General features: G+C 39.4%; 3 protein-coding genes across 4 annotated transcripts in view; all 3 read right to left on the bottom strand.

Annotated features, from left to right (window-relative positions):
* Positions 1-4,809: 4,809 nt before the first annotated feature.
* CYBB (cytochrome b-245 beta chain) lies at positions 4,810-27,422 on the bottom strand. 2 transcript variants are annotated; one of them, XR_014492557.1, is made up of 14 exons: positions 27,377-27,422; positions 25,644-25,739; positions 22,305-22,415; positions 19,348-19,432; positions 17,988-18,133; positions 17,588-17,778; positions 16,517-16,646; positions 15,171-15,263; positions 14,602-14,855; positions 13,503-13,665; positions 12,150-12,296; positions 9,041-9,165; positions 6,627-8,285; positions 4,810-6,503 (listed from the first exon to the last, which is right to left on the bottom strand). XR_014492557.1 is itself a non-coding variant. In XM_083362906.1 (13 exons), exons 1-13 carry the CDS (start codon positions 27,419-27,421, stop codon positions 8,159-8,161), a joined length of 1,713 nt encoding a protein of 570 aa, XP_083219032.1. In that variant the 5' UTR covers position 27,422; the 3' UTR covers positions 6,560-8,158. The 2 variants fall into 2 exon arrangements, 1 of the variants encoding a protein (XP_083219032.1); XM_083362906.1 differs by lacking the exon at positions 4,810-6,503 and having other exon boundaries at positions 6,560-8,285.
* A 12,586-nt stretch (positions 27,423-40,008) lies between these two features.
* Positions 40,009-45,144, bottom strand: XK (X-linked Kx blood group antigen, Kell and VPS13A binding protein; the record flags this gene model as incomplete). Its single annotated transcript, XM_083362908.1, has 3 exons — positions 40,009-40,838; positions 42,743-43,005; positions 44,900-45,144. The coding sequence occupies 3 exons, from the start codon at positions 45,142-45,144 to the stop codon at positions 40,009-40,011; spliced, it is 1,338 nt and encodes a 445-aa protein (XP_083219034.1).
* A 10,078-nt stretch (positions 45,145-55,222) lies between these two features.
* LANCL3 (LanC like family member 3) overlaps positions 55,223-72,089 on the bottom strand; it is a gene marked incomplete at both ends in the record, with an annotated part of 21,003 nt that continues 4,136 nt past the window's right edge. Inside the window, 4 exons of the mRNA XM_083362374.1 lie at positions 55,223-55,382; positions 56,869-57,076; positions 58,286-58,483; positions 60,691-60,814. Of these exons, the coding sequence (XP_083218500.1) occupies positions 55,223-55,382; positions 56,869-57,076; positions 58,286-58,483; positions 60,691-60,814 (690 nt within the window). The remainder of the gene's footprint in view (positions 55,383-56,868; positions 57,077-58,285; positions 58,484-60,690; positions 60,815-72,089) is intronic.

Consider the following 72,089-nt stretch of genomic DNA (forward strand, 5'->3'; position numbering starts at 1 on the left):
AACGCACTTTATTTCTGTTGTATTAAATTAGACCAGTGACTTTCTGCTTCTAAGAAAGTGGGAAGGAAAAGAGACAATCCTAATCTCAGCCTGCCAGCAAAACAAAACAAAGACCCAGCACGCTGAGGAAGTGCTGAGAAAACCATGAAGGGCGGAAGGGGGGGAAACAAACCAACTCAGCACTGCGCAAGCGCCCATCAGTCTTAGAAAAGGTGCAAATGAGAGAGCGATTCCCTTGGAGACGCAGTGCTTAAGGAGAAATGTAACTTCTCCCCTCCCCCCTCCCCAATCGTAAGTTGGGTAGGACTGTGCTTGGTTGCAAACTTGCAGAGCTGCAGGAAGAAAGGAGGAACACACACACACAACACACACAGAAATACACCAAATTATACCTCGAAAAGCAGGCAGGATGTTGCCAAAATACGAGGCATCTGGACCATCAAAATAAAAGCAAAAAACTCTAGTTGAAGTGCAACGGAGCCCAGCAGTCTTAGAAAAGGTGCAGATGAGAGAGAATCCTTTGGAGATGCAGTGCTTAGGGTGAAAGGTAGCTTTTCCCTGCCCCTATTTGCACCCTGAGAAAGACACCCTCACATACACATACCTTGGGGTGGTCCCCCTTCAACGAGGCTTTGGGGTGTGGGAAGTCAGCACCCCCCCAGAGAAGGAAATATTAAAAGGGCAGAAAAATATATTTCCTCAAAGGATCTTAAAGAGGTAGAAAAGCATGCCCAGTTTTTCTTAATAGCCCCAATCTCCCTCCCCCAAGCAGAAACCAGCTCTATAAAAATGCAGATGTAAACAATCCAGAAAGGTTAGAAGCCCCCAGCTGGAAGATTAAGAAGACAAAGACACCTAGAATCAACAACCCCTCACACCAAAAATCTAAGAGTCATCAAGGTCAAAGTACATGCCACAGGAACAACTCCAAACAAAAGGCTCCAGAGGTTATAAAAACCCACTCCCTACATGTACTCACTCTCTTTTCTGCCAGAGCCATCTTCCTGTCTGGCTCTCCTTTTCAATAAACTACAACCTTCTTCCTAAAGCAGTCGCCATGTTTATTCCCAGCTTGGACTGAACCACAATTAAGACTTTTCTTTCAACCGGGGGAATCCCTGGTTGCAAGCTGGGCTGGCGTGTGTTTGTCTTCCAAACTTGGAGAGTTGCACAAAGGGAGCATGAGCCTACCTGGGGATGGGAGAGGAGGAAAGTGAGGAAGAAGAGGAGAAAGAGGAAGCAGGAGGAAGAAGAGAAGTAGGAGGCAGAAGGAGAGACAGCAGGAAGAGGGAGAGGAGGAAGGATGTGGAGCTCAGATGTTGCATCTGTCGGAGGACCTTGCACAAAGCAAGATAGCTTCTGCCCTGCCATTCTCCCACCCCTGCCCAGACTCCTGCAGACTTGCCACATTCCTGGAGGCGCTTTCAGCGCACCCCCAGCTGTGCAGCCCGGTTCTTAAGTGCCTGCGGCCCAGTACCGGTCTGCAGACCAGGGGTTGGGGACCCCTACCCTAGGCAGCATGTCTTCACCTAGACTCTCAAGATCATTCTTTCATACTATTACAGACTGGTTTTTCAATTGTAATATTCTTCCAACAAATCTTTATTTTCAAGAACCATGCTACCAATAATATTGAATGATGCACTTTTCAAATTTCACCATACAAATGTGGCCCTAGGGCTCAGTTGGGCTTGCTGCTTGTGTACCTTTCGCCTAGTCGCATAGCAGCAGCCCTGCCTGAGCTTCTCGATATCCTCTCGGGGTTGGTGATTGAGTTCCCCAGATTTATAATTTTGGGTGACTTCAATCTGCCATCCCTGGGGGGATCATCTGAGTTAGCTCGGGAGTTCATGGCTTCCCTGACGGCCATGGACCTGGCGCAAGTAATTCAGGGCCCGACTCATGGGGGGGGTCACAAGCTCGATTTGATTTTTCTATCTGGCCGGTGGTTGGATGATCTGGGTGGGGGCTCTCCAATTGTTACGCCCCTGTCATGGACCGATCATCATCTCCTGTGGCTGGTCTTCCATTTTGCCAACCCCCGTCGTGGGGCTGTTGAACCAACTAGATGGTTCCACCCCAGGCGCCTAATGGACCCTGAGTGGTTCCAGGCGGCCCTTGGGTCCCCACCTGCCGCCTTAGTTCACAGCTCGGCCGAGGCCCTAGTGGAAGCCTGGGAAACGGCAGCCACTGAGGCACTCGACCAAGTTGTACCCATGTGGCCCCTGACCCAGTGCAGATCCCAGTGGGCTCCGTGGTTCTCCGCAGAGCTCCGGGAGATGAAGCGTCAGAGACGGGGCCTAGAGAGCTGTTGGAGGTCTAGCCAGTCTGAATCCGACCGATTGCGACTAAGGTCCTTTACAAGGTCTTACCTCACGGCGATGAGGACAGCGAGGTCAAACTACTTTGCTGCCCTCATCGCGTCCGCAGATAATCGCCCAGCCGCCCAGTTTAGGGTGACTCGCTCCCTCCTGAATCAGGAGGTGAGGGAGGAGCCCTTGCAGGGTCGTGCCGAGGAGTTTAGCCAGCATCTGTCGGACAAAATCGCTCGGATCCGGACCGGTCTGGCCTCTGACTGGGCAGAGTCTGACGGTGAGAACATGGGTGATCTTGTCGATGTCATCTGGGAGGAGTTCGACCCTGTGACTCCGGAAGAGGTGGACAGGATTATGAGGAGGCAGAGCTCCACCACCTGTTTATTGGACCCATGCCCCTCCTGGCTGGTTTATTCGGCTTGGGAGGGGACACGAGGCTGGCTCCAGGCAGTGATAACTGCTTCTCTGAATGAGGGTAGTTTTCCCGCCGCCTTGAAGGAGGCGGTGGTGAGACCCCTCCTCAAGAAGCCTGCCCTGGACCCAGCTGTTTTAAACAACTTTCGACCAGTCTCCAACCTTCGCTTTCTTGCGAAGGTTGTTGAGAGTGTGGTGGCACAGCAGCTCTGTTCCTGGAGGAATCTAGACCCGTACCAATCGGGCTTCAGGCCCGGGTACAGCACGGAGACGGCATTGGTCGCGCTGGTGAATGATCTCTGGCGGGCTCGGGACAGGGGTTGTTCCTCTGTCCTAGTCCTATTAGACCTCTCAGCGGCTTTTGATACCATCAACCATGGTATCTTACTGCGGCGTCTTCGGGGGTTGGGAGTGGGAGGCACTGTTTTACGGTGGTTCTCCTCCTACCTCCTGGGACGTTCGCAGTCGGTGTTGGCAGGAGGGCAGAGGTCGGTCCTCTTGCCTCTCCTGTTCAACATCTATATGAAGCCGCTGGGTGAGATCATTCGTGGTTTTGGGGTTGGGTATCATCAATATGCTGATGATACCCAGCTTTTTATCTCCACCCCAAACCACCCCAGTGATGCCCTCTTCGTGATGTCCCATTGCCTGGAGGCGGTCCAGGTATGGATGGGGAGGAACAGGCTTCGACTCAACCCTGACAAGACTGAGTGGCTGTGTGTGCCGGAGTCTCGGGAAATTAAGAATATTCCATCGTTAATTATGGGGGGTGAGATATTACCCCTCGTAGATAGGGCTCGTAACTTGGGTGTCCTCCTAGATTCACAGCTCTCCTTGGATGATCATATAGGAGCTGTGACTAGGGGGGCCTTCGCTCAGGTTCGCCTGGTGCGTCAGTTGCGGCCCTATCTAGAAAGGGATGCCTTGCGCACAGTCACCCATGCACTCATGACCTCCCGTTTGGACTACTGCAATGCTCTCTACATGGGGCTGCCCTTGAGGACTACTAGGAGGCTCCAGCTGGTGCAAAATGCAGCCGCGCGAGTGGTGGTGGGGGCTTCCCGATACTCCCATGTAACACCTCTACTCTGTGAGCTGCATTGGCTTCCGGTTGTCCTCCGGGTAAGATTCAAGGTGCTGGTTACGACCTATAAAGCCCTAAATGGCATGGGTCCGGGTTACTTACGGGAGCATCTGCTGCCGGCATCAACTTCCCTTTGTCCAGTGCGCTCCCACAGAGAGGGCCTCCTTAGGGTGCCGTCGGTCAAAGAGTGTCGACTGGCGGCCCCCAGGGGGAGGGCGTTCTCTGTGGGCACGCCAGACCTTTGGAACCGTTTACCGGTGGAGCTCCGGACGGCTCCCGACCTTCGCTCCTTCTGACATGACCTAAAAACATATTTATTTGAACAAGCCGGCCTGGTCTGATGGGTTTAGGGGTATTTTAACATTTTGTATTAATCTATTTAAATGGGCTATTGTATTTAATATTTCTTTTAATTTTTATATATTGTATTTTATTGTATTGCCCTGTACACTGCCCTGAGTCCTTCGGGAGAGGGGCGGTATAAAAATTAAATAATAATAATAATAATAATAATAATAATAATAATAATAATAATAATAATAATAATAATAAAATAATAATAATAATAATAATATAATTGTTATTGTTGTTATTGTTATTGTTATTACATGTCATGTGATCTACAGACCACAATGATTTGAAGGTGCTGGATTGAAACTGATTGATTGAATCAGGAAATAATATAAAAATAGGCTATGAAGTCTATTGATGGATGAGGGAAAGAAGGGAGCAGACAATTTACAAAGTCACAACACATGAAAGTTTGAATAAATACTGTTGTGAAAACAGTAAAAATAAATAAAAAAGACACTCAAATTATATTTGATTTTAAGACATATTCCATTCACTGGACATCTGGTAACCCTAGGTAGCAAGCAACACACTTATGAAAGTTAGGGGAAAACCAAATTTTGGGCGTGTTTAAAATCTCTATAATAAGCATTATACAATAATCTTTAATTTTTGCAAAATTACTCTCATGTACACAGTTGAATTAAAATTATTTTTATTTAACATTAAACATAATAAATCAGAAATCTGGGAAGCAGAAGGAAGTTAGTTGCGTGTGACTGTTTTAATAAATTGAAAATAACAAATTTTACTGAAGCAGAACTCTCAATTTAAGGAGAAAGTTTAAACAGGAAAACTTCATCTGCCATCTTTATCACATTCTCAAAGAATCCAAGATAATATTCCCATAATGCAGTACTCCCATGTTAACATATTTGGAAAAAATAGCATTTATTTTAAGAAAATACACTAAAAAGTACTAATAAACTTTTAATAATGTGAAAAGAAGAGTTTTATTTGTATTATATGCTTTATGCTGCACTTATTTACATACTTTGTAGAACTCTATATCAATAACCTTTGAATCCAGAATATTCATTTATTTATTTATTTAATTGGATTTGTATACCGCCCTTTCCCAAAGGACTCAGGGCGGTTAACAGGGTAATTAAAACAAGAAATACAAAAATTAAAAACAATTAAAAAGATTATAACAGTCCAAGGCCAAACTTGCCTGTTATTCTATACTGCTACTGAACTCTAAATAGATATGCATAAATGGCATTGGAAGGAACACACTATACCAGCATTTTATTATATTGTATGATGTTCCAAAATTGTTAACATTATAAAAATTTAAAATACTGAATACATTTCAGTCAAGTTTCGATTTAAGTTGCACTATTATTTTCCCGAGGAAACTGTTCTATTAAAATCATCAAAATTTAATTATTTCCTATTGTGCAAATCAGACCTTATTCTTGTTTTATTTATCACAATTAGGAGTAAAAGAAAATATTGCCATTCAATGAAGTATTTTCTCATCAGTTTGAACTGTTTCCTATCATATCACCCTTTTCGTTCCTTGACTCCCAACTAGGAAAAAGTACATTCATAATTCATTGACTAGTATTTTATTCATCTTTACATCAAAAATTATAAAATATGAAAAAGGATTAAGAAGAACAGAAAGAGTACATAAAATACAAGTAAATGAGTGCATAAAATACAAATAAGCAGTGCTAAAGCAGAATATGAATTCAGTTAATGGATACTAAGGAAAATAACATTTAAGAGGTTAATAAGTACTGTATTAATAGTTTTAGTAGTGAAATACTGCTAAGAAATATATTTACTAAATGCTAAACTAGTGGCTTATTAGTATATTAAAAGTACATTTCAGCAAACCAATAGATCCCAGTAGATTTTATAACAAACTGCTAGGACAGTGATGGCAAACCTTTTAGAGACCGAATGCCCAAACTGCAACCCAAAACCCACTTATGTATCATCGGGTGCCTGGTGTGTGTGGCCCTTTGGGTGTGTGTGGCTGCAGTGGTAAAGGCAGTCTGGGTGGGACTAAAAAGTTCAATCAATCTATTCCAACTTTGCGAGAACTTTTTTTTCCCTGCGAGAAGTTGAAATTGATTGATTGATTGAACCTTTTTTTTTGTACACAGCCGCAAAAAGGTTTTATAAAACCCAGCTGAAGGCCTAGGACTGGGGCGATGGCATGTGTGCCCACAGAGAGGGCTCTGCGTGCCACCTGTGGCACCCGTACCATAGGCTCGCCACCACAGTGCTAGGATTTCATAAAATTAATAACAACTGGAAATAAATTTGTTCAAACAGTGATCAGGGTAAGTATGCAATTAAGCACTAACCCAGGGGTAGGCAACCTCGGCTCTTTTATGACTCATGGACTTCAACTCCCAGAATTCCTGAGTCAGCTGACTCAGGAATTCTGGGAGTTGAAGTCCATGAGTCATAAAAGAGCCGAGGTTGCCTACCCCTGCACTAACCAATCAATGATAATGGTTAAAAAAACCCTCAGATCCTTCAATTGTTTTTTCTGTATCCAGGCGTGTTAGTTATTTGTCTGCCAATCTTATTGCTGCTATGCAAAATTTGGCAACGTTAGCAATATTACATAATTTAACAAGAAGAAGGCAATAAGAACATTTTCATTTTGCCCAGTTAATTATATCAGGAACAATCATCATTTACCAATTGCCCTGGTAATCAGACCAGTGTAGTAGCAAACATTAGATGGTCTTAATAAAATATTTCCTGCAAGGACAAGTTCTTTTAAACATATGAGGACTAAGAAGTGTGCAGAGTAAGATAATAAAGTGAGCTCTAAAATGCTCTTTAACAGGCAGCAGAAACTAGTACAACTAGATATCTTCTTGATTTCCATCTGGGATATATTATACAAACTCTAATGTGGATTGGAATATGGCTAATCTCATTCTGATATTCAGCATTTTAAACCCTTTCTCTAATAATTCTCCTAATTTGAGAATATTCCGAGAAGAACAGTTTGCATGTAAGCCATAGTGAGTCGGTTTCTGCACCATTAGTTTTAGCAAGAAAATTGAAATCGGTCTACCAGAACTAATAGAATTAGTCCTGCTGGGAAGAAATGACATTTAAGCCAAAGGTGAACATTAGTAATCCTGTCTCCATTGAGGTGTGCTATTTCTATTCTAGGAGTCACACCAGATGCATCTTTAAGTGCTTGAAGCAGTGATTGCAAAATTTTGTTTATATAGCCTCAAGAGATTTATAATGAGTGAGACATTGTAACTGAGCACCTTAGAGCAGAGGTCCCCAACATTTTGGGCACCAGGGACCAGTTCCATGGAGAGAGGTTTTTCCGAGGACTGGAAGGTGTGTGGTTTTGTGTGCTGCCTGCATCCCCCAGATGGGGCTTTGCTTGTTTGTGCAGACCAGTTGCTGGCATGCCGCGGCCTGGTACTGGTCCAAGGACCGGGGGTTGGGGACCCCTGACTTAGAGTATTTGGGCTATAGTTTTAGTGCTGCTTGCATACACTCTCTGTCCTTTGTTTACCAGTAGCAACCTATTGAGATAGGTGATACTGAGAGACAGTGATTGGTTCAAAATCACTCAATGAATTCTGTGGTTGAATAAGGAATTAACTCTTGATCAGATTTTGGCAGGCTGGGGGAGTCAAAAGAGTCCATAGTCTGCACATTGCCTAAATTGCAGTACATTGCTTGCCATAAACCTTAATCGGTAATCCTCAGTATATTTGGATTACAACACAAACCTAAAACAAAGCAAATCCCCTTATGGTTTAACACAATATATGAACTCAATCTCTATTTGACAATCCTAATATATCCTAAACCTTTCAAGAAGTCTTGCCATGGGATTAAAAAAGGATCAGTTTAAAACTGCATATTCTTCCTCTAGAGTACATAATATCAAATACACCTGAAACTTTTAACAAAATTCCAAAGAAATATTAATTTCTCATCAATTGCAATTAATTCAGCCGTGGCTGAATTAAATTTTGTAAATACGTCTTCAGAAATTTTCTTTGTTGAATATAAAGTGTATGCCTCTTGGGTCAGCTTCTGAATTATTGATGCACATTTTATTTAGAGTTTCGGCCAAATTTTCAGGTCCGCACAGGAAAACACCAACCCTGGAACTGAAGGTATAAAGAGAAAAACAGGAATTTAGGTTCCAAATGTGGTACATAATATAAGTAGGAATATTGAACAGGAAACTTAACTGTGTTACAAGCATTATAATATGCACAGCCTTATGTTTATCAAAATTCTCATAAGGTAAATTCACCCTTTAACACTCGTAGCAACATTCTCAGGTTGTGTCAGCTGCAAGGAACCAGAATGACACTGAAGCTGATCAGAACAGTAACTTCATTGCTACTTGCCTATTAACAAGAATCTTGCTAGATTCACTACTGAATAAGTGGATGAGCACTCCAAGGTTTTTTTGGGGGGGGGAGAATCTGCTTTATATCACTTCTTCCCCTTCAGTGATTTCAGGCTAGCCAGTCTCTTAAATCCCCCCCCCTTCTATAGGAGAAGCACTGGCAGAGGAGTAAAAGGAGGGATCAGCCTAAAATCATTATGTAACCACAAACTAAGTCCAATCCCCCCTCGATTACCATTATCTTTATCTAACTATAGCCAGGTGCTGACCTTAGTTGAAAAGATTCCTGTGCATAAGCTTTTAGCAATCAATCAATCAATTAAATTGAACCTTAATGCATGGGTTTGATCTTTCACACCTGACAACTTCAACTGTAGATCCCACTATAGGTTTTGCACAAAGTCTAAAATGGCAAAAATTAACAGGAACCACCACTTACTACACCAATAAAACAAAAGTAATGATATATCGATATAATAAAATTTAATAATTGCACAAAAAACCTACTTTGGATGTTGGCCTGCAATTGTTTTGAACTCATTTTCCCAGTTTGGTCTTCCATACTGAGTTTTCTGCTTCAAGCCTGTAATCACATCTTTTTCTTCATCATGATGCATTGTAAAATGAGTCGCCTAGAAAATTAAAAGCAAGAAATGGCCTTATTAGAAGATTGTTAGGTAACTTTTTGTAACAAACTAGAAGATTGTTATGTAATATTTTGTCTTCCAGTTGCAATTCCTAGCCAGCGCAACCCACAGAAGTTGAAAACCAGTACAACTTCCATTTGAAGAAAATAAATTGGGAAATATAAGCAGAGCTACTGTGTTCAATTTAAAAGAGAGAAAGGGAGAGATGGGTTCCGGATGATAACCTCCAAATAACCCAATAGTATCCAACAAAGCAAAGAAAAACTAACACCAAACTAACAAATATGTACTTTATACATTGGAGGAAAAACTAAGGAAGAAGCCTCTCAATATTCCCTAAGATGGCTTGCCCTAATGTGAGTATAGTATACTGCTTCTTGAGGCTAAGAATGCACGATGTCATTTTTGATCTAATTATTGCAAACAACCCAATGTTCCTTGCTTTGCATCAAAAAATAGTATTGTCTTACTTCAGGTTGCACAAGCAGCATTTATGGGTCTTTTGGAGTATTTCATTTAATTGTTGGCAAATGACTCCCCACCACTTGGCTACTATGCATTATTCTGACCATTTTGTCCTGGTCAATTCTGAAGGTACTGTCCCCTGATGGGTTTTGAACCTCTGTTTTTTTCTTTTTTCTTTGATGCAGTAATGAGGTTTTTTTTAAAAAAATAGTGAACAACAAACCCAAGACATTTTTTGTTTCTTCTGACAGGTTTACAAGTAGAGAGTTCAAATGGTGGACTTTCTGCTTTTTAACTACCGGTAAGTGAAATTGATAAAAGTTCCAGTAGAGCTCAAATGACAAGATTGGTAAAACTCTGATCGACCAGTGGATGTAGGAAAGTGTTGAAAATGAAGGAATGTCAATCAAGGAAGGCTCTCCCAAAAGATCTACATACATGAAATGAAACTAACCGGTGCTTATTTTCCGAGATGGATGAGAGGGATAAAAGATCAGGGCAGTCTACTAATCAAAGAAAATATTGCTAGACAGAATACCTGGCTGCCTTTGTTGCCAAAACTGAAGAGCAATTTCTTAAGCTGGTTTTATTTCTATCCAGCACAGAAGACAAGCGCCTTAAAACTCTTGCACATTTACTGAACTGCAGTCATCTTCATGCGAATAATTTTCATTCTACCTTATTCTACCCCACAGTCATTTTAAAAATAACCCAAACATATACATTTATTTTATTTTATTTATTTTTCATATTTCTAAACCACCCATCTCCCTCAAAGTGGGGTTCTAGACTGTATAAATCACAACCACAGCTTACACTGATTTCCTTTAAAAGAAAAACTATTCATCTTTCTTCTTCAAATGACAAGTCTTTCTCCTAATAATCTTGTAGCTAGCATGCATATAGTAAGCCAAATTTGAAGGGTTTCTTTTAAATTAGAGGGAAGAAATAGAAATTTTCCTATACTTTCAGAAAGAACTGAGTCATACTATATGTCTTTCAAAAGGCTGCTAGCCTCAGAAACAAGGAGTTGAAACAAAAATCTGTCATGCAAAGATAACATTGCACTAATCCCACTTAAAATATATCATTTTCATGGAGAAAATCTTATCTCTGTAGTCACTTAGAGTTGACAGGGACTTCATGGCATATAATCAACATACAGTATATAATTTACTTATTTCTAATTCAGATAATAGATGAAGGAACGAGTAGAAAGCCTCTCTCCTTGAATAAAAATCATATGATATCTTCTACTGAAACACCTACAAGAAAACAAGCCAGCTCAGAGAGTACCTCATTGCAAACCTGAGCTACAAATATTCTCCTTCACTGGTAACACATATACCCACACAACCAAAACACTTGTTTTTACAGATAGATATGAGAGCTATGCAAATATTTTGAGAGAAGTGCTTCAGAATGCATAATGCTTCCAAGCTGCTCTTTCTGTTGTATAGTTACAGATACGCACAGCTCTTTCCTCTCCCCCCCCCGCCCCAGGAAACTGTTCCTAGTTTTCCCTGCACAAGCACGACTCAACAGAATGACTGTTACTGTTATATGCATGAGAAGACAACTGGAGCAGCTTTTGAAGCAGTTTTTGAAGCAGCCATGCTTGCCTGGAAAAAGATGCTGCTAACTGCTGCATCAACCTCTCAAAAAGCAGCTTCATACACACTCCCATGCACTCCGAAGAGCCTTTTTTGAAAGATTTGCATTGCTGTAATAAATATGCTTGCTTGAATGCTTTGCAGGAATGTTTGTTGATACCCACTTGCCTTTGATTCTCAGCAATAACACTTCAGTCTTAGAAAAGTGTGATCGCAATTATCCATGAGAAAATGCCGATCTGTTGGTATATCTAGATCTGCCACCATCTGTCGTTGTTTACTTTTCAAATATTTGTGGTGGTGCCTCAGTGGTGGAATTCCTAATGTGACAACTAGTGAAAATGGTCAATAAGACCCTGTTGGATTCATGGGCAGTAGCAACTCTGGCAATAGCAACTCTGGATCTGGTCCCACCATCCAGATCCCACTGCATAGGGCAGTGGTGGCGAACCTTTGGCACGTGTGCCAGAGGGGGGCACTCAGACCCCTCTCTGTGGGCACGCATGCTGTCACCACAGTCCCACCTCTCCCCACAGCCCCCTCCTCACCGGCAGTCTCCCTCCTGGAGGAGAATTGCCACCGGGTGCAGCCTGCGCAGAGCAGTGCAGCCAAGGACATGGCAGCTGGGCAGCGGGGACAAGATTCAGTGCTCACGCCCCATCACGTGCAGATGATGCCATGGCGCTGCTGGGCTGCCTGGGTGATATGCTGTGGCAGGCTGTGGAGGCGGTAAGTGGCCCTGCGGGAGGGCGGGGGCAGAGTGGGTGGGGTGGGAGGACGGGGCAGTTTTTGGGCACTCGGTCTCTAAAAGGTTCGCCATCACTGGCACAGGGAATATGCAGTGATTGACTGCCTTTCCTAAAAATTCAATTGCTCTGATTCAATAGTTACCTGAGATTCATCCCAGCCAGTAAGATGGATGTTGTAGCTGAGAAAATCTGTCTGATTCTTTTCTTGCATTTGAGTCTCCACTGATTGCAAGAGATCAGCAAACCATTCAAAGGCATGGGTATCTCGGCAGAGCCAATAAAAATAGATCTGGAAGGAATAAAATTGAACATGTTCACATTATTAGATCCTCTTTAGTTAGGTGAATTTGTTCACTTTTTCCCCCCTTAAACCCACATATGACAACCCTTTGGCTATAATAATGTAGATATCAACCTAGCATAAAAGTAAAAGGAACAGAAATATTTAAAATATGAGTTGATTTTTTTTTTTCATTCAGGTAACAGAAACATCAACATACAACTGGAAAAACCCAGCTGTCTTTCCCAGTTTCAACTGTCCTGATTATCATTCTTTCAAGAGATCAAAAAGCCAGTCTAATGCATTTTCCAAAGAACATTAAACTCTTACTTAAAGTGAGCTTGAATACCTGATAAGTGTCAGACATCACTCAGGCAGATGTTGCAGGCTCACTAAGCCAGAATAAGTAGTCCCTGTCATCTGGGTCTTGCTGATTTTGACACCTCTGTAAGCATCGCTGCGTTTCTGTGGCTTTTACCAATAAGGATTTTGTGAGTCCATATTTTTTCACTGTTCTTATTATTACTATTTCTGACTCACTAGAAAGGTCTGTGACTGGCCAATAAGACTTACATGCAGTTCCAATTTGCATGTTATCATTTAACTTAGTTCCCTTGAGGAAGTGCCATTTTCTCCGCTCCATTCCAACTTTGGAAGTTTTTTGTTATTATGCCTGAAGCAATAGGAGAAGGCAAATGCCAATTGCTAACTGCATCAGCAACCAAATAGTCAGTGAAGAATGGCTAATTTTTTCATAGAAAATTATGTTAGAAAAAGAAAGAAACACTGTTTTAAAATCATGAAGAAAATGATTACGTTAAGCTGCTTTTGATATTAGCTGGGGTAAAATAAAAGAAATATGAGAACATAGCAGGAAAAAAACAATTATTGGGACAAGTTTATGCTATAGTGAGAGACAAGTGAGGACAATTCCTAACTTACGCAGTCTCTCTCCCTATATATATATTTAAGCATCACATCATAATATAAATCTGTCTTCTTCAACTCAGCCCTATTAATTGGAAATTGTAAAGTTCAGGACATCTGATAAAGATGAAGAAGGGTGGAGAACATTTGGATGTGAAGTACTAGTTTTGCACATAGACATACTCATGAATGAATTACAGCTGACTGTATATAGATCACCGTTTTTATATATGCTATCGAATGCTAGAAAACAAATGTTGAATGCTCAGGAACAGATCAGGGACATACCTTTTTGAGTCTTAGGTCCATGTCATTATTGCAGTACTTGTACCACACAGATTTGAGGATTGATGCAAAAGGGGTAACCCCGATGCCAGCTCCAACAAGCATCACAGTTTCATAACTGAACACATCTTCACTAGCAGTACCAAAGGGACCATCTACAGCTATCCTAGAATGTGAAGATAAAATTTCAGATTTTATTGTTTTATTGAACGATTATTGCTGAGTCATACTATGATAATTTACCACCAGGCTGAAGCCAACCTTATTCTATTTAGGGACTATTCCATATTTTGAAGAATTGTGTTGCTTTATTTTAGGTGTGATCAGAGTCCATAATAATAAAGCAAAGATAGTATCAATAATAGGCACCTTGGGTGCAATCCCAAAACTTCTGGACACCACTTGAACACATTGGCACTGACAAAACCAGTTGTAAAAGGCAGCTTTATTTGGAACAGCTTATATCCTGCAATAAAACCTTTAAGACCATCAAGCAATGACATCTGCCTATCCCAGGCAGCTTTAATGCAACAGCTTACATCCACAATACCTTTAATTCATTGAACAAACATCTGCCTATCCCAGGTACTTTGGAAGGACTTGATAGGTGGATAAAAGTCCACCTAAACATCTGGCTGACTGTGTGACAAGCCATAATAATAATGGTAATGCACTCTTGATTGAGTTCCCAGTGCTGATAAACTCATCTCTTTGTGTCAAGGAATATCTAATCTTTCATAGTACAATTACCGTAAGCCATTTAAGATTTTCCCCCTATTTTGATAGTGAATAGCAGGACTCACTGGAGAAGAGCCTAATGCTGGGAAATATTGAGGGCAATAGAAGAAGGGGAAGACAGAGAATGAGGTGGCTGGATGGAGTCACTGAAGCAGTAGGCGTGAGTTTAAATGGACTCCAGAAGAAGGTAGAGGACAGGAAGGCCTGGAGGAACGTTGTCCATGGGGTCGTGATGGATCAGACATGACTTCGCAACTAACAACAACAAACACTGAAAGGGTCCAAACTTAATTTTATGATTGACACTTTATAACATGATATTTCATAGATAGAAAATATGATTATTATGATTATGAGTACATACTTAGGAAGTTTCCAAGCTTCTTGGAGTTGTTCTTTGTCACAGCCACATGCTTTAAACAAACCGTCTGTCCAGTCCCCTACAACACGTATGTGAATGCTGAAATAATCTTCTTCAGGGGCCGAAGTCAATGTGAAAGGATGCCATTCCAGTACAGACACATCAGGACATTTGACAAAAATGTACTGTCCAACTTCCATCTTAAAGCCTTTCTTTTTCATCTGGAGCTCATAGGTTTGGAAAGGATGTGTGACAACCTGACACAAGAAATAAAATTCTCAGAAGGCCAGAGCAACTGAAAGTTTGTCCTAAGTTAACACGTTTGATAAAGGAAAGTAACAAAAGGTATTCCAATCTTTATTTAGAATAATGTTTTGAATGAAAAAGTTACTTCCATAATGATTAACTGTTAAATATATTAATGCTAGGAGGAGACTTCCAAATAAATATATTAAATACTTTGATGATTAATTTGGAAGTTTCTTCCCAGCATTGGGTCTCATTATGTGTAGGTATCACTGATGATAAGGTGGCAACAAAATGACTAACATTTTGAGTGGCATGACTCTTACCTTTGTAATAACCACTTTTTGCTGTGAGCGCCAAAACCTCACCAGTCTCTCACAAACATACAGAATCATAGGGCCAACGACCCATTTCCATGTCTGTCAACAGAATGAGTAAAAGGAGAATGAAGAATTGTTCAACTTTTCTTAATGTTCACACATGACACTATTCTGTGAATTCCTCTAACATGGTTCAACTGAAACCATGGTTTTCAAAGCACAGTAGCTAAGTACATAAAGGTAAAGGTAAAGTTTCCCCCGCACATGCGTGCTAGTCATTTCCAACTCTAGGGGCCGGTGCTCATCTCCGTTTCAAAGCCGAAGTGCCAGCGCTTGTCCGAGGACATCTCCGTGGTCATGTGGCCGGCATGACTAGACACCAAAGGCGCACGGAACGCTGTTACCTTCCCACCGTAGTGGTCCCTCATTTTGAAGAATGAAACAAGCTTTTGCAAATTCCCTTGGCTTGAAGTGTAAGAGGGAATGGACACATATGTAGCACCACCCCTGTAAAAGGTAAAGGTAAAGGTTCCCCCGCACATGCATGCTAGTCGTTTCCGACTCTAGGAGCCGGTGCTCATCTCCATTTCAAAGCCAAAGAGCCAGCACTTGTCCAAGGACGTCTCCGTGGTCATGTGGCCGGCATGACAAGACGCCAAAGGCGCATGGAACGCTGTTACCTTCCCACCATAGTGGTCCCTATTTTTCTACTTGCATTTTTACATGCTTTCAAACTGCTAGGTTGGCAGAAGCTGGGACAAGTAACAGGCGCTCACTCTGTTACATGGCACTCGGGATTCGACCTGCCAAACTGCCAACCATCTGATCGACAAGCTCAGCGTCCTAACCCACTGAGCCACCGTGTCCCTTAGCTAAGTACATACCACATGCTAAACTAAAACTCAATCACTTTATGATTTAGCACAAAATGTGAATCCACTCGTTCTCTTAAATAGAAAGATGGCTGCTTTGTATGTACCAGAATTTTGTGTCAGTTGTGCAATTGGACTTGGCTGATTGTATAGCCCTCTTGTATAGATAAGTTTGTTGTCTGCAAAAGTTTACAGTATTTGGTTAGTAGGAAACTGCAACTTTCTCAAATCTCTATTTCAGAAGTCTATTTCTGCTAAGAGAGATGTTGTCCTTCGTCTGAAACTACTCTTGAACATATGAATGAAAAGATGTTTACATCAAATATTTATAATGGTGTTCATATAAGTTATGACTGAACCCGCAACTGTTTTCTCCAACTTTCCTTTCTTTCAGCAAACTCTATCATTAACATTAAAAATTCAGCAGTCTTTCCAGCTGTGTAATATTATTTTTTTTAACAAGGAAGCAAGAGATCATACCATGGGAGGATTTCCAGCAAACTGTGGTTTAGGACATGAAGATATTTCCCCCCAGACTGTGTAATTTGTGGCACAATTTTCTGGTTTATGCACGTCTAAGCTCTCAGCGGTCTGCCTACGAACGATTCTTCTGCAAATAACACCAAGCATTTGTAGAAACAATATTGATGCATTGTAAAAACATCCACAGCAATTAAAGCATGACCGGAATATTTTCCACTAATTCTGAAAACAACATATTAATGAAATATATATGTATTGATATATATATTTTCCATGATAGGCACTCATCATATTTCAGACATTCATACCAAGCCATGGTGTAATCATGGTATGTTAAACACACTACACGTTGTGGTTTATACATCACACTGAATGAACAAACATTGTGTCATAGTACAATGTGTGAAGTAACAGTATGTTTTATTGCTTATTAAGTAATTTTAATTTATATACCTATATTTTAGCTACACATATGGGCAATGTAATTTAAACAGTTGCATGTTTCAAACAACAACCACCGATCCATTTACATATATCTTCAAGTTCAGTGTTAAAAAGCAAAACGTTATGAAAGAAGCCCATTCATATTAGTTGTTTCAGGAGCTCACATTTGGTTATTTTGAATTATGACTCCATCAGCCCCAGACTGCATGACCAGTTGGGAGTTATTTCAGAAGTCTATTTCTGCTAAGAGAGATGTTGTCCTTCGTCTGAAACTACTCTTGAACATATGAATGAAAAGAGTAGTTTTCAACCTTTGGGCACCAGGGACCAGTTCCGTGGAGAAAGTTTTTTCTGCAGACTGGAGGGCACATGGTTTCATGTGCTACCTGCATTCTGCAGATCGGACTTTGCTTGTTTGCAAAGCCCGATTTCTGGCATGCAGTGGATTGGTGCTGGTCCACAGACTGGGGTTTGGGACTGCTGGTCTAAAGCTATCAGGTTAAAAATAATTCTATTACAGACTATAGTCATTTATTATTCTGATAGATCATCCTAAGATAGCCCCTTTGATACCGTCTCTAGGCAGTTCTTGAATGTAATACCTGAATAAGTGCAGAAACTTACCCGAATCCATGGATGACAAGACCAGCAAAAAAAATAACAAAGAGATGGTGAGTAAACCAGAATACTTCGAAGTATGATCTGCGAATGGTTTTGGTGGATGATGTGATAATTAGTATTAGACACAGTGTAATGATAACGCCACTGAGGCCAGCCAAAGTTGTAAATGCCACATAGAGGCCACCGATAGGGTTCTGGAAAGGAAAAAGCAGGTTGATATAAACACATCAAGCACATCTATTCTGACAGAGTTGCATAACTTCTCTTGCTCCAAAGCTGAGAAACAATATCCTCAAGAAAAAGCTTTCTGTTAGGGGTAGTGATGATTATAGGGAAAAATAAAATCTATCTGTATGCATGCCTGAGAAACAATAATCCTCTGGTTTTTCTCCCATCTCCTTACCGAAATTTTTTCTCTGGCAAAATTCAGATAACTTTCGCCTGACTGATCACCCAGATCAGACAGTGCAGCCTTAATGCTTCCATTTCCTTCAGTGCGTGCATCCACCAATCTTTCAACATTAAATAAATGTGCAATTGTATGGATTGCTGGCAAAAAATAGAAAATAAATAAAAAATGGGATAGAAAAATATATTAACACATTAAAGAGATAAATCACTTTTCAAATTCTTTTTTTTTCATATGAGAAGGTGCCTTTTTTGCTAACTATTTTGAAAACTGAAACATCCTATAAAACAAAAACTAATCTATAAGACACATACTTTACAGATACAGCTCATTTTGTTTCTACTCTTACAATAAGTTGCATACGTAGTTATTTTAATTGCATTATTTTTCTCCTGTTGTAATGAGGTGATTTTTTAAAAAAATTAAACTGTGAATGGTTTTGTGCAAAATTTGAAAAAGCAGACATTAAATGTTTGGAAATAAATATAAAATAATAGCCCAAGAACTTTGACAGCAAGGCAGAATAAGTGCATTTAATGATGAAGGAATTTGACAGGTCATGAAAAAGATATCTTTCTAGAACATGTTCACAATAACAAAAAACTTCTAAAGCCCCAATAAATTTGTATCAAGATTAATTATGTTCCTCTTCTTTCTACTTTCTTTTAAACCAAAAAGTTCACAAAGTTATTTATTTTTAATATTTTGTATAAGAATTGATGACCTGAGGCATCTAAAATTAAATATAATATACAGAATAAACTTCTCTTTCATTCATCCTCTACAGGTTTGGTAGTTGCTCAGCATTATAATCTGGGTTTATATACTGTACTAAATCATGGCTTACTTAATCATAATTTGTTGACTATGATTGGATTTGTACAGCAGAGAAAGTTAAAAACAGTGGTGGGATTCAGCCAGTTTGCACCACTTTGGCAGAACCGGTAGCTAATTTTTTGTTGCCCAGGCCCAGAACGGACTTCCAGAAGCAGCATCCACACAGAGAACCGGTTGTTCACATATTTGAATCCCACCACTGGTTAAAAACCATGGTTTATAAAACACAGTAGCTAAGTTCATTCTATGTCCAACTGTATTATGGTTTAGCAAATGGCCTAGCACTGATGATGTTACCTACTGTGGTGATGAAACATCTGCAAGAAAACAACTAAGCTCAGAGAGCACTAAGGACCCCACAACCCAATCCTGAGTTACAAATATTCTCTTCTTTCAGTTTAATAAATGTTTTGTCTTCTTTACTTCTCATGCCTTTCCAGAAACGTGTTCTTTTAGTATGAGTTTTGTTCATTAAATTGATGAGACTTTGAATAAAATAGAACTTTGGAACACCCACCAGTATGTAGTGCAATCATCCAGGCCACCAGTTTGTGAAATGTGAGATTTCTGTCCAACTGTCTTCTGACACGCACTGAGCAACACTAGATTCAGAAGAAAAAGTGAAATACGACAATACAATCTGTCTCTCCTGGTTCTCTCTTTTGAGCTTGAAGTGCTATCTACCCATTCTTGGCTGCTACTGAAAACGATGTCTCATAATGTTTGCTGATTCCCCTGCCAGTCACTACCCTGCCTCCCCTGAATCTGTTTCAGGCCTGATCAAATGAGGAGGCCTTGGCTGCGAAAGTGCCTTCGGTTATAAGCAACTTGACCGTTTTCCTCTTCTAGCTTTAAGTTATCATCATTTCCATATCTCCTTTTGTATTCATCTGGATGGACAATGGAAGTGCTAAAACAATACATGTTACAATTATGGAGTAGTTAAGGAGCAATAAATTGAAGTTCAATCTGGACAAAATGTATGTGCTGTTAGTGGATGTTTTAGACATCTGGGTATATTGTTTTCAATTCATTCTGGAAAAGTTGTATTCCCTCTGAATCCATTATTTTTATTAGGGACACAAGGGATCCTATGGCAAAAAGTGATTTCTTGCAGTTTACATTAGTGAATAAATGTTAAACGGGTATCATGTGATGTATTATGACATTTTTCTGCCTTTGCGGAGCCAGGGTGGGCGTGGCTTGCGTGTGACGCATCTGGCCTGTGGGGCCTCCAGTTTGACATCCCTGCACTACTGTGTCAGCTATGACCTTTACTGTAGCTCTGATATAGCAGTTCATATCCCAGTAACTTCATATTTAGACATATTTACAATGTGTTTTATATGAAGCAGCCTTGAAATTCAGTAAGCACAGAATACTGCATCAAGACTACTGGCATTATAAAGATATTCTACCAATTTTATTCAATGTTCTTACTTCATTTCTAATCATAGGTAAGATGCTAGTAATAACTGACCAGGATTTTCATCATTTGGGACCACAGTATCCAAGAATACCTCTTTCTTTTTTAAAAAAATAACTGACTGAAAGGTAAAGACTAATAAGAACTAATAATAAGAAAAAGAGAAGAAAAAAAGAGTAAAGAAACAGAAAGAGAGAGAACAAAAGTGTAACAAAATAATCAGAAATATAAAAAATAGAGAATGACTTCTGACTTCTTTTACAACAGATATAAATGAAACTTACATTAATCTCAGCCACTACCATCAACTTTACTAATCATTCTTCCATTGTAGGTATTATTGAGTCTTTCCACCATTGGGTATATAAAAGACTCACCACCATTATCATACATAACAATAGAGTAAAACACTCTTTTCAATTGTTTGTCCATCAATCCAACAGAAATGTCTTTAGTCTTGATTTTAAATACCCTGTAAACCGCCCTGAGTCCTTTGGGAAAGGGCGGTATATAAATCTAATTAAATTAAATTAAATTAAATTGATTGTATGTTGATCTTCATTAATCTCCTCTCCAGTCTCATCTTCTTGCCAATCTAAAAAATCTGCCAAAACTTGAACAGCCTTCCCCTTCCTTTCCCTCCGAGCCGCCAACCTAGAAAGGTTGGGGACCTCTGCTCTAAGATGTCCATTCTGTCATTAGTTTATTTCTCCAGAGATTTGTTTTGTAACCTCAGCATTTGTTTTACAAAATTATCTATCTTATCCAGTTTTTTTCAATATTTTTTTCAAAAGCTTAAATATGGCATCCAATTTGAAATTCACTGAGACAGTGTAAATCCTAATTTGTGAAACATTAATTTAATTACATTAGAAGATTGGCATATCTTGTTTCACTTTACTTTCCTTCTCCAATGGCTACCCCATAGAAGCTATTCCGATATTCAATTGAGCTCTTTGTATGTTTTTGGTTTAGGATAATTTTAAATTAGGACCAGTTTGTACTTTCTGCTTATCCCTAGTTTGGTTTTTGTGGCTCCTTGCAGCATTCCCTGACATGGGCATTCTTCAGATGTATTGACTTCAGTTTCCAGAATTCACCAGACAGCGTTATCCTTCTGAGAATTTTGGAAATTGAGGTCCACACTCCTATAGATGCCCAGTTTGGAGAATACTGATTTTCCCTTGCAATCAATGAGATATGAGGAAATAATACTTTTAAAAGTTGGAAACACAAATCAGAAATAGCTTTTTAAGTCTGATCATATTGCTCGTATTTAGGACTGGAAGTAGTCATGAATTGTTCAGAAAATCATGATTAAAAGAAACCATAGCTTTAGTGAAGTAAAGGTAAAGGTTCCCCCGCACATGCGTGCTACTCGTTTCCAACTCTAAGGGCTGGTGCTCATCTCCGTTTCAAAGCTGAAGAGCCAGCGCTTGTCCGAGGACGTCTCTGTGGTCATGTGGCCAGCATGACTAGATGCCAAAGGCGCACGGAACGCTGTTACCTTCCCATCATAGTGGTCCCTATTTTTCTACTTGCATTTTTACGTGCTTTCAAACTGCTAGGTTGGCAGAAGCTGGGACGAGTAACAGGCGCTCACTCTGTTATGCAACACTCGGGATTCAACCCGCCAAATTGCCGACCTTCTGATTGACAAGCTCAGCGTCCTAACCCACTGAGCCACCATGTCCCTAACCATAGCTTAGTATGCATGAATAAACCCATTTATTGTTTAGCTTTATATCTAACCAGGTCACAATAGTTGATTTACCACATTGATTAAGAAAACCCTGGTTTAATATGTTGTCTGACCCGATCAGTAACTGGGTGGGCACAAGAGTCTTTTTCAATCAATGACTCTGCTCTGAATAGTCTCATGTTTTAGCTGTGCAAAGAAGTCAGAACATCATCTTCAGAGAAACGTCATTCACTACTACAACATTTGCATTAATAGTAGGTAATATACAAAATTAAAAGAATAGAAGACAACCTTCATTTGCTTTGGATGAATATCTTTTCCCCCATTAATAATAGCAAATACTTACTGCGCTTGAGCCTCTGAGAAAGGAAAGCAGATTTCTACAGACAGGAAGCAGAATTAATAGGCAGTTGAAATTCAGACATGCTGCAGGTGCCCGGGCCAATGCCAAATAAGGCTAAAATCAGACAATGGGATCACAATTAGTCAAGCAATATCATTTAAGGATGCATTGAAATAGAACTAAAAGCCCTAATGGACTGGGTTCCCTGCACAAAAGAATGAACATTAAAACTGTATAGGGACTGTGGGTGTTATTGGAGCTATTCTCAGCAGACCTGGCCAATACGATTAATAGAAAGGGATACTGGGAATTGTATTTTAGCAACATCTGAAAAGTCACGGGCTTCTGGGGTGCCATTTACAAAAACCTATTGCAATATATATGAATGTGAGGAAAAATAGGATTACGTCTGAATCAAACACCAATTGCAAATTAATGTACACCAAGAAACCTTGCATTGTTGGCCTAACATAGACTAACTCAGTGCTTTTTTTGTAAAAGAAAAAGGTGCCGGAAGTCACACGTCATACAACCCACATTGCCTATCCTACAAGGTTCCATCCAAAAAAGGTGCCGGAACTCCGTTCTGAGCGTTCTATGACAAAAAAAAGTCCTGGACTAACTGATGCTAACTGAAGGTCACAATATGGTTCTGAGAGACAGAGTGACATTTAAATTCAAAGCTTCTATGGAGGCAAGAGCTTATTCTGTGATCCTATGGATGACCATCTCACCCAGAAGAAAGGTTATCAGAAGATGAAGCATAGGGGAAAAGGTCACCGTAGCATCGCTTAAATACAATTAGGGAAGAAAAGTATTTTAAGAGGAACATGGGGAGTGTCTCCTGAGACTCTAACTACTATTGCATACTGCCCCTGTGACTGTTCATTGCTTTTGTTGTTTTCTGTGGCACTCTCTTGACAGTTACATCTGTTTTGTGGCTCCCACCCTTCTTATCCGGTAACTTTCTCTTCCCTCCACTCTTAAAAATATTTCTGCTCAATTCAAAAATTATTGATTTGTGGTAATTTTGGGAATTGGTTTCCCTTCAGAACATTGAGACCCTTTTGTTTGCTGTTAGACTGGGGGGGGGGGGAGTGAGAAATAACTAAATGTTTTTTTCTGCAGCAGGGATGTCCAACCTGGCTGGGGATTTCTGGTAGTTGAAGTCTACAAGTCTTAAAGTTGCCGCAGTTGGATACCCAGCTATACAGCCTGCATTGCTCTATATCAGACATGTCAAACGCAAGGCCCGGGGGCCGGATCCGGCCCGCAAAGTGGTTTCATGTGGCCTGCGAAGCCATCCTGGAAACAGTGAGGGAACGGCCCCCACTCCTGCCCAGGCCCTCACAGGCACCCTTGATGCAAACGATGTAGGGCTGGCCACGCCCACCCAGTAGGCCATACGCACTCTAGCCACGCCCACCCAGGCCATACCCACCCGGCCCCATGAGGGCAACCGCAATGCTGATGTGGCCCTCAATGAAATTGAGTTTGACACCCCTGCTCTATATCTACACAGGCAGACAATATTAAACCAGATGAATTTGTAATGTACTGTTGTTACTATTTCCCTTTGTGTCTTGCTCAAACTCTGCTTCCTATTTCTGCATAAAGCAAGAAGTATCAGGTTCTTGATGGGGCAATACTGTTAAGCAACACCTAAGAATATTTCCCGGAAGACCACCCTCCCCTTATGGTAGTGGCCGGTGCCAGATTCATCCCACCAGAGCTGGGTGTCTGTGTGGAGGAACGAAGGAGAAACAATGAGTCCTGATGCATCATGCATTGTTTCTTCTGCTTTGTAATAGATGTAACAGAGAATAATGAAGCTTCCAGTAACTTCATTTTGGGGTGGTAGTGGTGGTTTAGGTTTATTATCCTACAATGATTATTTTTAAACAAGGAGGAGTCCTATATTTGGTTTGCTTGACAATTGATTCAGATATGAAGTGGAATGACAAAATAAAAAGGGGAAATGGGTGGAACAGAGACTTCTAAGATTGCTTAACAGACAGCTGCATTTTATAACAGTCAAGCTGAAACAAAGTTGCAAAATTTCAGAGAAAAAGAGATTGTCTTTTTATCACAGAGGTAGATGGCTGGGCGATAATACTCTATATATTGTATTTAGATTTTCTCTCTCAGCATAACATCATGCTGTATTATTTCTTCCTGGTTTATTTTCAGCAAAGAACCCTCAGATTTTGGTCTATTAAAATTAACAACAGAGGAAGCGATCATCAAAATCTCTGGCAAAAAGTTAAATCTAACTTTCAGTGCTTCTGATCAGGATCACTGGGGTGGGCTGGGTTTAACTTTGCTCTCTCAAGTAGTTTGTCTCCTGCTAAAAGAAGCAATGAAAACGTATTTTGTCTATGCCAGAATTAATGGGAAGAGAGTTTTAACCTCAGGTCTTTTCCCAAAGCAAAGAGAAACATTGAGGGTTCAACTGGACCTTTGCAAGCTGCACAGAAAATGGCTGCAATCACAGGTGGGATCTCAATCAATCCAATTGTCATATGGAGAACAGAAAGAAAGGCGACTTACTGTCAAATTTGGGGGGAAAATGAGACATTACTGGTAACCTACAAATTATGAGAGAGGAGACCAGTGTTTCTCAACCATAGTAACTTTAAGATATGTGAATTTGAAGTCCCAGAATTCCCCAGCCTTTTAGCAACTTTAAGATTTGTGCTTGAAGCTGCCTGAGGAAGTCTGGGATTTCCAGATGACACATCCTGAAGTGGTAACCACTGAAGTTGATTGACTATGAACAGAGAGCACACATTGTTAGGAGTGAATACAGCCAAAGGAACTTTAGATCTCATCAATACAGAATAAACTGAGACACCCATTTATCACAGAGGAGAGAACCAGAAGACTAAGCCTGAAGCACTATTACATATAGATTCAGGGAGAACTCAGATAAACTTCCTGGAGCTATCTTTATCTGCATCTTAAAATTAATAGAGTTAATTGGGAACATAGAATTTAGTGGAATTAACGCATGGCTACTTTGGTTAACTATCTGGGAGTTCCCTGAGAAGCTGCTGGCATTGACAACCTAGTGCCATACAGACTTTAGACATAAAACCACTAAAGAAAAACTGAGGAGGGAGACTTGCATTCAACGTGGTTGTTTGCCTGCCTTCCTCTTGTGGATTTGCAGAAGCTATCATTACTGTTTTCCAGAGCTGTTTGCCTTGAAAAGTTAGAACTGGCCATTTAAGTCAGAGATGCACATTTTGAGCTGCAATCAGCAGTAACATCCAATAAACATTAGAGCAGTGATGAAGTTCACTGAAACATGGGAAAAACAGCATGTGGTATAGGACTTACCCCAAGAAGTTCTCTTGTATAGTAGTAAGGCTCCCCTTGAGCATATACTAAGTAGTAATACCAAAAGAGGAAAACATTTAAACCCAGCCATACCAGCTGAAAGAAGAAAAACATGACCTAAAATTATTTTCAGAACTTCCATTATAACTGCAAGATCTAGTGATCAGAATAGGTTCTGGAAACTCCAGTCCAGATTTTGGTAAAAGTAATAAAGTCAAAAGATTATGCACCCCAATTTGAACTAATTCTACTTTTAACAGCTCCATTTAACAGTGAGTCCAAATAGGTACAGACCATTATATTGCATTATATTCCATGCAGGCTGGGCTTCTTTCCCCAAGTCCAAAGTGTGCACTTTTCAATAGTATCTTAATATTATGATGGTCTTTAGGTAAATGATGACACTTAGAACTGCGTTGCTGTTTTTAAATTTCAAATCACATCCTCAACCTAACTGAGAGCAATAAAAGAGCACGGTCTACTGTTAGTACCACAGTGTTGCTGCTTAACATTCTGGCCCACAGGTCTGCAACCCGTGGCTCCGGAGCTGCATGCGGCTCTTTCAGCCGTCTCCTGCGGCTCCCAGTCCTCTGCCATGTGCAGTCCAAAAAAAAAAAAGTGGGACTAAAAAAGTTCAAACAATCAATTCAAATATGCAGGGTAGGTGCATATATCGCCTTGGCTCCATTCTTCAGTCAAACCCTGTTCTGCACATGTGCGCATGTACACACATGTGCACACATTTTTTGTGGCTCCCAGTTTTTCCTTTTGCGAGGGAACTGGTTCTGAGTGGCTCTTTCACTGTTTCAGGTTGCTGACTGGCCCTTTTTCCATGTCACTAGCAGAGACAAGATGGTGACTATTCCCTGATTTTCCCAAAGACTGATCCCAGCAATGTTAAATGCGGATGAGGTTTCTCAAAATTAAGTGGAACATCTTAAAATCTTATCCTTGGTGGTAGAGGTTTTTTTTTAACAATGATTGTCAATGTCATTAACTCTGTTTGCTTACTGATCAAGCACGTTAATTATATTTTAGTATGCTTCAAAAGTTGCACAGAAAGCTAATCTACATTTTGGAATCTCCCTGGAAATCTGAGCTTCTTTTTTTATATATACGACTACTTTAGTAACATAAGTAATGACTTAGTTCTGAAGGAAATATCTTCAAAAATATACATAATTAGAAATTCTAGGAATTGGGTAAAAATTCAGTAAGCCATGTTCTCATGGTCCAGCCTAGTTTTACACTAATCCTAAAGAACTTTGGTTGTATCATACTGGTATCCAAAAAAGAAAAGCATTCAAAGCTAGCTAGTGGAGAAAAAAAGACACAATTAAAGGCATAAATAAATTGATATAAAACAAAAAATAAAGCAATACGAAATATTATAATCCAAGAAATAAATATTTTAAATAGACAGACCATCTACTCAAATAACGATTTATAATAATTTATAAAAGGTACTAATTTCTTTTGCAAGCCCTGAAATTGCTACCACCCTTTAACTAAACTTGTGGTTTTTTTAAAAAAACAGTTCATATTTCATTAAGAGTTCTCTATAATTAATTGTTTTTTAAAGCTATAACACACTTCTTGCTTAAAATACTGCATATATACAATGCATTCAAAACAGGAAGACATTTCTGTTTAGATTTTAGACGCTTTTATGAAATTAAATGGATTTTAGCTCTGAGAAAACTAGTCTTAAAGTGCACAATGAATGTACTTACAATGACAAATATGGAGAGTCCCTCATTCTCTACCCAGTTGCCCATGATGATGATGAGAACTGTTGTGAGTCTGAGCTGCGTTTGATTATCATATGGTATGTGCTTTTTTCTTCTTCAGAAAAGGAAGTGCAGACTAAGGCTTGCAACAATCTGTTTCCTTATTTCATCTTGCATGCATTAGATAAACGTCCATGTGTTCAGAATAACGTCCACCTTTTTCTCCTTAAAAATGCATACTTAAAACTCAAATCTCATAGAGAATGCAATTATTGCAGATGCTGTCTCCTACAAAGCATAGAGCAAAGCTCTAGCAATGTTGTAACACCCGTGGCAGGGTTGTGATATCGGACTATCTATAAGATTGTTTTCATTTATATGTAGTTGTTCAAAACAATGTATTATTCTTTCTGGCATTAGATAATATCTATTTCATTCACCTAGGTTTTTCAAGAATGCACTCCTATTGGTGATCTGGCATTCTTGTTTGAAATCTGAGTGCGACGTTAGTTCTTTTTAATCAGTTTTGGTCACTTTATTTTGTCCTTTGATTGAATGGGAGTTGGCATGATTGTGATCAAGAAACAGATCTCAGCAGTGTGTTAGCCTGATTACAGTATCAATACAGTGAGTGGTTGCTGTAAAGAGAAGGCAATTTCCATCTAACAAATCATTGGAAAGGGAACTGAAAATTAAAATGTGGATACATTAATCCCCTTTTATAAACATCTGGAATTACCAGATTTGAGTGCTGTCTACAGCTCTGGTTACTGCACATCAAAATAAAATGAAAAATATTATAGAATTGGGAGGGGGACTACCTACAGTTGGGTGGTCTTCAACTCCCAGAATTCACCAGCATGCTAAAGTTAAAGTTGCTAAGGCTTAGAAACTTTGGTTTAGAGGAAAGTAAGATGAAATATGAGAGATGAAATCATACATGGAGTAAAAATGTAAACAGAGAGTTCTATTCATTAGATACCTATTGACTAAATATAATCTTTACATAGATTTTTTTCCCCTCTATTCAGTCATGTCCGATTCTTGGAGACTGCCTGTATAAGTTCCTGCAGTTTTTTTGGCAGTGTTTTGCAGCAATGGTTCACTATTACTCCTTCCTAGGAGTAGGAGAAAGAGATTAGCCCAAAGTCACCCAGCTGGCTTTGTGCCTAAGGCAGGACTAGAACTCACAATCTCCCATTTTCTAGCCTGATGCTTTAATGCATGGGTGCCAAACTCGCCACATCACATGGTGTGTCATGAGGTATCGTGACTCTTTTTGCATTGCCAGCAATGGGATGGGCGCAACTTCAGTATGATGAAACCAGCCCATGGGCCAGCAGTTTGACGCCCCTGCTTTAACTACTACACCTAGCTGGCTCTCTGTATAGGGGTATTAGTGTTTATTAAATCTCATTCAGTCTATTTTGTCTTCTCTTGGTTTGTGCAGGTTGCTGGAATCAGTGTGAGTTTTGTGGTATGTTCTGCAAAAAAAAGAGATATTTCACAGAAATGGAAACAAGTGCTTTACCTGCCTTCAAATGTCTCAACATGTCAAGTTGAGCAGTGTGCAGTTGAAACCCCCTATTGTTCTCAAGTTGACTTTCATATCCCCAAGGGGAACAGATGCAGACATTAGAGAATTTGGAAATGAAACCCAAGCAGCAAAAAATAAATGGCTTTCTAAAAATATATGTTAAACTAATCAGATCCCATATACTACTATATTGATTATAGTTACTTGTTTTTATTAAACTATCAAACTTTGGTAGACCAAAATAGAAGCATCATATGCCCTACCAAAATCAGTATTAGGTACTTCTATTGTTTCCAATTTTTGTTGAAACTAAAGAGGTGTCCGTTATGTACTGGGCTCATTAGTAATACCATGTGGGTTGCTGGAGCAGCTGACGGCTCTCCAGCAAACCAGACTACAAGTCTCCAGCGCTACAATTGGCTATCCCTAGCCGGCAATGGTTGCTTCAAACCTATTGGCTGCTGCCTAGGGGCTAGACTATATATTGCAGCTAGTTGCAGCCATCTGCTCAGTTCAGATTCGGCATGAAATAAACTATACTAAACTATACTAAACTATACTAAATACTTATACTTATACTTAGTTACCTCGTCTTCATTCCTGCACCAAAGAACCCGCTACTTAACACTGGTGACGAGGATGGGATCCTGATTCACTGAAAAAAAGAATTGAAGTCTACGAGGGGAAGGCAGTGCACGCCGGAGGTAAAAGGCATTCTCCCCCCCTCTCAAGGTCGGCTAGCAAGCTACGCTAGCAACCTTGCGCTCAGTGGACTCATTCCATGAGCCTGGAAGCAGGATTCGGAAGGAAACCCAGGAACCAGCAAAGAAAGAATGCCGAAGGTTGGCAAACTTCAAGAATTTGACGTAAAGCACCCGGAGGAATGGCCATCCTATTTGTCCCAGGTAGAAAACTACCTCAGGGCAAATCAGATCGCGGAAGAAGGATTGAAGGCCGCAACACTACTCTGCGTGTGCAGCCCAGCAACTTTTGATTTGGCCGAGAACCTTTTTGCGCCGACACCGATTGAAGCGGTCTCCTACGCAGACCTCAAAAAGAAGCTAACCGGACATTTCCAGACCAAGATGTCTGAAATGGCTTGGTGGTTTAAGTTCAACCAGAGAGTGTAGCAACCCAGTGAATCAGCTTCAGAATTCATAGCAGGCCTGAGGCAGGCCGCACACCTTTACAAATTTTCAAATTTAGAAGAGCGACTATGAGACTGGCTCATCTGCGGCTTACGGGACCGAACACTTTAGCAGAGACTCTTTGCCAGACCAAACTTAACGTTTTCAGAAGCACAAGACAAAGTGATGGCCGACGAAGCCACTGGGGGCGCAGTTCAAACAGTACAGCCTGCCAAAACAACAAAGTTTGAACAAACGGTCCACCTTGAGGACGCCAAACGCACTGATGAATCTTCCGAGGAAGAAGACCCCGAAATCAACAGACTCCAAAAGCAACCCAACGTGCAACACTGAAACAGCCAGCAGTGAGAGAGAACACTCACAAGGCAGTTTTCTTACCTAGATGTAAGGGGTGTGGCGGCAACCATTTTTGTGCCGATTGCAGATTCCGATCAGCCACATGCAGAGCTTGCGGAAGGACAGGCCACATCACAGTGGTTTGCAGAGCCCACCAGAGAGACTGGCCACCCAAACACCAGTCGGAAGAACCGACTAGGAGAGGTACTGGGGCCCAGGGTCCAGTTAGTGTGGGGTTTTTCAGAAGCTGTAAAAGCGTGTGCCACACTGGAGCTCGACACCCCCTCAAACCTAAACTCAGGCTCTTGGTAGAGTTACAAGGAGTTCCATGTAAGATGGAATTGGACTCTGGCTCTGCAGTCTCAATTATTTCTCAAGACACTTTTAAATTTGTGTGTAGGTGCAGTAACAATTGGGCCAAACTAAGGCCCTCAGATATAATCCTAACTGACTTTCAAAATGCTCAAGTTAAAGTTAAGGGAGAAGCCACTTTGACGGTAAAATTTAAGGGGTTTTTTGGGCACCTGGATGTCATTGTAGTAGGGGGCCAGAGAACGAGTCTCATTGGACTTGATCAGTTTGATGCCTTAGGTATTCAGATTACTGGTATAAACCGGACACAAACTGCAAACCTTGCATCAGTATGTGAGGACTATGCAGATGTTTTTGATTCAGCCCTAGGAACATACACAGGCCCGCCTATCTCATTTAAGCTAGATCCCAACATAGTTCCAATCAGGGTTAAGCCTCGCAGGGTCCCCTTTGCCTTAAAACATAAAATTGATTCAGAAATCGATAAGCTTGTAGAACAGGGTGTGTTACAGCCTGTTGATGGTGGGGAGCAGGAAACTCCTATAGTCACTCCACTTAAAGCCAATGGGGAAATTTGCATTTGCGCTGACTATAAATGCACTCTAAATAAAGCCCTCAAGCAACACGCTTACCTGGTCCCAGTGGTCAACCACATTTTAGCCTCTTTGCAAGGGGGTACTATTTTTGCTAAACTTGATTTAGCACAGGCCTATCAGCAATTACCGGTTGATGAGGCCACAGCTGCGGTTCAGACGATTGTGACTCACAGGGGGGCTTTCAAAGTAAAACGCTTATAGTTTGGAGTCAGTGTTGCACCGGGCATTTTCCAGGGGATCATGGAGCATACACTTAAGGGTATTCAGGGCGTCTGCCCTTATTTTGATGATGTTCTTATTGCTGGGGAATCTACAGAAGTGTTGGCCAGTAGGCTCAGGGCTGTTTTGCAGAGGCTTCGCAAAGCAGGCCTCAAATTAAAAAAGAGCAAGTGTAGTATTGGGGTTCCTTCAACAGAAATCCTGGGTTTCCGAATTGATGCTAACAGAATTCACCCTGCTGATTCTAAAGTGAAGGCCATTAAAATGGCTCCTAGGCCCAAATCCAAAGGAGAGCTACAAGCATTCTTGGGCCTCCTAAATTTCTATCACACATTTCTACCTCATAAGGCCACACTAGCAGAGCCCCTCCACAGGCTTCTAGATAAGAAAGCTCCATGGAAATGGACTAACTTACATGAAAAAAGTTTCCAGTACTTAAAAGCACTATTGTCAGAAAAGTCCACTGTAACTCACTACAAAGAGTCTAAACCAGTATGTCTTGCATGTGATGCATCTCCCTATGGGGTGGGGGCAGTTTTAAGTCACATAGAAAAAAATGGAACACAGGTTCCTATAGCATTTTACTCAAGGACGTTGTCCTCTGCTGAGCGCAACTATGCTCAGATTGACAAAGAGGCCCTAGCCATCGTTGCTGGAATAAAAAAATTCCATGACTATTTATATGGCAGGGACTTCACGGTCTATACAGACCACAAACCTCTGTTGGGACTTTTCACAACAGACAAACAAACCCCCCACATACTTTCTCCAAGAATGCTGAGATGGTCTATTTTTCTATCTGCATACACTTTTAAATTGATTCACAAACTGGGAAAAGAAATGGGCCATGCTGATGGCCTCAGCAGACTACCACTGCCACTAATGGAACCAGATCCGGCTCCAGCTGCTAGAATACTGTCCATACAGGACATACCTGAATTTCCCCTCCATGCGGGGGACATTGCTGCTGAAACTGCCACAGATAAAACACTTAGTAGAGTATTGTCATGGGTATACACGGGCTGGTTGGATAAAAGCCCAGGTTCTGAATTTTAGAACTATTTTGTCAGGAGGCATGAGTTATCTGCCCACAAGAGGTGCATTTTATGGGGAAACAGAGTCATAATTTCCACTTCCCTAAGAGACAGGGTTTTACAGTCATTACATGAAGGCCATCCAGGCATTGTCAGAATGAAAGCTTTAGCTAGAAGCTACCTTTGGTGGCCTGGCCTTGATAAGGACATTGAGGCACAGGTACATGGTTGTTATACATGCCAGCAATCTAGGCCTGAAATGCCACAGGCTCCAGTTCACACGTGGGAGGAAATGCACACTCCCTGGTCTAGGATTCACATAGACTATGCTGGACCCTTTCAGGGACAGCTCTTCCTTATAGTAGTGTATAGCCACTCCAAATGGCTGGAAGTAATTCCAGTTCCTAACATGACTACTGCTAGGACCATCCAGGTGCTGAGAAAACTCTTTGCAACACATGGGCTGCCAGATGTCTTAGTTTCAGACAATGGGGCTGCTGCTGAACCTCAGGCCTTCCTTAGAGCTAATCTCATCAGACATGCAACATCTGCGCCTTTTCATCTGTCTTCTAATGGTCAAGCTGAACGCATGGTGAGGACAATGAAGGAATCACTCAAGCGCATTGTAACAGGTGACTGGCATCACAGATTGGCAGATTTTCTACTCTGCCAGCATTCTATGCCCTGCACTACTACAGGTAAAAGTCCTGCAGAACTACATTGGGGGAGGCATTTGATCACTAAACTGGACAGGTTGCATCCAGATAGAGTGGCAGCAGAAGCCTCTCGACCAAAACCCCCAAGGGGGCTGCACATGGGCGATTGGGTTTGGGCCAGGAACTATGGTCATGGGAATCTGTGGGTTTCTGGTCAAATTACCAAAGCATCCAGACGCCTGTCTTATGAAGTGGGGTTGGAGGGAGGGCAAGTTGTCAGATGACATATTGATCAGCTCAGAAAACGGTTTCCAGAATGGCCACTGAGTGAGGACTGCATCATAAGTCTCTCCCAAGGTCCTCAAATTTGCAGCCAAGCCAGTCATCACATGGACTCTCAGGACTTTTCCTTCATAACTGAGGTGGAACCAGAGGGAGAAGTGGGGAGTCCTGGAATGCAACATGGATCCCCTGAAGGAGCAAGCCATCTGAACTTCAGCAACCGCTGCGCCTACTCTGCTGATCAGTCTGACTCTGGGGTGGGCCAACCTGGAGAGGCCAGCCAGAGAGCATCTAATCCCCTTGACTCAGGAGCACAAAGGGACACAAGTCTACCCAGCCCACTGGGTAAGCTGGTAGACCACAAAGTGATTGGAACTCCGAGACGTTCCACTAGGGCACACAAGCCTCCTTCATATCTTGCTGATTACGCTGTAAAATAAAGAGCTATAATATTGTTGTATTGCTGTTTGCCACTATACTACAGAAACTAGTGTTATGTTGTAACGGTCTAAGTGTGCTATCCATGAAGCCTCTTCATTCAGACGTTGTTTAATAACATTGTAACCTAGATGGGTTTTTTCTATTACTTTTATTTTAGTGTGTTTTGATAATGAATCTTGATAATTGCATTGAGACTAACTTGTGTTAATATTGTCTGATCTAAGAGGGGAGGGGAGTTATGTACTGGGCTCATTAGTAATACCACGTGGGTTGCTGGAGCAGCTAACGGCTCTCCAGCAACCCAGACTACAAGTCTCCAGCACTACAATTGGCCATCCCTAGGCGGCAATGGTTGCTTCAAACCTATTGGCTGCCACCTAGGGGCTAGACTATATATTGCGGCTAGTTGCAGCCATTTGCTCAGTTCAGATTCGACACGAAATAAACTATACTAAATAGTTTATTTAGTTAGCTACCTGTACTTAGTTACCTCGTCTTCATTCCTGCGCCAAAGAACCCGCTACTTAACAGTGTCACAAATGTTATCAATATGGAAATCTGCTAATTTACATTGGAAAAATGGTACTAAAAAGATCTCTACTTAAAGACTTGTGTGCTACAACTCCAAATTTCATTCCAATTAAAACGAGGTTTTGATTTCAAGAATTGTGCTCAAGCTAACATGCAAATTATCTCCCAAAGAAAGCTGCTATTGCTATGTGAAATCTTGGGATTTTTTTTCCTCCTCCAGTATCTTGCAGTGTTTTTCTCTGGTTTTCTTTAGCAAGGTGTTGAGAGATGCATTATGAATCACTGTTTATTAATTACTATAAAGTGGCAAACATATTTCATAAAACGGTTCTCTGGAGGTAATAATACATTTTCCATTAGTTTGAAATACATGTGGGCTGCAACACTTCAGATGACTACTAAACGACAGCAAAGAATTAGAACAGTGTTTTCTCAAAACTTGGCAAGTTTAAACTTTGTGAGCTTCAAGTCTCAGAGTTCCCCAGCTGTCCACTCCTCTTAAAATTATAAGTTTGTGAAATATTCAGACTCTTTGCTTCCCACTAGTCAGAAAGTCAGTTATTTTGCAACCTTCTGATCACAAGAAAGAGATGGAAATAGATATTTCCAAGTTCTTGTTTGTTCAAAATTCTCCTTCCCTTTTTCGGTACTTTCCTACATCGAAGCTGGAGGTTTCAGATTTAATTCTTTTACTCCCTCTTAGATGTGCATTTAGTTACTATGAGCACCCTTGTGCTCAACCTAGGAAAAGGTGTATTTCAAAAGTGAAATGAGTGTTAAAGGTTTAATAATTTAATTTAATTTAATAATTTAATTTGTATACCGCCCTTCTCCCGAAGGACTCAGGGCGGTGAACAGGGCAATACATAGTAAAAAACAGAATACAAAAATTAAAAAGCAATTAAACCATTATGCACATAATAATTAATACATATTAAAATTAGAACTATTTATAAAAACCCAACCCCATCCCGTCAGACCAGGCCAGCTTGTTCAAAAAAGAAGGTTTTGAGATCGCGCTGGAAAGAGCGAAGGTCGGGGGCCATCCGGAGCTCAACTGGTAAGCGGTTCCAAAGGTCTGGTGCGCCAACAGAGAACGCTCTCCCCCTGGGGGCCACCAATCGGCATTCTTTGATTGGCGGCACCCTGAGGAGGCCCTCTCTGTGGGAGCGCACTGGACGGAGGGAAGTTGACGCCGGCCGCAGGTGTTTGCTGTTACTTTAAAAAAAGAACCCCTGGAAAGAGCGTGGACAATCCAATCAAATTACAAGATGGGGAGAAAATGTGAAAACAATAAAACCACTTAAATGCATTATCAGAAAGAGAAACACATTTAATATCCAAGGTAGTTTTGCCAAAAAGGTTCTAGGTTTGATTTTCTGGATGGCCTTACATCCAGAAGGTACTTCTTACATTCTTTCAGCTGTGAAAGTGAATAACAAAAGGTTACATGCTGTGTATATTTTGTTGTTAATATAAGCAAGATATTTAAAGGTATATCCATAACAACGAGTTATGGCAGAACCACAAATATCAGAAGCATGTAATTTGATGCCTTACCAGTTCCTTTGCTGTCATTTAAGCCTATCGTGCATTCATTGCATTATTCATTCTCTTTCCGTTTACTTTTAAAATATCAAGTCTATCCTGCCAGCTTGGCACTTATATCAAATCCCAGATGGAATCTCAGTTCTACTAGTCATGATTTGTACCTGCCTAGGAAAAAAAAAGTTGATAAACAGTAAACAAACTCGAGAAAAAAGAAACGGCACCATTAACTTTTAACACGCTCTAGTTCAACCCTATGTTTGAAAGAGGGATGCCCCCTTGTGGACATTCCTATTATTAAAGACACCAAAATAAAGTAGGAAGCTTTCAAATGCATCAAAATTTGGTAAGGAAGCTTAGCAATCAGCCTTTATAGATTTTACACATCTCATTGTTATTCAGATCACTATTTTTGAATCTTTGGATATATGGAGACAATCGTATATGTCATCATAAAATATCCTAAAAAGGAAAGATAAGAGCAGAGGCATGCTTACGAGAACATGTTTGAAAGAAAGCAAAACTGAATTGAAAAAGATAATCTATTCTAGAGAGATATCTTGATAGTAGCTGCCTGATTATTGAGGGTATAATGTGTGGGCAAAAGTCCTTGGTAGGCTGATTAAATACGTTGAAGAAACACAGTGTACCTTTTTTTTAGCAAATATGCTCCTTAATCTACAACTGTTTTGGACTACCAACAACCTGTAATAGGGAAATCTAATTTGCTAAATTTTATTTTATTTTATTTAGCATATTGCTTATCCCACTAAAGATCACATGAAATGATACGTTATTTAGAAACATTATTTTACCTGCTCAATAAAAATATATTAACTATAAAGAACTGTTTTTTTCTCACACTGTACAATATCTATATTTGAATTTCTGTAAAATTATTTTTCTTCAAATTAGTTAACCTGCATTTTTATTCGCCAGGCTTTTGAAATGAAATTCTTGAGTGTTTTAAGTAGGCAGCTATTTAATTCAGAAGATGTGAGGTTGGGAATGGCTGGCAGAACAGAATGAAGTTTTTTTAATCAGGTTTATTGTGCAGTCATCAAGAATGCAAATATAAATAACAGTTCTAAAGCACCTAGTTGTTTTAAGAAGAGAAAAACAGAGTATTTGTGTTTAAAGGAAAAAGCAGCCACAGTAATTTAAAGAATGCCCATCAGTAGCAATAAAAAGTCAAAAACATAAAAGTATACTAAAGCTAAAATCAACCCAAATTGGAATAGGCAAAGACCTAAAAATTTAGAAACAAAATTATTAAGCTCATCATCCTTTCCTGAATCTGTATAGTAAATATTAGTCTCTACATGAATTATCATAACCTGTAGAAATTTATTTTTGCAAGGGTAACTTCTATAAAAGTCCACACAGAGAACCATAAATACTTCTAATCTCTTTTGCATTCACCCCAGTTCTAGACAAACACATTACATACAGTAATTTCTTTCCATAGTGATTTTTATTCTCGGAGCAAAACAGTCTATCAGATACAAAACTATGGCGTCCTTCATCACATGTGCACAGAAGTACATTTGATATATAAAAGGTAGAATGGAAAATCTGTTAATAGTTCTATGGGGCATTGGCCTTAAATACTGCAAAGCTGCCTGGGTCCAGCCCCAAATTAGCTGCTGAGAAAACCGTCCCGAGAACTGGAACGAAGCCCCGAAAGGCCGAGATCTGAGTTGCCCTATAGTGAGACAACAGTCAGACTGTGGCCAAGGAAGCAGGCTCTACTACTACTTTTAAAAATTTTCATAGATAAGTAGCTGTAGAAAGGCTGTCGATTGAATTCAGTTCCCTGGCTGGCCGTTTGATCTATTGTCTGGCATTTCAAGGAGGCATAAGCTGTAGTAGAATGCAGATTTTCTGGAGTTGAGCTTGATATCTTTCTGAGTAAATAGGCTTGCACGATAGATACCTCTAACAGTGAGGAGTAAGGATGACATTAACCACCAAAGATCATGATTTGGACTTGTTTCTTTCAACAGCTTTGAAAGAAAATTTAACAGGGCATTACCAAATTCATGAATTTAGTAGAGCAGCATTTTTTCCATGTTTAATTATGGATTCAGGAAAAAAAAACCTGTTCCAGTTTTGAGAGTCAGATGAAATGATACCATTTGCTACATAAACTTGATAGTAGGTGAAAAACAGAATAACAGAACAACAGAGATGGAAGAGACCTTGGAGGTCTTCTAGTCCAACCCCCTGCTCAAACTGGGGACCCTATACCATTTCAGACAAATGGTTGTCCCATCTCTTCTTAAAAACCTCCAGTAATGGCACATCCACAACTTCTGGAGGCAAGACTGTTTACTGGTTAATTTTTCTCACCGGCAAGAAATTTCTCCTTAGTTCTTGGTTGGTTTTCTCCTTGATTTGTTTCCATCCATTGCTTCTCATCTTACCTTTAGGTACTTTGGAGAACAGATTGAATCCCCTCTTCTTTGTAGCAATTTCTCAAATATTGGAACACTATCATATTATACCTAGTTCTTCTTTTCAGTTTAGACTTACCCAATTCCTGCAATTGTTCCTTCATATGTTTTAGCCTCCATACCCCAATCATCTTTGTTGTTCTCTGTATTTTTTCTAAAGTCTCAACATTTCTTATATTGTGGTGACCAAAACTGGATCCACTATTCCAAGTGTGGTCTTATCAAGGTATTATAAAGCAGTACTAATGCTTCATGTGATCTTAATTTTACCCCTCTGTTAATGCAGACTGGGATTGCATTGGCTTTTTGGGCAGCTGCAGCACACTGCTGGCTCATAGTTAAGTGGTTGTCCATTGGGACTCCTAGATCCTTTTCACATAGTTTTATTGAGCCAGGTTCCATTTGTATCAGACATGTCAAACTCACGATGTCACGTGACGTCGCACAACGTATCGGAGCCTTTTCGCCATTGCCGGCAATGGGGTAAAGTGTGGCTTCCGGATGACACATCCGGCCCATAGACCGGCACTTTGACACCCCTGATCTATATACTATACCTGTGCATTTGATGTTTCTTGTCTAAGTGTAGAACTTTACTTTTCTCACTACTGAATTTCATTTTGTTAGATAGGGCCCAGTGTTCAAGTCTATCGAGATCCTTCTGGATCTTGAGCCTATCTTCTGGGGTGTTGGCTATTCCTGCCAGTTTGGCAAATTTGATCAGTTCCCCTTCTATTCCCTCATCTAAATCATTTATGTAAATGAAGAAGGTCACTGGGCCTAAGACAGAACCTTGTGTCACCGCACTGCATATTTCCCTCCATATAGATATACTTCCATTATGGACTACACACTGAGTGAGATTTGTCAGCCAGTTATAAATCCATCTGCCAGTGATGCTGTCTATCCACATTTTTTAACCGACCAAAAGTAGACTGTATGCTACTTTGCCAAATGTCTTATTGAAATCCAAATCTACTATGTCCACAGCATTTCCCTGGTCCACTAATTTAGTTACTTTGTCAAGGAATGAAATAAGATTTGTTTGGAATGTCCCTGATACAACAAATAGGTCCATGATGTTTTTTCCCCTTCCTTTTCTATTACACTTTTTAATCCTAGAATGTTTCTTGAGTAAGTTACTTGGTCAATGCATTGTCATATTACATGAGCTAGGTCGGAGAAGCCCACTGGGGCAAAGTGTTTGATCTGTCAGCATCTGGACACGGCTCTGTGAATTACATAATCCCAATAATCACAATCTGTAGCTAAGCGTGGTTGGCATTTCATTACCTACACACTTTCTGCACAATCAAACCAAAGTTGCAACAACTTGCTAGGAAAACATGCTTTCTATCATAATAAGCACAAGAGCTTTGAAAGGAGAAACCTTTGTACAAACTCATTGCATACGATAAACCTACAAACATTGGCTAAGATATAATGTCGACACATCCCATTTATTATACCTGTTTTATGAGCAAAAGAAGGTCTGAAGTACTATTCTTTGCAGGGTCTTGTGAGACTCAGATACCCTCTCTATGCATTAGAAGATACACTCTGCTGAGTGCTTCCATTTTGGGATTCATTTGCCTTGTAACTAGGCTGGGCAGCATTTTCAGTATTCTCTGGGGATTTCAAGTTCTCCTTTTCTACAGAGTTGCTAGATGTCAGAGGTTTGCAGACATGACAAAAAAACTTGAAGCATATGACCAATCCTTCATAAATATTGGAAGAAAAAAGCTTCTTGCATGGATGGCAGAACTGGTAAAACACAAGCATAAAAAGCACAGCTATGCAGTAGCCAATGAGCAGTTGCAAGAACAGCATTGGAGCACATACGTATGTGTACACATCTGTCTTGTATGTGTACCACATTAGTAAGAGAAAAGCATTCTCAAAGAACCTCAGCAAATAGTACAAAGCCAGCCTACTCCAGTTTGGGGATTTGTCAATTAAATCAGAATCATTAAGCTTCAGCTGCACTGCAGACCAGCAAAACATATTGATGCCGGCATACAGGAAAGTGAGGAGACATAAGACAATGGTGGTGCCTACTTTGCTCAAGGCCTTCTCTATGTTTTCTGGCAGAGTACACTTGCTTTGCCAGAACTGAATCCAAGGATGAAAGAAAAAAGCAAAAAAATTCACCAGCACCACAGGCAGGATCCAGATCTGAAGAACTGAACTGAAGAGGACAAGGACTATCACCCTCGTTGCAATCTCAAAGCTCCTCCAGAGGAAAATGCAAAGGTAGGCAGCAGGTTTCACACTGATGTCATAATCGTCATACTTGATCTTAATGGCCAAAATATTGCATCGCAGTGCTCCATACACAATTGACAGGAGGGAAAGAACCATGAAGATACCTTGGAAAAATAAATATGACAAACAATAGGTTTTAAAAAAAAACAGCACTATCCAAACTGCAGGAATGGGACTATATTGGAAATTAAAAACCATACAGAGCATTAAAATATTATCTTTCCTAAATAAAGCAGTTTCCCAGGCCTCTTTTACTTATTTCTAGTGCTGGAAAAATATTTTTCCCAGAAAAGCTACAAAAATAAGCACAAAAACCTATGTAAAATAATACTAGAAACCCTGCACTATTTTTCTGAATGACTGGCCAATGCATTACACAAAACCACAACTTTCTTAATTATCAACTTTTATTTATTAACCTCGCAGAAAGGATATAGACTATTGCTTATAAGCCACAAAGGTCGGCTGTACAGTGTTCATCAAATTGTAACAGTGATGAAAAAAGGAACTTTATGACCCATCCTCACTGTTACAATTCACAGGTCTTTAAAATAAAGAAAAGCTGAGTAAGATCATAAGGACAGTTGCAGTTCCATTTAGCAACTACTTTGCTTAACAACTGAGTTGCTGGTCCTAATTGTGGTTGTTAAGTAAGAACAACCTGTACTATGGTGCTGAGCCAAAACAAAACACACTGCTTTATGGCATACCATAATATGTAAAGCCATTATGTACACAAAGGGAGGTTGAAAAGATCAGTCAAGCACTTCATATTTTAGCTATTTAGGGCTTGAGAGAAACATCATGCTCACACCTCAGCAATCCTCCAAATCTCTTTACATTAAATTGTGAAGTCTGTCCCCTACCAGTCAGCTGCTATTCGGGTTCCTCTTCTTAATAGAAGCATGTTTTAACACCTACCAGCAGTAGGATTGAGCGTGGTAAAATGGCTGCCTATTCTCACTGCCCATCAACTGTTATTTAGGCTCTTTTTGAAGATGTTAGTACGCCTTTCCAAGAGCTTTGTATCCTGTTTGAAAATAACCATATAACAGCTGGCTGGTAGGAGGATGATTCAAGGGTCCTTTACGCACAGACAGAACATAGAATAACAAAGTTGGCAGGGACCTCAGAGATCCTCTAGTCTAGTCCAACCTCCTGCTCGAGCAGGAGACCCATTTTACTATACAATTTTAGACAAATGGCTGTCCACTCTCTTAGATAGTCTGTTACAGTGCTTTTTTTGTAAAAGAAAAAGGTGCCGGAACTCACATGTGTCATACAACCCGCCTTGCCTACCCTACAAGGTTCCATCCAAAAAAGGTGCCGGAACTCCATTCTGAGCGTTCTATGAGGAAAAAAGCCCTGGTCTGTTATATTTATATAGATGTCATTCAGATGTATCACAATATTACAAGATCACCCATCTTACCACAAGGTAACTCTAAATAATGTGGTTTACTTGGCTTCAGTTTAGTGAGTTCTGTGAATACAGACATTATGATTATAAAGTATGGTTTATTGCTTATTGTGTGAAATAAATCTAACAAATGTTTTTTGTCAGTAAGCCATGTTTAAGCAAATGGTGACTTGATGCAAATATATGCAATTAAGCCCCTATCAATCATTCTACTTGAAAATCTCTTTGTTGGAGGTACCTTTGAGTGGCACAATGCTCTCAGTTGGTAGTCTCAGGTGGGAAAAAAAATACTTTGAAAAGAATTTAAAATTCTAGCCATCTAATATCTGAGATTGCAGTCATTTTTATTTTATTTTAGTATGTAATATTTGTTTTAAAAGCATTGGCACCTACAACGTTGGTAAATATTATGATGGCACCAACCGCCTGCAAATGTTGCTGACAACATATGTCAAGTTAGTCACACCACAATAACTTCTTTTAACCATTTTTCTGAACCTTTCTAAAAAGAGAGAAAGAGACTTACCCACAATTCCCTTCTCAAAGCATTTGCTGAAACATAAATAGAGAAAAAACAGTTGTACGTACTTCTAGCTACTGTGATCTCTCGTTGCAGGACACAGATGTAAAGTTGAAGTGTTAGCTGAGGTGCAGATCCTAGGAAAGCTTGAATCACTGATGCTCGACTAAATGCAGATCTGTGTGTAAACAGCTTCCCCTCTGCCTGGCCTACTTCCTTCTCAACTTCTTCTGAATGTCCGTCTTTTGGCATCTGTCTTTTCTTAGTGATACTGACATAAGGCTCTTCCACTCTACCTGCATGAAAGTAAATATAAAAAACTTCCATGCACCTGGAAGGAACAAACAAGAGAAACTATCACAACCATCTATTTCTATCACATATTTCAAAAGTGTAATGGATCGCATGTGCATTTATTTCCCCACTGTCACTCCCTAAGTCAATCTGTATAGACACCAATCAGCTAACTCACACTTAAGATTATTAAAATTACGGATCATACAATAGAGCAAAGTAATAGCACTACGTATCTTATGTGAACATCCAGCATATTCTAAACACCCCTATGGGAAGAGATTGTTTAGAAAAAAGTTTCCTTCTCTTAATATGTTACATGCTAATATGATCCACTTTCAGCATTACTGAATTTACATAGCCCAACACATATCTTGAGAAGCACTTTGGCGTAATGGTTAATGCACCAGGCTAGAAACCAGTAGACTGTGAGTTCTAGTCCAGCCTTTGTCACAAAGCCAGCTGGGTGATCTTTGGTCAATCACGCTCCCAAGGTCCTAGGAAGGAGACAATAGGAAACATCTTCTGAAAAATGTTACCAAGAAACCTGTAGGGACTGGTTGAGACACTCACCATGAGTCAAAGCTGACTCAAAGACAGTGAAAAACCTTAAACCCATACCACACGTATCTCACAGTACTCTGCATGATTTATTGATAATTTTATATTGCCATCCAACTCTCTGGCGGTGATGCTAGGCGGGTTAAAGGAATAAACCCCCCAAACAAAACCCAATACACCCCCTCGCCCCTGGTGCCAACATTCAAACAGCCCACCACCCGATGGGCTCCATACTAGCCTGGATCATGAGGCCCACTGGGAAAACTATGTTTTCAGAAGAATAAGAAGAGGGCTGCGAGTGTTATCACCTTAGGGATGATGTTTCAAAGATACAGAGCCACCATAGAAAAGGCCCTTATAGTTGGTCCCACAAGGTGGACCGTCTTGATTTAAGGGACCCATATCATACCCTGCCTCCCTGATTTGGTGGGCTGGATAGATATAATTGGGAAATAGGGTCTTTCAAATAACCTGGCCCTAAGGTATGTAGGGCTTTAAATGTGATAAGCAGCAGCTTGAATTGGATCCAGAAGCAAATCAACAATCAGTGCAATTTCCACAAGAGAGGTGATGTGTGCTAATCTAGACTTGCACAGAACCATGCAGCTGCTACATTTTGAACCAACTTTTCGAGGGCGTTTTCCATGTAGAGTGTATTATATTTATATTTTATATATACAAACTATATTTATATACTACAGACCATATTGGTGCCAGAGAGGCTTAAAATTCTTGATTCTTTTAAAAATCCTCATATCCCGATAGTCAAATGATAATTTTGAATTTTAATATTTTACATTGTGAGTTAAAGGCCCAGGGCTCCCTAGCCAATCGTACCATTCCATGAAGTGTGTGACAGCTTGTTATCATGGGCTGGAGCCATTCAGGACCAAGCACTTATTGCATACAAGAAACAATGATTAGCTAAAAGTTAAATCACTATTTCTCTTTATGCATCCCATTTCCAGAGACTTGAAGTTGCCAACATTGAGAAACATTCATATCGACTTTAGTTCATTCAAAGGAAGGATTTATTAACACACCATATCAAGTTGGTTTTATAATGATTTTTTTTAAAAAAAAGATTCTCAGACAGCTAAAAGGAGAATAGGCTTTACCGATGTATCAAAGAGCAAGCTCTTTATTTGCTGTAGGTGTCCGACCACCTACTTCCCTATAGCAATGGATTCATCCCGAGTCATAGAGCCAGGACCCCCTCACCAACGGTGCCATTCTGTGCAGCGTGTAACAACTTGTTGTCCTGGGTTGGTGCCATTCGCGAACAAGGGCACCTCATTCATCTTGAAGGGCCCTCGGGAGAAGAGCCCAGCCTTGGGATTCCTCCTCGGTGGAGCCACCGTCCCACCCACCTGACAATGGGTCCCAGCTGCAGGATGTGGAGCAGCAACACCAACGGCCTGTCCCGGCTGAGGTCGCGGTGGATGAAGACGAGGCTGAACTGGACCAGGATGCAAGGCAAGAGAGCGAAGAGGAGAGTCAGCGATTGCCAAATGCGGTCACCAGCCGAGCGGTAGGTGCTGCTCAGATACAAGGCGATCGCCGTCTCGGCCACGAAGAGGAACAGCGAGACGAGGACGGAGCCCGGGAATTTCATGGCCCCTTTTTTTGCGGCCTGCCCACCAACAGGCCAACCGGCGGCTTAGGGGGATGCAAGGGAAGGAGGATGCCGTGGCAGGCAGACCCGCAGCGGAGGCCTCCTGACGCCCATCTCCGTCTTCTGCAGCGGCGCTTTGATTTCTCGGGCGAAGAGAGGAGCGACTGGCGCTTGCAATGCATGGCCGCTAGGAGTCAGGCCTGAGCGGGCTGCGGAAGTCTCCGAGAGCGCCGGGCATCTGAGTCCAGCTTTCTGGGCTCGGGGATGAACAAAAGATCCCCTCTGATCACAGCTCGATTCGTTTGTTAACTCCCGGAGTTTGAGTACAGTGGACTCTCTCTACATGGGAAACACAGATGGAGGCATCCGGTATTTTTTCCACATAATGGAATTTGGCCCTACCTCAAATCAAGCCCCGATACACCCCATGTTAGTTTGTACAAGCAAAGGAAGAGGTGGCCCGCATGGTGAAGTCTTTTGATTTTACCCTGAATGTTACTCTCCTTCTCAAACAGCACTCACTAATAAAGACTTGTCCAACCAGATATTCCACAGATGTCCTAAGTACCTGCTACGAATTAGAATACCCTTTGTATTCCCAGATATCAGGGGAGAATGCTCTTAGAAAGGCTGTGGTGTGTAGTAGATGCTCAGTGGACAGAAATTTACCTGGTGACAATTGCCCCCAGTTTCATGGTGGTAAAAGTCTACAACTATGCACTGAGATTGGGTTGGCCACTCGACATTCATCTGAATTGTGTTAAGAAAAAAATGGCAAAATGTATACTTCTGCTCAGTGCTTTTTTTGTAAAAGAAAAAGGTGCCGGAACTCACACATGTCATACAGCCCACCTTGCCTACCCTACAAGGTTCCATCCAAAAAAGGTGCCGGAACTCCGTTCTGAGCGTTCTATGACAAAAAAGCCCTGCTTCTGCTTATTCTCTGCTACATGGGTAGCCATGTCCACATGCTATTTACCAGTCCTAGATCTACTAGCAGAAAAGTTGCCTCTTCAGTCTGAGAAAAGTTGCCTGCCCATAGAAGACAAGTACTCTTTCTAACGTGGAAGGGAGCGGGAGTGGGTGAGAATGGATGCTTAGAATGGTGCTCCATTCCAAGAAAAGCTTTCCTTCAGGCTACTTTTGAACATGGGTTTAAGCGTTCTTTTGAAAGTGTCCGGGGGAAATTCTGGGAATTGAAGTCTACATATCTTAAGGTTGCAAATTTTGGGTTAGGTTGCAGATTTTGGGTTGAGAAACACTGTGCTAGATCGTATCTATGACAAAAATGACAAAGATGGAAAACACTTCAAAATAAGTAGCTAAATATAACTTTTCAGTAATTGAAAACTGGTTCAAATCTGTATGTAGGATAACATCTATATAATGGAATAACTAAATAAATAAATAAGTGGAATAACTCTTCACAGTGTGGGGAAGGGATGTGAAATGTTTTAATAATTTCCAGTAGTCATCAGAAAGATAGGAAAAAAAACAGCTTAGGTAGACTAAAATTAAAGAAGACATCATGGAAGTTTGGTAAAAGCAGGCACACAGGCCTCGAGCTACGGGGCTAGAAGACGGGGTGGTGGTGGTGGTGTTTCCAGCAGGTCCCCCAGCTATTATTTGATCCAGAACAGGGGAGAACGTCTGGCCTGGTAATTGTTTATTAATATAGTGCAAAGCAAAAGGTGCAAGCAAAGTCCTCATCTGCAAATGTTAAGGCAGCCACTTCCTATGGAAGGACCATATGGTGGTGGGTTGTTTTTTTTAGAAAGTTGCCTCTGTAATACTTCCCTTGAGACAAATGGCAAAACTGAGCAGCAGGGTTTGTAGAAAGTATCCACGGTGTATACACCATAGTTCCGTTTTATTTGGATTAAGGAAAACAGGCATATGTATTTTATATAAATAACATCAATTGGTGGAAGAATTTTGTTATTCTAAACCACTATTTGGATCACCATTTTAAAAAGCTAAAAAAGGCATCCTATTCCCTTATATACTTCTCTAGTTTACAATACAAAAGTAATACAATAAAGAATATTTTTGAAACAAAGTGTTGAAACTACTATAATGGCAATATTTTTTTTATTTCACATTAAGATACAATTCTACCAGAGAACAATCATCTTAATTTCAACTGACAAGAAGTAGATATCAAAGCTAGGAACGGTTTTGTAATGTATGCAATGTTCATAGCACACTGAAACAAATAGGCAGAGATTAGCAATAGTGGATACATAACAGCAATATGTTTGTTGCTTTGAAATATACTCTTTTATTAATGTCACAAAAAATTCCATGATCTACAATGACTTTAGGCCTGTTCCAAATCCATTTCGGTCAAATACCAAATGAGAGTAGCAATGATATAGTGACAGTATATTATCCAGAGCTGAAACCAGAATTCATATACTGTGCTAAGCCACATTGTTTGGTCATGGAATTTTGTGTTCTGCAAAATAAGTCGGTGTCAAATGTAAATTATGCTTTATGGCTCAGTGTATTAGACAAAGGAGGGTGTTTTTTTGATGACGCTAGATTAAATAAATCATAGCTTAGCACATTTTAGGAATGTAGTTGATAAATGAGTTTAAGACTCCACAGTGCTGAAAAGCAAGTGAATTCTGGCCCATTTTTTTATCATACACCAGTGAGTAAATATTTTATTGATAATGTAAAGGTGGCATGTGTGCTCTCTAACAATACAGAATTAAAAATTAATTAACTCCTTTTGTTATTGCATTATTTCTTCTTTGCCAGTCATGGTACTAAAGATTAAACATAGGATGAAATGCTTGTGATTAGTTCTCTTTTACATGAAGCTAATTTTAAGACTTTGTTATATACAATTATTAAAAGGGACAAGACTATTCGGTGGCTATGCCATTAAACCACTTGTGTCAAAGTGTGCAAATTAATAGCAGTAGACACAACTACTGGCAATTTAATATTAACACGAAGTCTTTATCAATGCAGAGATGTCTGAGGAAAGTTTGCTATAATTAATGTTTATATAGTCAAGGCAATCTTATGTGCATATAAATAGACATGTACATAGCAAGTATCTGTGCTATGTTTTGGGAATATGCCTTGTCATATCCCTAAAACTGTATTGTTTCATGGCCCCTGAGTATTGATGGCTTATGGCTTTGTATTATATATGTTTGTCTTTTCGTTGTTTTTTAAGACAACAATCCTAAATGCATTGTTTTAGATTATGTTGTTGTATAAATAAGTTAAAGGATATACTACAATAATGTAATCTGTGAGATAATTTCTTTTGAGTACACGTGTGTAGGATTGCATAGTTCATTTCTTAATTTTAGCCTTACCATTATAGCTTAATCATTGCCATTTTGTAAAAGTAGATCAATATGTGATTTCTGATACTGGACTGAGGCAGGAGTTGGTATAAGCACTTCTCTCTCTTTTTTTTTACTTAGTTAGCCTTAAGATCAGAATGTAGCATATTTCTACTCTAGTAATTATTTTCTGCTATAGTATTGTAGGTAAATACGAATATTGTTTTCTATAGTTCTTCACATAAATATTTTTTAACGTCTAATAGAACCTGTCACTAATATTTTCCAATCTTTTTTGTCAAGAAACTAGGAAATACATGCACAGTACTTGTTGATTGTCTTATTCGATAGGAGATGCAACTGAAATGGATTCTTTGTGGATGGACCTTTCTGCTCTTTCCATAACTCTGAACATAAAGCAACATAGTAATGGTTTGAAGAAATACATGAAGACATACACGAATATAAGATTTAAAATAATTAGGTGGCAATAGGTGGAAAGTTCCCTGAAATATGTTATGTGCTCAACATTATAAAAGAATGAAAGAATATAAAAAGAATGACTGATTCACCTGCTTAGCCATCTTCTACAAAATATTTGTAGCAGTTAAAAACAATGAGGATGTAATGAAACAAAGCTTAGATCACATGATTCCTAAACATGGCAGTGTTGTAGCAAAAGCAATAAACAGTTGCTAAAAGTACAAATTTATTACTAAAACAATAGCTTGGTTAATAATAGTATATAATTATTTTTTATACTTTATTCTACAATTATATATCACTAAGATGGTAGCTCATCAGTCACTGTGACCTCTTCATGAAAACTAATGTCTTCCATACTAATTTACAAGCCACATCTATCACAAGTAGGCATGCAATGTATAGCAAAGATAGCAAACCCTAGTAGTTCTTCATATAGATGTTGGATAAAATGTTAGGTAGGTATAAAGTAACATGTAAAGAAATTATTATCATAGAAGAATGGAAAACATTCTTAAACAATGTAATACCAAAACAATTTGCAAGTAAATCTAAGCAATTCAGTAAGACCTGCCTTTGGACATATAGAGATATAGAAGCATGCCATCAGTTTTATACAGCATCCTATTCAAAGGTTTATGAGCAGAGGTTTTTTCATACTGTTCTTTGTCATAATAATCTGTACAATACATGGTTAGCATTAGATCTCCAGAGTGCTTCTGATAATGGACTATGGTTTGCTAGAAATCAATAGATGAATTCAGGGATAAGATTATAATTTTGTAGGAATTGTCTAAATACATGATTAGCATTCTAATCACTAGCTTCTGCCATAGGAAATGTGAAGTTAAGCTGTGTCTTTGACAAATTAAACTGTATATTTACTTTGAAAACTATTTTTATTTCTTTAGGTGCATATTCTCTATGATGTGGGAATTCTTCACAGAGAAGTGGAACATAGCTGCCACAATTAATAAGAAAATAATTTGAATTTGGGGGAAAGGACTTTGAGATTTCCTATAAAGTATACATTTTCTTGTTTGCATAAAGATCAGGATATTTCATGACAGTTTTCTTTGATATCTTCAAACAATGGGCTTAAGACTTTCTGGAGACTCTCTAGATCTGCATAATTGTACGAATTCACAGCAGAATTATAAGAAAAAGTACCAGATACAAAGAAACTTCCCAAAGTACCTGTCCTGAAATTTTCCAAACAAAATGAACAGGTTTTTCAAATCTAAGATGCTGAAACCTACCAAGGTGATCTAGGAAAAAAGGTTCTCTGCAATAATAAGCTCCAGAACTCAAAAATCTATTCTCTACCTTGACTATCACAATGTATTTTCTAAGCACACCTAGCAAAGGGGAAGAATGGAAATTATGCTAACGTCTGTCAGGATTCATTGTGTTTGGTATGCAATAGCATAGGGAATGTGGTGAAATATAGGCCAGAGCTACAGGAGGAACGGCCTCTTTCCTAGGGAACAAAGAAGCTTGGAATTTTTGGTGTGCAGAGAGGAAAGGTAGGGCATATCTAGTAATTATGCAGGTAACTGCTTTAGTCTGACAAGATTTCTGTCCATAGGAGAGCAACAATAAAGAAACTACTCTGAAGTAGCTTGTCATATTGTTCTTAGTTTCCTGAGCCCAACAGGGAAAGATCTTAACCTTAATGATTTGAAAAACATCCAGTTGTAGGTTGTCCTTATTTCACTTTACTTTCATGGTTATTCATCAAAAAGTTCCAGATTGTTCAGCTATCACAAAATAGAAAGTATGGCGGAGAGGCAGGAGAACTGTTATCATCCTTCTCCCTCTGCTACAGGTCCTGAGACTAAAAGATTTGAGTAGCTTCTTGATCTCGTGCACTGGTCGTTTTTTTGTAGACCTTTCCCACCAACCCTTTTCTCCTTACAAGCTTTCTCCTTTATAATGCTTTAAGAACTGCTATATTTAAAGGAAAGCTAAAATCAATAAAATGTATTTCAATATGAAAGAAGGAAATGAAAGTATGACAGTAGTCGTTCAGGTCCTGTGTAATTATACTGAAGTTCAAGCCCAAATGTAAGCCATAATAATCATAGTTCTTGTCCTGTTACAAGTGTTGCTTCAAATATCTCGTTCCACATAGCTGAGCTTTAATACTACTGCTAGAATATTACCTTTCGCTTACTGCTGGTGTACTTTTCGCCCAGTCGCGTAGCAGCAGCCCTGCCTGAGCTTCTCGCTATCCTCTCAGGGTTGGTGATTGAGTTCCCCAAACTTATGGTTTTGGGTGACTTCAATCTACCATCCCTGGGGGGATCATCTGAGTTAGCTCGGGAGTTCATGGCTTCCATGACGGGCATGGACCTGATGCAGGTTATTCAGGGTCCGACTCATGGGGGGGGTCACACGCTCGATTTGGTTTTTCTATCTGGACGGTGGTTAGATGATCTGGGTGGGGGTTCTCCAATTGTTATACCCCTGTCATGGACCGATCATCATCTCCTGCGGCTGGTCTTCCGTTTTGCCACCCCCCGTCGTGGGGCTGTTGAACCAACGAGATGGTTCCGCCCTAGGCGCTTAATGGACCCTGAGCGGTTCCAGGCAGCGCTTGGGTCCCCACCTGCCTCCTTTGCCCACAGCTTGGCCGATGCCCTAGTGGAAGCCTGGGAAAAGTCAGCCACAGTGGCACTCGACCGAGTTGTACCCATGCACTCCATGGTTCTCTATGGAGCTCTGGGAGATGAAGCATCGGAGACGGGGCCTAGAGAGCTGTTGGAGGTCCAGCCGATCTGAATCCGACCGGTTGCAACTAAGGTCATTCACGAGATCTTATCTCGCGGCCATGAGGGTGGCAAGGTCTGACCACTTTGCTACCCTCATCGCGTCCACAGATAATCGCCCGGCCGCCCTGTTTAGGGTAACTCACTCCCTCCTTAATCAGGAGGTGAGGGAGGAGCCCTTGCAGGGTCATGCCGAGGAGTTTAGCCGATATCTGTCGGACAAAATCGCTCGGATTCGGACTGGTTTGGACTCCGACTGGGCAGAGTCTGACGATGAGGACACAGGCAGTCTTGTCGATGTTATCTGGGAGGAGTTTGACCCTGTGACTCCTGAAGACGTGGACAGGATCATGGGGAAGCTGAGCTCCACGTGTTTATTGGACCCGTGTCCCTCCTGGCTGGTTTATGCGGCCCAGGATGGGACACGAGGCTGGCTCCAGGCAGTGATAACTGCTTCTTTGAGTGAGGGTGACCATGGTATCCTGCTGCGGTGTCTCAGAGGGTTGGGAGTGGGAGGCACAGTTTTTCAGTGGTTCTCCTCCTACCTTCTGGGACGTTCGAAGTCGGTGTTGGCAGGGGGGCAGAGGTCGACCTTGAGGCCTCTCATTTGTGGAGTTCCCCAGGGATCGGTCCTCTCGCCTCTCCTGTTCAACATCTATATGAAGCCTCTGGGTGAGATCATTCGTGGTTTTGGAGTTGGGTATCATCAGTATGCTGATGATACCCAGCTTTTCATTTCAACCCCAAACCACCTCAGTGATGCCCTCGACGTGATGTCCCATTGCCTGGAGGCGGTCCGGGTCTGGATGGGGAGGAACAGGCTTCAGCTCAACCCTGACAAGACTGAGTGGCTGTTCGTGCCGGCATCCTGGGAAATTCAGATTACTCCATCTCTTGCTATGGGGGGTGAGTTATTGCCCCCCGTAGATAGGGCGTGCAATTTGGGGGTCCTCCTAGATTCACAGCTCTTTAGAAGATCATATAGGAGCTGTGACTAGGGGGGCCTTTGCCCAGGTTTGCCTGGTGCGCCAGTTGCGGCCCTATCTGAACCGGGATGCCTTGCATACAGTCACTCATGCGCTCGTGACCTCTCGTTTGGACTACTGTAATGCTCTCTACATGGGGCTGCCCTTGAAGACCACTCGGAGGCTTCAACTGGTGCAGAATGCAGCCACGCAAGTTGTGTTGGGAGTCTCCCGATACTCCCATGTTACACCTTTGCTCTGCAAGCTGCATTGGCTGCCAGTTGCCCTCCGGGTGAGATTCAAGGTGCTGGTAATGACCTACAAAGCCCTACATGGCATGGGTCCGGATTACCTATGGCAGTACCTGCGGCTGGCGTCAACTTCCCTCCGTCCAGTGCGCTCCCACAGAGAGGGCCTCCTCAGGGTGCCTCCGATCAGAGAATGTTGACTGGTGGCCCCCAGGGGGAAGGCGTTCTCTGTGGGCGCGCCAGACCTGTGGAACCGCTTGCCAGTTGAGCTCCGGATTGCCCCCAACCTTCGCTCCTTCCGGCGGGATCTAAAAACCTATTTATTTGAGCAAGTTGGCCTGGTCTGATGGGTTTGGGGTTGGGTTTTAATATGGTTTTAACTATTGTATATATCGGGCATAAATCATTTAATTGTTTTTAACTTTTGTACTTTGTTTTTTAATGTTTATTGCCCTGTACACCGCCCTGAGTCCTTCGGGAGAAGGGTGGTATAAAAATTTAATAAATATAAATAATATAATATAAATATTTAGTGTTCGCTTGTATGGTAATGAAAAATCAGGATAGCAATAATTGCTTCTTCCTGCTCTTCTGTTCTACCAACTTGATGCTGGCAGGGCACTGGGTGTGTGGGAATACTCATTTGGGTTCAGTAGAATTGTCTAAGAATGAATTCAAAGATCAAGGAGCATTATGATCAGGTCACTTCTTTGGGCATTCAGTCATGCATCACATGATCTTGGAAATTCTTTTAGCATCTATCAAACAATCATTACATGTCAAAAACACTGCTTCCTGGATCTCCCCCCCCAAAAAAAGTCAGAACATTGGTAAGAAGAATTTGCCTATGATGCTTAAAAAGGCTTCACTATATTTATGCAAACTAATTATATGCATATATGGCCATTTAAAATGAGTGGCATGGTGATCTAGTGGTGATCACTAGATTGAAGATTGAGAGTTCAATCGTAGGTAGCAGCAGAAAAAAAAATCATCTGTGAAGAAGATTGAGAGTTCAATCCTAGGTAGCGGCAGATCTTTCTCTCCTAGGGTGCAACAAAAAAAAATCTGTGAACTTCATGTAGGTGCCAGGAAGGGCATCCAGCCAGTAAATGCTCAGCTCCATCTAGTCACCCTGACTTTACCCCAAATTAAGGGATTAACAGGGTTATAAAAAGAGCGGTTTTTTAAATATAGCCATTTAAAATGCTAATGTTTGGTGCATATAATAAATAAGGTAATAAATACAGAATAATAATAATAATAATAATAATAATAATAATAATAATAATAATAATAATAATAATAATAATGATGATGACGACGATGATGATGATGATGATGATGATGGAAGAGACCTTGCAGATCTTCAAATGCAACTCCCTGCTCAGGCAGGAAACTCTATACAATTTCAGACAAATGATTGTCCAGTCTCTTCTTAAAAACTTAAAAACTTCCAGTGTTGGAGCATTCACAACTGTAGGCAATTCTGATTAATTGTTCTGTCAGGAAATTTCTCTTTAGTTCTAGGTTGCTTCTCTCTTTGATTAGTTTCCATCCATTGCTTCTTCTCCTGCCTTCAGGTGCTTTGGAGAATAGCTTGACTCTTCTTTGTGGCAACCCCTAAGATATTGGAATACTGCTATCATGTCGCCTCTAGTTCTTCTGTTCATTCAATTAAACATACCCAATTCCAGCAACCGTTCTTTATACAGTATGTTTCAGCCTCCAGTCCTCTAACCATCTTTGTTACTATTGTCTGTACTCTTTCTAGAGTCTCAACATCTTTTTTACATCGTGGTGACCCAAACTGGATGCAGTATTCCAAATGTGGCCTTACCATATACTATATTCCAACATTCTAATACCTATTTCTCCAAAATGAAAGAGGCTATCCTTGTACATAACAAGGTACTATTTTACATTATTTTTATGAAAAAAATGAATAATATATATTCTCTACTTACAGGTTCCTAAAAGATTTCTACTACGTGTCTTCAAGAAGCCCACTATCATGAGACAGACATTTTAAATTAACTTCAAACAGCATTTTCATGTATATTCAACTCTGGAAAAACATAGTCTGTTTGATTTAAAATGACTATTATTTGAAATCGTGTGCTCTCTTTCCCATCCATATCCACATACATATAAAAGCATTCCCTATCTTATTACTTATTTCTTGTACAGTAATGCTGAAATGAATGTACTTGTTAAAAAACAAAACAAATGAAAATCTATCCTTTGTAGTGAATTGAATTTGTGCCTCCAAAATGATTGTCCTGGATTAGCACTGGAACTTGTCACACAAAGATGCTAAAGAGAGGGAACTCAGCCTGGTTAGGTTGCAGCAAGTCAACCAAGAAACACACTGTCCCCGAGAAGCCTTCAAACAGACTGTAAACATTTTCCAATGCCCTGGAGCCAGCCTTGAATTCTTCAGTAAACAAAAACTCAGCGAACCTAAGAAATAAACAAGATACGACAAACACATATTATTGGCTGTAAATCAAAGAAATAAATGTATGTCTATGTCCTATGAACAGGCTCCTTTTTTAACTGTATCTTGTGGCATATTACAATATTTGTTGGAATAGCTCCATTTTAGCCCTCTCCTGCTTGCTTTCTCTATTAATATCATTGGAGTGGTCTTATCTGTGCTTGCCTTAGAATCACAGCGCTGGTTTGATTGGTTTCAGGTTAGTGCTGCTCGGTTGTACTTTAGCATTGTAGTCAAGTAGTCAAGTCAAGCACTGTAAAGATGGTTAGGTACATAGTACAGAACCTACAGGCCTGATGGCAAATAGTAGCATCTAAACTTGATTAAACATGTAAGGCTCAGTAGGGTTTATATTTCAACAGGGGCCCTTAGAATATTCTAGGGCAGCGGCTCCCAACCTTTTCTATACCTCACACCCCTAGAACGCTTCTGATATATTCTCATACCCCTTACAAAAGTTCGAAATAATGGAAATGAATTATGTATATACACTATAGTGTTGAAAGTTTTTGCACCCCCTGGAATATTGTCTTGCACCCCCAGGGGGTACGAGCACCCCAGGTTGGGAGCCCCTGTTCTAGGGCTATAGACTCAGTGAGAAATTAAAGAAGTAGTGATAAATTGTTTGGCTACTGATGCTGTTAATATCCCTAATTCTCAACCAGCAAAGTATAATATTATGGTACATTATATTAGCTTCTTATGTGGTTCTATCAGTCAGCACTGACCTGATTGTTATGTAGCCGGTTCTTTGCAGGCAATAAGCGAGACGGAAGGTTGCAAACAGGAACATTGCTTTATTGAGGCAAACAGGAACAGAACTGAAACAGAGGCTGCTGCGCAGCTACTTATACGGTTGGCCACGATGCGGTGGCCAATAGGTTTAAAGGAACCCATTCCCGTCCCAAATTATCCAATGATCTTCTTGGAGACAAGAAGTCTGGCTTAATCACTGACCGTTACACAGACACACCACTGAGCAACTATAAGCAGCATTCAAACAGACACGTGAACAGTTCAAATAAAAATCCCAATACATTACACTGATGGCACATAATGAATCATAATGAATTATGCTTTGAGTTCTGATATCTAACACATCATTCCTGATGATACCAGGACAAGAGAAAACTGAACTATGGGATCACAGATAAATTTCAAAATTGTGAACAATGTGCTTGTATATTTGAGAATTCAAACTCATTATTTCTAAAAGAATCTAAAGAAAATTAGAGAAGTTTGGAGTAGGAAGGACATATATTTACCCATTTTTCTACAGCAAATGATAAATGATTAGGGCTAGCATATTTATATCCACATCCACATGCATGTATTTTCAATTCTAAAAAACGTAAGTGATAAATTAAAGGAGTAACACAAAACACTTATTGTAACTTGAATGATCTTTTGTATAATCTGCAAATTTAAAGATTCTATTCAGTTACTAACCTTTGTGCTCTGTACATGTATTTAGAATTTCCTGTTAGCCTGTACAGGAGCAGGAACACATAAGCACTGCCAGCCACACCATGACATATTCCGGGGCCTTTTTTTAGTAGTCCTTTCTGCCAAGTTAGCTCTCCACAGCGGATACAACTGTCTAGATACTGGGGTTTTTTAGAAACCAAATATGCTTTTGCAAACATGTATGCAATGCCTGAGGAGAAAAGAAAGGGATTCTGTAAGAACCACTGAAGAATAAACTATTGTATGAGAACAGAAAGTATGCACTGTTAGCCTAGACCAGGGGTAGGCAACCTCAGCTCTTTTATGACTCATGGACTTCAACTCCCAGAATTCCTGAGTCAGCTGACTCAGGAATTCTGGGAGTTGAAGTCCATGAGTCATAAAAGAGCTGAGGTTGCCTATCCCTGGCCTAGACTCATAAGATGTAAATAAAATGCCAGATAAAATCGAAAAGCAGTTCCTTTTTTCCCTTCTTAAAAGCCCACCAATGCCCAAGAAATTGTTTCTTATTCTGTGATAAGATTGTCTGAATGCTCAAATTTCCTAGCAATATTCACTGCTATTCAGTCTATTGTCACTAACAATCTTTTGCTGCCTAAAATAATGAGATGATCATGGTTTTGCATAGCACCTAGAAACTAGTTGGTAAGCAATGGGGGCTAGTGTATGGAAAGCTTTTATGGAAGGTGGGGTAAACATAGTTTGGTTTTATTTGTATTATTGTAGATAATGTGTTGCTTTCAAATGGAAAGTTCAGAGAACACAATTAAGCCACATGAAAGCCAGCCCAATAAAATTAATGGTGATATCCTTAGCAGATGATTTATGGAGTCATAAGAGGATAGAAAAACACACAACAGAAGCATTCATTCTAATAGTCATTGTTACCAGGTTTTTCTACTTTTAAAATAACTTTTGTGAAGAGGATCCATTTCTGTTTTTCTTCATACAACAAATATTTAGGGCCAGCCTTTTATATTTATGCTGTGGGCCAGTTTTAGATTCTGATGTTCACATCTTTATACAAGGTCAGGAATATTGACCGAAAGCAAAAAAATACACTCACAAAAAGAGGGACCCTATTTTATCATTTGCAATAGATTTTGGATTCACCAGTTCTCTAGGATGCTGTTATACACTACAGTATAGACAAGGCATTTTAAGGACAATTGTGGAGAAACTCCTTCACATTTTCAGTGGAGGCTATAGGAAACTGCTTTGTTCAGATGTTTAAGACAGCTCTCCATTACTTAAACTTTGATCCATTTCAGTAAGAATAAAGCTGTTAAAGTAACAATAGTAATTTTATTAATGCCGAAATTTTATTTCAAATTTGCCCTATTTTTTCATCAAAATGGAACTAATTTGGGGAACTCCTTTATAATATCTATATGAGAACCTGGAGCGCCATGACACCAGTGTACAAGTTCATTCTCTCGCTCAATCATTTCTCCCAATTCTGGAGGCCAGTTGCAATTCTGTTCTTGATCCATGAGAAAATCAACACTCTGCCATACAAGTTCCTGATCAGCAGGTGGGAGATATTCATAATAGGAAAGCAGCATTTGTAGGATAGATGAGAGTCCATGGGCAGCTCCTGTGAAGAGCATAAGTAAAGTAAGTAGTGCAGGACTATTTTGAAAGGGATCAGAATGATACTATATTCCAGGATCAGCCAATAAAACCAAATGATGGCAGTCTCTGGGCAAATAAAAAAAACAGGATGATACAAAAACAGTGTATTGAGTTAAAGCAAAACAGTGGTGCCACAAGGAAAACAGACCCCTTCAAGACTTTACACAAGCCTATGAAAAAATAGATGTACTGTAAATCATGCTGTATAATTTATTATTGTGATATATACTGATTGTTGCCAAGAAGAACCATTTAAAAAGAGAATTGCATTCAAGGAGGATAAGACCATCAATGGCTGCTAGGTCAGTCATAATATACAGTATATGACTTCATATTTGACTCCAAAAAGGCATGGAATCCCATTAAAGTATACCATTGCTATTAAGACAATGCTACATGTATGTCCCCATGCTCCAAACCCCTTTTTGGAATTGAATTCAAAGTGTTGCACAGCTTTAATATTTAGGTCACTGGTGTAGGATAGGAAATGTGTAGAAAATGCTATTGATCTCAAGTCCTTTCTGCATTCTTCCCTAGGATATTTGATTGGCAAATTTGGTGGAAGATTGGTGGTGGAAAGATTAGCTGTTTTTTGTAAATGTCCACCAGGATTACTTTTTTGGTTTTATATTACAAAATGTCTTGCTGTCAAATTAAGTAGATCCTAACAAAAGGGAGAGAGACTGGGCATAATCTTGGCATGTGTTAATTCCCACCTTGACAAGTCAAAAGAAGGTGAGACATAGACCACTTCCTTTGAAATGGCAAGTCGCTAGTGGATCATTAACTTTAAAATATTCCTCTTTAAAAAACAATCCATCACCCATTTTGTATGGCTGAAAAGCCTGAGCTATGTGAAATTCTTATTCTGGGCTTGCCCAAATTAAGATTTCTACTTCATTTTATTTTTCAGTAGGGCTCTTAGGCGAAAATACTTAAACTGAATGTTTCTGGGTTTGATTACTGTACTGTCCCCTTCTTTTATTACTTTTCACATTCTTTCAACTGAATGTTTCTTTTATTGTTTTATCACTACTTCAAAGACTGGAGTTTTGTTTTGACGCTTTGATATAGTCTTTTTTTGTTCTATGGGCCATAACTCTGCTCCATTGTCACCCCTTAATCAGATTTGGTAGTGGTTACCAACTAATGAAAGAAATATATTTTCATTTACCAGGTTGTTAATTTACTCAGCAGATACTTTGCTCAATTTAGAATCTTCACTGCAAACAAAAATGATGATGCCTGAACAGTTAATTGCAAAGCAAGAATTCGGGTCCTTTTAAGTTTCTGTGCATGACAATTTAAATTCTCAACCCTTTTTCTCTTATATGTTTGAGTTAACAGAGATTTGGCAATCGGCATGGCGCCTTTGGGTAGCTCAGATATGGTTATCTAATGGTCTTCTCTAGCTTGGAAACCATCAGGTCTTGCACAAGAGGACATTCCAACCTGGATGGGAAAAGAGGGTCCTTTACAACCTATGGAATATAAGTTTCTATCTCAAGTGAACTGGATATGATATTCTGTTGGAATATGATTAGTCCACTGTACACTTAAATGCATTTGTGCATAAATAAAATAATTAAATTTCTATGGTTTTGTACCTCTTGAGGGAAAGGATAATCTCTTTGAAGATAATTCTCTGGGTTGGATTTTTCTCTCAACACTATCATTTTGAAATAATGTTCTTATTTTGAAAAAGTATTTTGGTTATTTCTGATCAAATATTTTAAACTGATTTGTAACCTTTAATCTAAAATAATTTCTATGTTCTGCACCAGAGAAAACCAAGATGCTCTTGAGAATCATACATACTCACTGTCTCTATAGTATATTGTTGTGATGCAGAGATTTCATCCTGAACAGTACAATCTTATTCTGAATTTAGCTTCATTAAATTTATGTGCCTTATTTCTAAGTGCATAAAACAGCTTTCTTCAAGCTGGTGCTATTCAGATGTGTTGAATTTCAACAGTCAACATACTTCTGGCCTTATTTTTTGAGAAAATGAGAATTATAGTCAATATATTTGGAGTACATTAAGTTATAGAAACATAGGGTACATAGTACGGTAATCTTGATCCCAAACAAGATGGCTGTATTAAAAAAAAAAACAGAAATAAGACACTGGACAGAACTTGCGCTAAAATAGAAGTTTTTACTTACCAAGATATTCTGTCCCATAGTATGAATACATGAGAGGAACTGGTTTTCTTTTCCTCAGCGCATATTGTTTCCCAGATTCTAACATTGCCTGACAAATTGACTTGATTTGGGTTGGAGTCAGTATCTAAATGTAGGGGGGAAGGAATGGGGAATGGGAAGAAAAATATCAGATGTTATAGATGTGAGTTATAATTTCTAAAAATTCTTTGTAAAGTATCTAATTTATAATTAGTAAATCTCTACATTTCTGTCAGCTGATCAACCTATTATTTAAGGCAGACATGTCAAACACAAGGCCTGGGGGCCGGATCTGGCCTGCGAAGTGGTTTCATGTGGCCCACGAAGCCATCCTGGAAACAGTGAGGGAACAGCCCCCACTGCCTTGGCCCTGGCCCAGAGACCCTCCTTCTGCCAGAGACCCTCAAATCTGTCCCACTCCTGCCCAGGCCCCCATAGGCACCCTTGATGCGAACGATGTAGAGCTGGCCACGCCCACCCAGTAGGCCATACGCACTCTAGCCACGCCCACCCAGTAGGCCACACCCACCCTGGCCATACCCACCTGGCCCCCTGAGGGCAACCACAATGCTGATGCGGCCCTCAATGAAATTGAGTTTGACACCCCTGATTTAAGGGACATCTCTGTGGCCTGCAAACTGGTCCATGAAAACAATTAGATACACAGCTGAAGGTTTGGTAGATGCCTACTAATTAGTATATGACTTATACTTTCCTACTGAACCAGACTGTTCCATTGTTTTACAAATTTTATATTTTTTCCTTCTATTAAGATCAATGCAGGTGGCTGCAACGTGTATCCATTATTTCCTGTCCTAATTTTTGTAATAATGGAAATTAGTTAATGACAATCTTCCATGGGGCACCCTTTTATGTACCTGAATAATGACATCATCATATCTCTCTTAAATTTTCTTTTTCCAGACTAAACACCCTAGATTCCTTCAGCCTGTCCTCATAGGGAAAATGCTCAGGTCCCTGATATGATGAGGTGCATGCTGCAAGATACAGGTTGGCCGATAAATATTAGAGAGAAGCAGTTAACTCAGTGAGCAAAACTGTTTCCTATTGAAAGCCAAAGTCAGAATGCTATATAGCTGTGGCAAGGAAAGAAGCCTAGCTCAGGGCACATGAAAGTGTTGAGTCCTGAAGTGTATCACTATTTGCCAAAAGAAAAGAGAATTAAGCTGAATAGCAGATGTGAGGAAGGCATGATGGTTGACTATTCACATTACTGCAGGGGATGGAGGATCCAAGATCTTATGACAGCAGCCATTAAATTATCCAATACTGGTTATTTTGATGCAAGTAGATAATAACCATGAGGTGTCAGATGTTGCTCCTTACGTTCAGATAAGTAGTGAGTAGAGACCGTGAGCTTTGAAGGAGATCTGTATTGCATGTCCCAAACTCAACTGCATGGCAGTTGAGCATCCTAGCCCACATGCTCCAAGGGGCACAAGAAAGGGTCCCTCATGAAAACTTTCCTACTATGTCAAAATGAGCAAGCACAATAACTCTGCATATGGAAGAAATGAAATGGATGCCAGCCACCGAAAGACATTTTTAACACAGCAACAGCAAAACACATAAAAGTAGATGTATAGGGGGAAAAAATCAAGGTTAATATCCTCAAACTGAAGCCATCTGGTTTTGAGGAGTCAGGGAAATAAAGTATAGTGTTCAAGCTTCAAAAGAGCATCTACAACATAAAGTAGACAGCTAGAGTCAAGAATAAAAAGCTGAACCAGATGCTTGTCAAGTATGGTTCACAAAAGGTGAAGCACACTGTTATTTTTATTTCATATTCAGAAACAATAGATGAAGACTTTAGTATATATTACCAAGAAGGATAGCCAAGACACTGCAAAAAAAAATCTACAAGGAAACAGAGGTGAAAGCTGAGAAGTAATTTCTACTATCTTTGCTCCAGAAAGAAAAAGTTGAAGATGGAAGATAAAATATAGACAAACTCCCAGAATGCTTCTAAACAATTGAAAACTGAGAAGTTGCTTATTATTAGGAAATGTAATTCACTAAGCATGTCTGAATTATTTTAGGCAGCTAATTTTAGCCATTATGTTCAACAGATTGAACTGGGATATAATTATAAGAATCATTTTTATTTTCTCTGAAATAAACAAATGGTTAAGGAAGAGATGATTGGTAGAAGAACCCAACATCAAAACATTATTTTCAAATCTCAGAATAACTGAACCATATCTTTCAAAGCCAGCAGAGTCCTAGGTTGCATTAAAAGAGGGATACCATAAAGAAAGGTGCCAAAGCACCTGAAGGCAGGACAAGAAGCAAAGGATGGAAACTAATCCAGGAGAGAGCCAGCCAAGAACTAAGAAGAAATTTCCTCACAGTTAGAATAATTAATCAATGGAACAACTTGCCTCCAGAAGTTGTGGGTGCTCTAATATTGGATATTTTTAAGAAGAGATTGGACAGCCATTTGTCTGAAATGCTACAGGGTTTTCTGTTTGAGCCAGGTTGGACTAAAAAACCTCCAAGGTCCCTTCCAACTCTGTAATTCTGTTAGAAGACAAAGATCAGGTGTAGATGTATATGAAGGGGGATATCTGTTAATAGTGTTTATAAAAAAGAAATAGTAATTGATCACAGACTAATATGAGTTGGCAGTTTGATACAGATGCTAAAAAAGCAAATTTAGTTTTAGGCTGTATCAAATGTGCATAGCTTCAGAACAACATGCATAGCTTCTAAACATGGGAAATGATTCTTTATTCTGCTTTGGTTGGGGCACATTTGAATATTGCACTCCTAATGAATGCAAAGCAGGTTTATTTTAAGAAGGATTTGTAAAAATAGAGCAAGTGTAAAGAAAGGCAACAAGAAGGATTAGAGGACTAGAATCAGTCCTAGGAAGAGAATGTGAAGGAATTAGGAATGTTTAACCTTGAAAAGAAAAACTGAGAGGAAATAACAGCATTTCTCAAGTATCTGGAAAATGTTACACAGGTCTAGTCTTTAACATTCCAAAATGCAGGATATGAAATAATGGATTTAAGTTACACAAAATCAAATTTTGATTGAACATTAGATAAACATCCTAACAGTAATAGTCAAGTACATTCAATAGTTGTCAATTTTGCATAGAAGTATTGAACTGTTGGATGCATTCAAGAAAAAAATTAGATAAAAAACTGTCAGGATTGCTTTAAACTGGATTCCTGCAGTGAGGTTGGACTTCATAGTTTAACTTCCCACTTCTAACTCTTATCATTCAATAATTGTTTCCTTGGGGGATTTTCTTTTATAGAAATAAGTTAAGAAAATGGCCTTATTCCTTAAATAAGGCGGTGTTTGAACAATAAAACTCTCATCTGAAAGCACTTTCAGTCAGGAGGAAGGTATGATTATAAGGAATAAAAATACCCTTTTCTGAATATATCTAAACTGGTCGAGATAATATTTCAACCAGAAATGTTCAACTTATCATCAAACCACCTAGCTAACATAGCAACAAAATCTGGTGATCTTTCAGAATGGGACATTGGTCCACAGTGTAGTTAATGCAAGAGTTAGTATTTTTCTCAGGGTTGTTTTTTTTTGTCTGATTTAAGGACACACTTGTTAGTCATTGATTGCTCTTCCTTTTCTCTTCACATCCACCCACTCCCATTTTTTAAATAGATGCCTTACCATTAGCTGTGCAATTCCCCAAGAAACACATTGTTGCTTTCGTGCTATGATGAACCAACACAATAAAAATAATCTCAAGACTATATAGCCAAATTTTATAAAACATTTTAATGTAGCAAAACAGATGGATCCTTCTTTCTTGATCAAAACCAAAGTTGGTGTCTGTTATAATTCCAATAGTTACAGTAACATTCCTTTTATTCCAATAGCTGGATTACACTAGGATTACACTATCATTTGTAAAGTATACTGAATGCTATTTAATACTTTTCTTCAGTTTATTACCAGTTTAAACATGTGGGTGGGCCAATTAGATTGGATATGACTGAGTGGTTCATATTTTAGTTCAATGAGGCATAAAAAAAACCCCTGATTCTTCTCATTTATGAAATGGAAACCATCATATTGCAAAATAAAATAAAATAAAAAAACTTTGGCTTTCCCTCTGCTGCAAGAGATTTGATAAAGCGGCATGCAAAATGTATCCATGCTCTGATGTCCTGGTAACATGCAGTCTCTTTTTCTGTTTGTGGTCCATACCAGATATTTTGCAAGTAATAAATTGAAGATTAAGTTATCCCATCTTTTTCTAATGTTAAAAATAACATTTGTCTGATGTGGTGTCTGTTTGAATATACAAAGATACCAATATATAAAAAGGTTAAAGGTTAAAGGTTAAATTCTATGCATTCACATCAATATGTATTTTGGATGACTTTCCTCAATAAATTAGTGAACGAGTATGATATTTTTGACTAATTTGTTTAACTAACTTACAGGACGTGTGAAGAACAGATCGTGTTTTAAGTGATTTTATTTTGCAGAAATACTGACAATTCAAACAGGTTCACAAACCTTTAAACAGCACTGTATCTATAAAAGTATTTTTAAAATTAAATACCGGTACAATGCTTTTTCAATAGTATTTAATTCCATGTATGATTTTTAAGGGAATCTACTAATAATCTCATATATTAGTAAGTTGATTTACAATAGAAGCAAGTAACTGAATTCAGCCCCCAAATGTAGTCTTAGCTTAGTATAAACACAAATTCCCCTCACAAATTAAGAAAAAAGAAACTGATAATTTTAATTTATGCCACGTGAAACACACACAGCCATGTCTTGTCTTATTCCCGTTGCTCTAATGTTTGGAGGCATGATGTAGGAGATGCAAACTTTTGTTGCAATTGTGGTTCTGATCTGAAATGTACCGATACGAATTAGGTTTCCTCCTCAGTGCCTCAAATCAAAGTATTTATGTGGAGGAGACACTCTGACGCAGAGTTATGAAAAGAAGCAGCTCTTTGATTCAAAGCTTATTAAAAGGGGATGTCTCTCCATATTGGGGAATAAAGTGGGGAACAAAGCATTACAGTTTCTAAGATCACAATTCAAATTAGATTCCCCCTCCCCGGGTTTTTTCCAAATATGAAAAAAAAGACATAGCTATTATTTACATATCTCAAGTCTTTGAGGTTAAACAAAGCATTACAATGGGAAAAATTAAATCTTAGGACTTGTTCTGACTTATGAAAAATAATGTAAGAATCTCTAAGAGGATCTTTACAAAGGATCTTAATAGCTACTTTCTTGTTGTCGGTGGTTTGGAGTTTTAAAATTGATCCAATTTAAATTGGATCTAGGAAAAGGTCATGTATGACATCAACACATATATCTAACTAGAGATAGTTAAATTAACTTATAACAACAAACACTAGAAAAAAAATTATGATTAAATAAAAACAAGTCACAGTTTTTTCAGTGAACAATTTTTTGCACAAAAAATTTCACATATTTTCAGCATTTTAAAATTTCACTTTAAAGTGCCAACACTGAGTTTCATTTTAAAGTGCTAACAAGGAAACAGAACAGAAAATAGATTTAAATTGGCTGACAGCCATTATTTTACCCTTTGATTTGCAATTTGTGCCAATGAATAGAAATATCAGCATAGACTACAGAAAAATGCTAATAGATAAAAGGAAAGATCAAAACAAACATGTCATTTTAATTTTATCCTGTGTATGCAATCGCTATTAAAAATCTAACAGTCTCCATGCAGGACCATAATAATATGTTGCATAAAATATTCACCAACCTCCTCTAACAAACAAAGACGATAGAAAATCCAGTGGCATAGACAGGAAACTTGCCTATAGATTTAAGTACAACAGAAGTCACCTTTTGAATGAGTTGGCTATATATTGCCATATTTTTAAGAGCAGGAAGAGAGGGGGAAAGAAAAAATAATTGAAATAATGAAAAGTTTACAATGTTGTGTAAAAGATCAGAATTATAACTTCTCATTAAACAAACCACTTTTAATCTTAGATATAAACAAGATTAAAGCTATGTTATTCTTGTGTTCCTGCATCTTTCATGTTTCCTGAGAACAAAACTAGACCGATTGTCAGAAAACGTGACTTTCCTTAAAAAATAAACAGTTTCCCAGTATTAGTGCTACAATAATCCAGAATACTAATACACGGGGCAAAGAAATACACTTAAAACTTCAAATATGATTCTATCTCACAGCCTTCTGAATTTTTGGTGGCCAGATATGATAACTTACCTAAGTTAATCCAAGTTCAATCAATGTATGTTTATTGGCTAAATACACTATTAATTTTGGTATGATTATCAAATTCTGTGTTAATAGTGATCCATGATCCCTCATTGATCTGAGCAAAAGTTTCATAATTTATAAAGCCTCTTTTACAGAATAGACCCCTAAGCAATATTAAAAAACAGCCAAGTCTATTGTCTTCACCTTATGTCAAGCAAATGTTAAAAGCCAATCTAAGCAGATGGCTTGGACTTCATAATAATTGTATTCCAGAAACAGGAACTAATAAATGCTTCAGTTTTGACTGATAACCCTCTGAGATTACTGTAAAATTCAAAATATTACTGTTCACCATTTCTTAATAGTGCATTTAACTTAAAATCCAAGTCAACCAAAATGCTTAATGTACCTTGTGCTCTATTTCTAATTTGTCACCTCAGTACTAGATTGGACATGTAGCTTTGAATCTGGTCTCAAAAGTAACTGCTAATTTGGTCTATATCACAAGAGAAATGAATAACGATTATTGGAACTGTGACAGCTGAAACATCATTTCACTGGGATTATAAGGGGTTAGTGTAAATCCAGGAAAAGGAGAAAAAAGTAGAGGAAGATCTTCTAATAATATTTTTAAAAAGTAAGGTTCCCCTGTCTAGTCATATTCAACCCTAGGGGATGGTGCTCATCTCTGTGTCCTAGCTGAGGGAGTCAGCATTGTCTGAAGGCACTTTCCTGGTCATGTGGCCAGCATGACTATATGCCAAGGTGCACAGAATGTTGTTACATTCCCACTGAAGTGGTATCTATTTATCTACTTGCATTGCATGCTTTCAAACTACTACTGTAACAATAATCCTGTCTCTTCTCCATATTTTCTTCTACCATCTGAAGAAAAATTATCTTGTATAACTTCTGAAATGAAGCTATACTAGATAAAAATACTTTGTTTCTTAACTCTAAAATATTCCTGAAAACAGCTACTTTAAAACTGTTGGGTGCTGTGCCAAACTCTATGAGCACAGGCTTCCATATTGCTTCCATTATGCAGATACAAAGTGCTTTAAAGCTAAGCCATATGTCTGTCCTAGATTCATTTTTATAAATATTGCATTGTCAGGAAGTGTTGACATACGTAGCTGTTTTTTTGTTAAGAAATTTTCAAGAACAGAACAGAAACGATTAATCATCAAAGGTAAATAAAGTGTTAAGAGTGCACAATATTTTAAAGGACTATTTAAGAATGATGTACAGTTTATACTACTGTTATTCCTTTCCTATAGCAGCTCTTTAATCATATTTAAAACTTTTATAAGGAAGACTGATTGTCTTAATGATAAAAAGTAGACTTATTCTTTGGAAGGGGATAACAAAACTTTATGTTTTATATTTACACGTTATATGAACAATCATACTAATAAATATAAATAACGTTAAATTTGTTAGTGACCTTTTGGTTAGTGGGCCTCACAATATGTTATGATAATGAAGTAATCCATAAATTAATTCTACCTCATATTTTTATACCTGGCTGTCTTATAGAACAAAATACGTGTTTCTGTTCATTTTTGTTTATTTAATGAAATTACTTATTTTTGTTTTTGAACTGATTATTTGTAAGTAGTCTTACAACCAAATGTGGCTATTGGCAGACATACTGGAATAGTGACAGAGCAGAATCAGAAGCTGCCATCAGTACCATCCACCCGAGGTGAAGTGAGTGATGCAGCGGACGTCCTTTCTTGCTACTGGAGGCTGTGGGGGTCTGGATGAAAACAACAGATTCAAATTAAACCTTGGTAAGATGGAGTGGCTGGGGTTGAAGCCCCTTGTTGGATGGAGTCACATTACCCAAGTCAGACCCAGAGAGCAGGGCTAAGAAGTCTTTGGAAGTAAGGACCAAGGTTTGCTGTAAATGAAAGTAGGCAGAGAAATAAGAATAGGGATTTAAATGAAACCCTCCCATAATCAATATGAAAGGAAACATGGATTATTCTGGTAGCAGAGGGATACATGAGTATATCAGAGGATTAATATGAAACAATAGAAGACCAAAAAAAAAAAGACTGGTAGTTTAAATAAAGGATAACAAAATGAGCTGATAGGACAGAGAAAAGAGCTGTACTTTACCAATGTACTACATTGAAAACTGTCATGATTTGGCTGTAGATTAAACATGGTAATAATCCAAAACATTTTGGTACCTGAGGTAGGCAGCTCAGATAATGGCTCCAAGCATCCCTATTTGATCCAACTTTTAACACTTCTCAATTCTGCCTTCTTCTTGTTCTATTTTTTTACATAGTTCTATTCTGTTCCATTCCCCAATAAAGGAGAACTAACAATTTAATATTTAACATTTACAAACATTTTAAGAAATTTTTAAATACTTACAACGCAAACACGACTTTTCTTGTCTGCATAATGAAAACTAATGGGGTTGCAAAGATTTTGAACTACTACCTGAAGATCCACACTCTATTTTCTGTTGAGATTGTTGCAAGGCTGACTAGTCTCTTCTGTGTCAGAGTGAAATGTCGATGTATTTATTAATTTCAGTTTGGAGACTCTGCATTGTCCCCTATCAACTATTATAATAAGTGTTTGGTGTATATGCAGAGCAACAAAAGCATTTTGAAGAGAGTGATCATCCTATTTATGTACTCATATTACAGAATAGCCTTTTAGAACTGATCCTGCTGAAATATATCTTTGAAAGGGTTTTTTTGTTCATCACCGAGGAGCTTCCGTGTCAGTGTGTATCAACATTGTCTATGGTGCCTTAATGTATACTGTATGTTTTCCAGATGTTGTAAGAGATTTTGGCATATTATACAACATCCTAAATATAGTTCTCTGATCAGCATAAACAGTTTTTCATCTGACTGTTTTATGCACACCAACACTTGTTTTGAGTCTCTTTTGGGATTACCCCGTGCACTGTATACATAATATCTTATTCTGTGAATCCTGAATTTTTGAATGAATGGTGTGAAGTTCCTCTGCCAAGCTCCATGCACTCTTCCGAATGTTTTCAAATTCCTCTTGTAGTAAAATTATAGGTATTATTTTGCTTTGTCTATTTGTTCCATTTTGTTTCAGATATATGAAGTTCAACATCTTGAGGCCTCTTGCTTAGTATTTATTTCAAACAAAATGCTCTGCCATAATATTAAGCTACACAGAACTTGGAAGTTAAGTATATTTTTGGTAATGCTATTTTCCTTTCTTGCAGTTTTCCTATTGGTGGTGCCTGTCAAACTATTACCTTATAAAGACAACCATGACATCACTTTTGGGTAGCAAGCATTTTCATGACGGCAAATGAGGCTTTTTCAGAGTGTTTTGCCAATAAAGATTCTGATGCAATCTGGATGTTGACCGTTTATGGTGGCTTATAACACTGCTTTCATCTCAAGCTCTTTCCACTTATGAAATACTTCCTAGTGATTGAATGTCTTCTCGTGGCACGTCTAATTCCTAGCCGTATTTTTTCCTAGCCCTTTGTTCCTGTGCAGCCCATTACGGATGGAAGATTAGCTTGGAAAGTCTGTAATTTTAAAAAGTATGTTGCATTTGGGGGCTTTGAGCATGTCAGCCTTTTAGCCTCTTTGTTGCCATTGGGGATTTTACCCATGTAATCTTTTGGATGGAAATTTCTATTGAATTGTTTTAGGAACATTACATTTTTCAACTGTGAGGATAAAGAAGCTGTGGAAGTGACTCAGATTACTGGTCAAATAGGTTCACTGTCATGGATCCCAAGATGTACTGTACTCAGCAGTAACTATTTCCTGCACAACAATTTATCTACAGTTTCCTTCACGAACATGCCTGGTTGAATTCATTTGAGATGGAAAGCCTCACTGGACCTGGAAGACTTACCATGGACAAATGCATCTGTCTCTCAGGAGAGATTCTTCCTACTTGGAAAGGCATTATTTTTTCTGAATGCTGACCCAAAGGGTCATTTTTCCCCTTTTCATTTATCTATAGTTGCTATAGAGCTATAGTGGCTCCCATGATTCTGTTTGAAACAAGCAAACAAATCAACTGGTAGCAGGATCTAAGTGTCTTCAGAGTCTAACTGGCTTCCCCCATCTCTGAGCATCTGAATGCTTGTTTTCCTCAAGTGCCTTTATAGGGAAGCAGAAGGAAGCTCCTGGCAAAGCCAGCATTAATCAATCCAAGTGCCTAGGAGGCTAAGAAGATACATCAGATGTCCCTGCTCCTATATCTCCCTGCAGCTTCCCTCTCACCTCCTCTGTTGTTTGCCTGTCTGTTAAAATCTCAAGTGTGAGAAGAAAAGAGAACAAGCAGAATATATAAAGTGTACTGTATGTTACTGCCCACACAATCATATTCCTTACAAATTCTAAATACACCTTTTGGAAGCTTTCCTGAGGCCAAGACACTTAAAAGTGGCTTTTATGGAGATGAAGCTCTCATTTTCCTTCTGATTTGTAGCAGGCAAATTTCTCTTTGCATGGTGCTGCCTATGCACTCTGCCTCGTGAAGGATCAGGGCTTGATTTAGCTCAAGGTTTGCCTCACCCTGAAGAAAATACACTGACCAATAAAAAACATGACGACTGCTCTGTGGCTTTGAGGCAGGGGCTCCTTTGCACTTGAAGGGATGCCCTGCTCAAAGCCTCACTCTTTCAAAGCTCTGAACAGTCTGAATGTCCCTGGAGCTTATCAGAATGCAGAATATCTCATCCGAAGGAGATAAAACATAGCATTCCCAAATATGCTATAGATTCAGCATTAGTATGATCTCCAGGACCAGCCATTTGTGCTAGAGCTAAAATTTTGGATGATTCTACTACCTTCCCCATTTCACATAAAATAACTCCCTAGATTGAGAGGTGAATCTCAATTCTGATGTGGAACACACTGTGTGCAAGAGTCACCTTTTAAACCATGATCCATTACATTTTCAATGTGTTCCACATGTTATTTCATTTCTCTAAAAATAGCCAGATTAAGTAACTTGATATCAATATAGAAGGGAAAGAGCTGTTTGTAAGTGTCAAGAAGTGAAAATTGAGCTATCAGCTGCTTAGATGACAGTTCGACTGCTCTGAGCCATTGTGCTGTAACCTGTCTCTTCATCAGCTGAAGGACAAAAAAGGTGGTACATA

The sequence above is a fragment of the Vipera ursinii genome, assembly GCF_947247035.1.
Source record: "Vipera ursinii genome assembly, chromosome: 4".
Lineage (NCBI taxonomy): Eukaryota > Metazoa > Chordata > Lepidosauria > Squamata > Viperidae > Vipera > Vipera ursinii.

Bases quoted from the DNA above. Each gene is read 5' to 3' on its own strand.
- CYBB (XM_083362906.1), bottom strand. From the start codon at position 27,421: ATGGGCAACTGGGTAGAGAATGAGGGACTCTCCATATTTGTCATT. The intron at 25,740-27,376 runs GTAAGTACATTC...TTCTTCTTTCAG, and splicing joins GACTCTCCATATTTGTCATT to CTGGTATGGCTGGGTTTAAA. The intron at 16,647-17,587 runs GTAAGTTTCTGC...TGTTATTTGCAG, and splicing joins CTTGTCATCCATGGATTCGG to AAGAATCGTTCGTAGGCAGA.